Here is a 70,837-nt window from a genome sequence, read left to right as displayed (position 1 = left end):
CTCGCTCTCTATACAAAGGTGGTGGTGAATATGTGAGATTAGGGTTAGAGGTGTTTATAAAGGAAGTGAAAAGAAAGAGAAGCGTCAGGTCATTTGCTGAAGGGAGTCTCTGAGGGGTTGTCTTGGAATTTAAGAATGTTTTTTTTTCTCTTTTTAAATAATATTTTTTTGGTGTTAGGAAATTCTTTTGATATTATTAGGCAAACTTGACCACCCAACCATTGAGATAATTTCAATTATACATTCAAATTATTTTCCGTATCGATTATACCATTAAATAATTTTTATTTCTTAATAGGATAATTCATCAAATATAGTTATGAATTAGAAGAAATAGTAATCATAACCATTATTTAGGAGATTTGGGAATTTGTATTTTGATGTTACTTGCACCACATATCTTATTAAAAAAGCAAAATGATAATTTAGCATGTTTGGTAGTGAAAAATAATAGAGTCTATTATAAGTTAAAATCTTTATATATTAAAAAAATTATAATTATAGAGAGATTTTTAAAATATTTAATTTTATTTGTCAAATGGCTATTACAACTTTTTATATCTAAAACAAATCTATAAAACCTTGTTAATACTAAATAGAAAAATAAAAATTGAAAAACTATTCCTTTTAAATAGAAAAACCTAATAATATTAAATAGAAAAACAAATATATATATAATCTAGTTTGAAAAAGAAGAAATTGAATAATTGAAGAAAATATTTTTTTTAAAAAAAATCTCTTACATCAACTTTTATAAATTGAAAAAATTTTATTCTTGAATTTAAATTATCTTTGGGATAGGATCTCTTTCGTAAAAAACCATCCATCTTCCACTATAAAAACATTAATTATTTATAATATTTTTCAAGCATGACTCTCTAAGTTGAAAACCAATAATTCTTTTATGAACGGGTCATTTCATCACAAGTTTTAGGACTAAAATTCCAATAACACACGACAACTAGCCAACATGAATTATTGAATTTTAATATACCAACTCGTATAACAGGCTCAAAAGGATAATAAAATTTACTACTAGTCAAAATATTCAAAAACTAAAACTACCATAACTATGTGAAACACATAAAACATTTAATTTCATTCATTCTTTACTCATTTGTCAAAAGGTTATCACAATATTTTATATAAAAAATAAAAACAATTATATTAATACTAAATATTAATAGGTTAGAAATAAAATATTAATGATAGAAAATAAAAAATAAAAAAATATTTATGAAAAATATTTATTTTTTAAAAACACTCCAACCTCAAACTCCCTTCTATTTTTTATTTTTTTTGTGTGGAGATAATGTGACGATCATAGAATGATTTAATTGAGAATTTTCTTTAATGATACAATTGATATTTTAGATGTATAATCGAGACTATCATAATAATTGGGTAATAAATTCAAGATTTGTCCTTTATTATTTAATAAATATAATGAAAATCCAACTAGTACGTAGGTCCAAAAAATAATTAATAAAAAATATTAATTATTCTCTAATCACCATGAAATTTAAAGATATACCCTTAAATCATTTGAAAAAAGTGGTTTTAATTAACATGCATACGAGAATATCTTTATAATTTAATTAGAAAAAGAGCTTCCCGAGTCGTGACACGTGGTATCGTGCGCGTAAATGGTCCCCGTCCCGACAAAAACTGAGATGATAACGTTCCCGGATTTTAAGGGCCAAAGGACACGTATACAGAAGGTTGTCAGGTTAGGCGTCAATATATATCGGGGATCAGTCTCCATAAATCTATGTCAGAGTGAAATCAGACATCGAAGTCTACCTTTACTTGCTTTACAGATACAATGTATCAAAATCAAAACCTTTTGGGTTTGCAAAACGGATCACAATTACAAGTACATTGAATTCATTGATATTAAACCTGGCTGGATTTGGTAAGTTAATTTGGTATTAATAAATTAATTTTTTTGTTTGTATTTGTCTTTTAAAAAAGTAATTAAAAAAAAAGAGTAATAACTCATCAATTTTTTAGCCTACCTAAACACTAAATTTAGATACATGTGGATTTAGTGAGCCGTCTTTTTCAAGTTCAGTTAAGCATTAAACACATTTATATATGAGTTTAGTTAGCTGCTTGACCTTTCATCTCTAAACTCAACCAAGCGCTAAGCTCATGCTCTTTTCATGCTATGAATATTTTATCTTGACGAGTCAGATATTTTACCGATACTTTAACCCTTTCTCATCAATAAAAAGTGCGGCGGACTATAAAAGGGTGGGTGAAGAACAAGGTTGTTAAAATCGCGATTCAACTCGTAAAATCGTATGTTTTTATGAATTGATATAGGCTTTACGTGTTAAATCGTTTACGAAACTCAGAATCGGATAAAATCGGGTCAAAATCGGATGAAATTGCTTAAAATCATGATTTCACTGCCGATTCATCGTTAAAATTGGGTGAAATTGCTTAAAATTACGATTTCACTGTCGATTCAACGAGTTTGCCCGCAGGAAATTAAAATACAATTCAGCTGCCAGGTGTTGACCGCCTATTGGCTTTACCAGATCAAATGCAATTCATTATTCACCGAATCAATCAGTCTTCTCTCTTCTCTTCACATTCATTGTTCATGTTCAGAAATCCCTAAATTGAAAACCTAAAATTCAAAATGCTCACTGAGGATTCCTCCACAACAGCCGAATCAATCAGTCTCTTAATCTCTTTCTCTTAGCCAATAATCAACCACCATCCACCTCCACAACAGCCCTCGCCCCTCATCTTTTTTATTTTTCCATCATTGATGACCGACGTCATCCTTTTCAGCAGCCACCGTGAGAACCAGAGTCCACATAACAACAACGACGTCTCTCCAGTCTTCACCAAGTAAGTTACTCTGTTTATCTTGTTTCACCTCCTGCAAAAATTCACCGGTTCTTTTTCCCTTTCCGTGGGTGCTTCTTTTTCCAGTGCCAGGGGTGCTTCTTTTTCCCTGCCCGTTTCTTACTGTGATGTTAATATTAGTTTGATTGGATTCACAGGCTCCAACTTTGACTGCAATATTGATCTGCATCTGCTCAGTCTCAATGCTCACTACTCAGAACAGAGGTAAGCTTCTTAGTTTCTTACAATGTCCGTTTCTTTACAGTTTAATGATGTTAAATATAAATATTTTGATTCAAAGTTTCTACGACTCTGTCTATTGTTGAGAGTTTGCTTGTGAATTTTAGATTCAAATTTAATCGTGCGTGTGCGTGAGTCTGCTTTTTCTTACACTGGATTTGGATGCTGAGTTGTGAATTGTGATGAATGAACTCTATTGGTTTGTCTATTGAATGCTGCTGCTGCTGCTGAGTTGTGAATTGTGATGAATGGACTCTGTCGGTCTGTCTATTGAATGCTGCTGCTACTGAGTTGTGAATTGTGATGAATGGATTTTATTGTACTTTATAATGCTGCTGCTGCTGCTGAGTTGTGAATTGTGAATTTGTGATGAATGGATTTATTGTAATTTAACCGTGATTTGGGTTGTAACTTGTGATGAATGGATTTGGGTTGTAAGTTGTAATTTTGAGTGCCGCGTGACTGTTTTTATGCTGCCTTTTCTAAGTTGTAAAGGGTTGTAACTTGTAAGTTTGTAACCTGTTATGGATAATAATATAGAAGATGGGTTGTTGGCTGTTATTTTTTTGTAGTGTGTACTAAAATCAAGTTTGAACCTGTTATAAAATGTTTGAATTGATTACAAGGCTAATTTTAATTGATTCTTGGATTGTTGAACTTATGGCATCTAGAAAAAATTCTTCTGGTAATAGGCTTGATGTGGGATGGCAACATGGGATAGATATTGATAAGAATTCTAGAAAAGTTCAATGCAAGTATTGTCAAAAAATTATTAGTGGAGGTATTTTTCGTTTTAAACAGCATTTGGCTTGCACTCGTAAGGATGTTGAGCCATGTCAGCAAGTACCAGAAAATGTTAAACAGATGATTTTAGGTGTTTTGGTGAAAAATCTAGAAGCAACTGAAAAGAAAAGAAAGACCCTTCAATATAGTGTAAATGATGATGATGATGATGATGATGATGATGATGAAATAAAAGAAATTAGCTCCAAGGACAAAGGAAAGAGAGGAGCTAGTGGGAGTGGAAGTACACAAACAACCCTAAATCAATTGCTAAAAAAGGATATTAGAGAAGAAGCATGTTGACAAATTGCAAGGTTTTTTTACACTAGTGCACTTCCATTTAATTATGTAAAAAACCCTGAGTTTCTTAAGGCACTTGAATTGGTTACAAAGCATGGGCCAGGTTTCAAGCCTCCATCCTACTATGATATTAGAGAGAAGTATTTGAAGCAAGAAGTGGATCAAACAATGAATTTGCTTGAGTACAAGCTAGAATGGAAAAAAACTAGTTGTTCAATAATATCTGATGGATGGACAGATAAAAAAAAGACGTTGTATTTGTAACTTTTTGGTTAATAGTCCTAAAGGGATAATTTTTTTGTCATTGGTGGATACTTCTAATATGTCCAAGACTGCTGATAAGGTATTTGAGATGTTAGATGTCATTATGGAGAGGATTGGGGAGGAAAATATTGTCCAAGTAGTCACTGATAATGCTGCAAATTATAAGGCAGCGGGACAATTATTGATGGAAAAAAAAAGAGTTTGTTTTGGACACCATGTGCTGCCCATTGTATTGACTTGATATTAGAGGATTTTGAGAAGAAGTTAGAGGTTCATCAAGCAACCATTGCTAAGGGGAGGAGAATCACCTTATATATTTATTCAAGAACTATTCTTATTTCCATGCTAAGGCATTTTACGAAAGGAAGGGATTTGATTAGGCCTACTACCACTCGATTTGCTACTGCATATTTGAATCTGGGATGTTTGAATGATCATAGAATGCAGTTGATGGCCATGTTTACTTCCAAACAGTGGAGTTCATGTAGGTTTGCAAGAATAGAAGAAGGGAAACGAATTCAAAATTGTGTTTTGGACAGCAGGTTTTGGCATGATGTTACTATATGTATTAAGGCAGCATTTCCTCTAATTAAAGTTCTTCGATTAATTGATTTTGATGAGAAACCAGCTATGGGTTTTATATATAAAGCAATGGATGAAGCAAAAGAGAAGATACAAGTGAATTTTGGTTCTGTGAAAAAAAGATATATATTTTGCTAATTTTTATTTCAAATGTTGTCATTTATTAATATGAATGTCATATATAAAGTAGTGATATTTTTATTGTTTTTTTATATATAGTTATATACCTATATGGAATATTGTTGATGCAAGATGAGAACTTCAACTCCACAAACCCTTACATGTAGCAGCTTATTATTTGAATCCTCATTATCATTATAATCTCAATTTTAAGGTTAATGTCAACATTAAAATTGGATTATATCAATGCTTAGAAAGGATGGTGCCTAATACAAGTGAAAGGTGCAAAATTGACTTGCAACTTGAATCATTCAAGGATGCAAAAGGGTTGTTTGGCATTGAGGCTGCCAAGACAGCTAGAGATAAAAAAAAACTCCAGCTCAATGGTGTGATTCTTGTGGAGATGAATGCCCAGAATTACAAAGGTTTGCAATCCGAGTTCTAAGCTTGACTTGTACTTCATCTGGATGTGAGCGTAACTGGAGTGCATTTGAAATGGTAAGGTTTTTTTATTTTTTTTATTTTAAATGTTGAAATATTTGATAAAAATCTTATCAATTTGAATTGTTTATTTAGGTTCATACAAAACAAAGAAATCATTTGCACCATAGAAAAATGAATGACTTGGTATTTGTAATGTGCAATCTAAAATTGAATAATAATCAAGTAAAAAAGCAAGCTGATGATTTTGGTGTAGAAGATGATCTTTCATCTGATAATGATTGGATAATCGAGAGAGAGAAACATTCAAACATTGATTTGGTTGGTGCTATTAATAGTGCAACACGAAGACAAAATGATAATGAAGATGACAGTGATAAAGAAGAAATTCCTAATGCTGCTGAAATGGAGATTCATGGTACTGAAGATGATTTGGATATTCAAATTGATGATATTGGTGTTGGTACTAGTAGCAGCACTAATGCTCATAATATTGGTGTTGGTACTGGTAGTGACACTAATAATCATCTTGATGCTAATGATATTGATGAATGCCTTAGGAATAATGAGGAAGATGAAGGCAATGAAGCTGGTTTTAGTTTACATGACACACCAGCAGATTATTTGTTTTAAATTTGTTAATTATTAGCTAATGAAAAGTTATTTAAATTATTTATGAATTTTTATTTGAATCATCTATTTTAAGGTGCTTGAACTATGTATGGATTTTTATTTGAAGCATGTATTTTAATGTGCTATGAATTTTTATTTGAAGCATGAATTTTTTTTGATATATTTTAAAATTCCTTACGATTTTACGATCCGAGTTTATTTAGTACTTTCAGTGCCGTGTCAAAATCGCGATTTTAACAACCTTGGCGAGAAATATCCTTTAAAAGGAGGTTATGTTTTTCTTCATAAAATAATGCACATATATTTTAGGGTTTTTTTCTAAATTATGATTACGTTTTCTCTCAAACGATATTAATTTAATTATCAGAGAGCCAAATACATAAGAAAGGACCTTTTACAGATATTAGGTATGATTCACTAGCCACTTCGTCAAAGATAGATGAATCAGATTGTTACAACCAGAAGATTAACCAAATATCTCAAGTATCAGCTTGGCCCACAAGCCCATGAGATAAACTCAGACTTCATCAGGTATCTAGGTAATTGATTGCTTAACACGAGCTAGGTGTCAAATCTAGCTTGGAGTTGATATTGATTTAACCCAATCAAAACTTGGTTTGAATTTTTTTTAAATAACATTATTTTGATTATTCTTAAAAACAAATTATTAATCTGAGTTAACTCGAGAGAACCTCTTCAATCCATGACCCGAGTCTTACGCTTAATCAATTTGATTTAATAATTAAGATTAAAGCTTACTAATTCCTAGATTAGTGATACAATTATAGATATTAATTTCTAATTTGATCACAAAATAATTTTTTAATATATATATATATATATTATTTATTGAATATTATAATTCATCAGGTTTTCTTTAACGAATTTTAAGTGAAAAAAATATGTAAAAAGTTAATGCATTAATTATTTTTATTATTAAGTTAAACTGGTTTTCCTTTTTGCTACTAGTGGTTCTATTAAATCGAGAAATGCAAGCGAAGCCTTTTTTTTTACCTTCAATTTTTACTAGCAACTTACAATTCTCACTTTAAATAATACCATCGTTTGAATGACAAATAACTTCCCCCTCATGCTATATCCACAATTTAATTTATTGTGAAAAAAATAATAAAAGTCATATAAATGTTATGGGTCTATTTTTACTCTTTAAAGACCAGTTTAATAAATTCATACAACTTAGGGATTAACGCTGATTATGAGTGATTGCCTCCTCAGGCTAGCCTATCTTCTAATTAATTAAAGAGAGATGCAAAATTAAGGACGCAATTACCTATTATGTGATACTGATCATAGTTTTCAAACTCAGCTTGGTTCAAGGTTTAGATTTTAATTTTTGATTGAGTCATCGGGTTATTCAGGTTAATTTTTTTTAAAATCAAAACAATGTCGTTTTAGTAAAAAAAAAAACAAAAATCAACAGGTCACAACTGAGTTTTTGACCGGATATTACCTAGTCAATCGGATCGCCGGGTTACACTGGTTTTTTTCTTCTTTTATTTTTTCTTCAACATGACCCGGTTCCAGCCCTGGGACAGCCAGATCCCGGGTCAACCCGCTGGGACGAGCCAGGTTTCAAAACTATGATACTGCTGTTTACAAATAGCGAATACACCAGCATACGCGAATTAGTATTTTTCTCGCATGATCTGATTTATAATAATATATATTTATTTAGACTCTGTTTTTGTTTTGTTTTTATTGTATATATTAAGATCCTATATATGTTGTTTTAATTGCATATGCTAATTAAGACCCTATTAATTTTATTATCTTGTTTACTTAATTTGATGAACAAATAATTTATTGCAAATCCCTCCTTTTAGTCCTAAACTATTTTTATAAATTAAGATACTGAAATTATCATTAATTTATTGATATTTGTTTAATGTAAGTGTTAATTTTTTTTAATTGAATGTGAACTCAGTTTATTTGATTCATTTTAGTAAATATTGTATTAGTTCTTAGAGTGATTATCTAGTTTGGCTGAATTGTTATTATTGCTAATTTATTTTTCATTTACTGCTTTTTATATAAGAGAAATCATATAAGAAGTAATTAGTCACATTTCATTTATCCAAAATTTATCTTTTCATCTTATAGAATAGATTTGAATATATGGTTTTTTGTTTATTTATTATTATCTTTATTCTTCAATTTAATTCTATTAAATTTTAATGTTTAAATATTATTTAGAGTCTTAACCAAATTATTACATATAAATATAATATCACATGGTTAAACCACCAACCACCTCATCCCTGGTTAATTATAAGAAATTATAAGTAAAGGGTTATAAGTAAAGGGTTGTGGGATAAACTATCCCATGATTCAAATATTGCACATATAATACCTTGTAGGTTTTTACAACTTATAATTAGACTATTTGTTTAGCCTAGATGTTGCTTAACACAAAATAAATGAAGGATGCTATATTATTTATAATGAAGACTTATTTTTAGCGATGTGGAATACTAACTCCTTGCTTTTAATAATGAGTTATGATTTTGTGTCCTTTTTTTGCAATAACTTTCATCTTATAGTTAAAGTACAGATTTATTGTGACAAAGCAATGCCATTCGGATTGAATAATTAAGAGAAAACATATCAGCGAATGGTTAATTGAATATTCAAGAATAAAATAGGGAGAATTATGGAGAGATATGGTAGTAAAAAACATGACTTTTGAATAACAGACCTTGAAGAAGTTTTCTCCATATTGCTTCAACTCCAAAAGAAACTTAACCCTTCCAAATGTGTTTTTGCCATTAAAGGAGAAAAGTTTTTAGGTTTTTTTGGTGAGCTTTAAGGGAGTTAAGCTAAACCCAGAAAAAATTGAAGCCATACTGAATATGACACCCCTATGGACTGTAAAGGAAGTGTAGTGTCTTACAGGGAGATTGGCTGCTCTCAATAGGTTCATTGCTCGATTAGGGAAACACACTCTACTGTTCTTTAAAACCTTAATAATCTTAGCCAACTTTGAGCGGACTATGGATTGTTAGAAGGCTATTGAAAAACTTAAAATTCATTTGTCATCCCCTAAGATTCTGTCTCAACCAAGGGAGAATAAAGACCTATTCCTTTATCTAGGGTTGGTAAACTTAGCAATAAGTTCTGTTCTGGTAAGGAAAGATGAAGGCATATAGTTCCTAGTATATTACTCCAATTGAATGCTCTATAATGCTAAAACAAGATATCTAAAGGTGAAAAAAATGGCTCCAGCTCTAATAAATGCCTCTAGAAAGTTGAAATCATATTTTCAAGCTCATCAAATCATAATATTGATTGATCAACCACTAAGACATATCCTTCACAAACCAAAATTTTTTGGATGCCTAGTGAAATGAGCTATAGAATTGAGAGAATTTAGGCTTCAATACAAACCTCGAACAACCTATAAAAGGCCAAGCCTTGATAGATTTCATTGTTGAATGTTGTTTTGAAGGATATATAAATACACATGATTCTTCATCTTTAACGACATAATCTTCAGCCAGACCAGAGGCTCTAGTAGAACCATCTATGATGTTTCCCACTTGGAAATTATATGTAGATTGTTCTTCAAACATCAATGAAAGTAGAGTTGGGATAATGCTTTTCAACCCTAAAGAAAAAATATTGGAACATAAAGCCCATTTTAAATCCCCAGCCATAAATAATATAGCAGAACATGAAACTCTAATAGCTAGACTACTCCTTGTAGAGGCCTTGAATGTATACCTAGTCAAAGCTCATAGTGATTCCCAATCGGTAGTTAGTCAATGCTAAGGAACACGTGAAACAAGAGAACCAATCATGCATCTGTATCTTTAAGAGGTTCTTCCCTGAAAGCTGAAGAAGAAAACATTTCAATCACCCATATTCCCAGGGGAAACAATTATCAGCCCGATCTGTTGTCTAAATTAACAAGTTCAAATCATGATAAGCTTTCTGTAAATGTTTGGGTAAAAGTTTTAGAGAAACCAAGTGTAAAAAAAAAAGAGCTAGTGGTCGTTCCCATCAATATTGAAAACGATTAGAGAACTCCAATTAAAAACTATATGCTAACATTGGAGCTACCTTCAAACAAAAATGAAGACATCCATCTAACTGGGTGAGCATCAAGGTATTGCATAATTAACAACATCTTCTATAGAAGATCAACTTCAACTTTACTATTAAAATGTTTATCCTTATAAGAAAGCACCTATATCTTGAAAGAAATATATGAACGCATATGTAGCTTATATACAAGATCTAGAGCTCTTTTTGCTTAGGCTACACAAATAGATTTTTATTGGCCAACTGTACTCCATGACATCACATAATTAGCGAAGAAAAATGATCAATGTTAAAGGTTTGCCTCAGTTCACCAACGACCATCTGCAAAAGTGATAACCAAAACCTTTCTTTGGCCTTTTCACAATGGGGATGGACATTATAGGTCCATTCTCTAAGGCCATGAGCAAAAAGAAGTTTGTCCTAGTAGAAAAAAGAAGTTTGTTTAGGCTACACAAATAGATTACTTTACCAAGTAGGTTGAAGCAGAGGCCCCAATAGAGATAACCACCAATAAAATATTTTAATTCTTTTGGAAGAATATCACATGTCATTTTAGAATTTTTAAATTCTTGATTATAGATCATAGGACGCAGTTTAACAACTATAAAATGAGAGAGTATAATCAAAGGCTTCATATTGATCATCATTTCTCCTTAATATCACATACTCAAACTAATGATCAAGCTAAATTAACTAAAACAATTCTTCTTAAAGGACTAAAAAAAAGATAAAAGAAGCCAATTCAGAATGGGTAAAGATGTTATATGAAATCCTATGGGCTTATGGAACCATTTAGAAGACGTCTACAAGTGAAACCCCTTTTTCTCCTCGCATATGGAACTGAAGCCATGATACCAACTGAGATTGGATGTCTCAGTCACCAGGTGATCTACTATACCTTAGAAGGCAATGAGCATGGTCTTACAATCAACCTTGACTTCATAGAACAATCACACCTGACTGCTGTAATTAGAAAAAAAAAGCCTACTATCATAGTCTAATTTTTTAATTTTCAAATAATAATAATAATAAAATATAATAAGTTGAGAATTTAGTCAAGACCATATAAATTGAAGGTTCGAGGACTAATAAGAAGGAAATTATAAATTTAGAAGACAATTTGGTAAAAAAAATTAGAAGAATATTAAATTTTGATTTAATTAATTAATGCAATCAGGGGCTTAATTGAAGAAATATCAAAGTTCGATGTCAATTTAGGTCAAAATTGCAAGAAATTAAATTCCAGGGATTGAAATGAATAGGCGTTGATACTATATGTGGTTTATTTATTTTTCCAGGGGTAATTTTGAAAGAATTAAAAGTTAAAAAGTCAATTAAGGACTGAATTGATTAAACTTGAAATGAAGGACTATTTTGTAAATGATGCTAAAATCTAGGGGTCCAGTGCAATTAATCTTAGAGAGATCAGCTCAGCCAAAACTGCACCAAATCTAATAAAAAACATGGATCAAATTTCTTTTCTAATCATACCTACTAGTGGCCTTAGTTTCTCTCACCCACATGTTGCTCCTCCGATGCAAGGATTATTCATCTCTAATAGTTCTGTAATGACAGGATTGTTAGTGCCCTGTTTTCCTCAAACATGGAGGAACGATCCATGCTTATCCTCATCTCCATGATCATTATCCTGAGAGAGATAATACAAAATGCCAAGGCATTCTCTCGTCCTATAAAAGCTAGAGGAAGGTCGTTCGCTAGAGGAGGGGAGAAAAAGGAAAGACAAACATATAGAGAGACAAAGAGGATATGAGAGAGGCATAAAAGAAAGGAACCCAGAAAGCAAAAAAAAAAAAGCAGAGAGAAAGAAGATCAGAGAAAAAACAAAGAAAAAATAGAAATAGATGAGGGGAAGGTAGCATTATCCAGTTAGCACACCATCATCAGCTTCATCTCCAACGAACCAAGTTCTTTTTTTCCCCTGTTTTGCAATTTTAATTACCTCCTTACTGTGAAAAGCCAATGTGATTTGATGCTCGTATGCTCACTATTGTGGTTCACTAGCCTGGGCCAGTGACTAGGCTGAGCCAGTCAGATCAAGCCTAGCTTGTATAGCTAGGTTAGATCCAGCCCCCCTAAAAAAGAAGAAGACAGAAACTATTAAGATCAGGCTAGGCCTCAGGCCTAGCCGACCCAAATTTCTTTGGGCTAAGGGTGTGTTTGGCAAACCACACCCTTATGCCATTTCCCTTTAATTTCACTCTTAATTATTTTGATATTTAGTCAAACAGACCTTTTCGGATATCATAAAATTCTAATAAAATTCAATGACCCTTTTGGATTTAAATGTGGGTCTTTCATATTTTTTTACTACTTCACTGAGTATTTAGATTGTAGATTTTTACTGTGAAATGCGAACCTAGTATACTATACATATATATATATTTTTCTTTTTATCTAAAAAAATAATAAAAAGATATGTTTTGTTTTCAATTCAAATTTTATTGATTTATTCACTAGCGCAAAAGTAAAAAATATCATATTTTTTTGGTTATGTAATATTTACCAAAGCTAGAGTTAGAAGTATTCGTAGTCAAATATTCACTAGCACCAGAGTTATGAATATTATAAGAACATAAAAAATAGAATAAAACAAACCCTTAGCAATTTAAGACAAAACCAGTAATGCAACTTACCTTAGTTAGGACACTTAAGAGGTGAAAGTAACTTCTCTTTTGCATAACCAGCTCCGTGCTATAGAATCTATATTGATCAGTAAGGGTTCCTAGTGACCATAATACTAAGTGGCGACTCCTTAAACCATACCTTTTTCCCCTTTAAGAATAAGATACTAGATATCTGTTCTTTCACCATGAAATTTTAAAAGGTCACCACGATGTCAGGGGCGACACGTACCATCTCAGAACTAACCAGTATCACAATGATAGGGTCATTATTAAAAGATTCAAGTTTGAGGATTTGATCCTAAAAAAGCTGGAAGATACAAGTAAACAGAGAAAGTAAGGGCAAGCTGACCCTAAAATGGAATGGTCCTTTCAGAGTTGTGAAAATAATCAAAGTGAATACATATCATTTACAAGATATAGAAGGGAAGAGTCTTCCCCACACCTGGCATTCAGATCACTTGAAACTATATTATAATGAGTAGAAAGATGAATGTATATTTCTATCTCTGAATGTTTATATATGAATGTATTGGTCATTTTTTCTGTATATTTCTAATCAACTCTCTAGGGGATTGATATGTGGTCTCCCTATAGGCAGTAATCCTTCAACTCTCTAAAAGGTTGGTATGTGGTATCCCTAGTACTATTTGCATCAACTCTCAAAGGGACTGATATGTGATCTATCTAAGGGCAGTAGTCCTTCAACTCCTTAAAAGATTGATATATTATCTTCTTAATGCTATTTGCATAACTCTTTAAGGTATTGGTATATGGTCTTTTTAGTGCTATTACATAACTCTTCAAGGGATTTGTATGTGGTCTCTTTAAAGGCAATAGTCCTTTAACTCTTTAAAAGATAGGTACAAGATCTCCCTAGAGGCAGTAGTCCCCACTACCTCCAACGTTGCATTTGCCCAACACAACCTTCAGCAATGTCCAACGTCTTAGGCCCCATTTTATATTAGCCAACCCTTAAAACCTACATGTATACTTGTAGCCAAGAGCCACTTCTCCACCCCAGATAGGGGGGTAAGAACCATATGAACAATACCACACAACATAGATAAGGCTAAAGGTCCATACTGTTAAACATGGGCGTTGGACCTATATTGGTTAATTAACCAAACATGAGTGTTAGACCTATGTTGGTCACTTAAGAAAGCCTATTAAAATACTTAGGAACAATGGTGATTCAAAAGACTTAAAACATAGAACAAAACCAATTCCCAACTTAAATTAAGAAACACGGGCCTTATGGCCAAATTCAAGGTTTTAAAAGCCTAAATATTCAATAACATTAAAACAAGTAAAACAAAATAATAGAGGTAGCAACATCTCCATGTTAGGCTCATGGACAAGATAGGCTATATGTCTATACTCCCAGCTCCCCTAGCATCTAGGTGTAGGCAATTTTGAGAGTGGCTATCTCAACATCTTGAGTAGCTTTTTCCTTGAGCCTGGGTACCTCTAACCTGTCAGCACGATACTACTCAATGGCTTTCTCCATGGCCCTTCTCTTATCAGCCTACCAACTTTTCGAATGAGTACACGTCATGAAGGTCTAAATAAGAGAAAAAAATAACATATATGAAAAAAAAATAAAGATCCAAATTCTTAAGATTAATCAATGCATTAGAAAATGAAAGTGAATTAAATACTTGTTCATACTTGGAAGGCCATTTTCCCTAGAGGTGAGCAAAAAAATCGATTTAATGGAGAAAATCAAAAACAAAATTAACCAAAAAACTGAACCATGAAAAAAAACCGGTTATAATATTTAGAAAAACTTCCAATTTGATTCGGTTTCAGTTTTGTAATGCTTAAACCAAGCAACCCGAACCAAACCAAACCAGTTCAAATTAAAAAAAAAAAAGGTTCTATAAATACCCCTCACACAGACACGCCACACAACCCACACCACACCTCCTTAATCCCCACAACCTCCCACAACACTTACAACTCACAAGTCCACACCCAATTAATTCTTCACAGCACTCACAGCTTATAAGTCCACACCTAATTAATTATTCGTTCTTCAACCACCCTCACCCAAGCTCCCACGCACCACACCTAACCTTTCAATCCTCATTCTTCAATTTGCATCTCTAAATCTATCATCCCAGCAACACCCCCAAGCCTCAGCAGCCATAAGATTTCTTTAATTTACGGGTGACTAATGGAGATAGTAAAGGTAAGGGCTGGGCTTAATTCTGTGGTTTAGGTTGTTGGCAGTTGCAGAGTTTTTTTTTTTTAATGAAGGAAAATGGATAAAGAAAGTGGCAGTGCGCATTGGGTAGTGTTCAATGTGGTGGGGATGGTTAGTGTTTGAGAGTATGGTTTTCGGTAATGTAGGTTTCTGGGTTTGTGGTAGTGAGGAGTGATTGATTACTGTGAGAGAACGCAATATGTTTTTGTGGTTCCGTAAAAGGCCATTTACTTGAGAAAAGGTTGGTATGGATTCAACACTGTCGTGGGGGCTATTAGTGATGAAAATGGGTTTGATTTTGTGGCTTTTGGATGTTAAAAAATAATATAGGTTTTTTCAATTTTTGATATAGAAAACCGATCCAAAACTGGCCAGTTGGAATCAGGTTCGGTTTGGTTTTGATTTTTTTTTCAAAATTTCAGTTTGGTTGTTTTTATACGTAAAAACTGAACCGAATCAAAAATGATCACCCCTAATTTTCCCAATGATGGCCATGTGACATTGGTAGTTGGGGTTAATTAACATGCCAACATCAAAGTGAAGGGTGAGCAACCTGTCAAGGACATTCATCACCTCTACTCCCCTAGGCCTAATGGTGGACCTTCCCTAGAGAATAGACTCCATTATGATCTTTTCCTCCTCGCTCAAGTTAGGAAAACGAGAAGGAGCACAGTCTAGGCTCAACTTAGAAATGAAGTCTTCTATCCTTATGAGGTAAGGCCTTCAACTAAAAGACCCAGTGAGCCTAAGGATTGGATGAGGGATCACTTCCATATCAAAATATGAAACCATGAAAGCTTTCCTTATTTTCCATTGTAAAGCTGCCTTATCACTTAAGTTGGGGTTGGATCCCTAGCAACCCCTAATATAGGGGTATACGTGCTCCTTGTTTCCTCCTAGCAAACCTCTTAAACAGGAGAGACATCTTCAGGGACCTCTTTAATAAAGAGATAGCTGCAAGAGTCTCTTTGATGCTAACTGGGATGCAATTCTAATCATTTGCTTATGAATTAGGGGTTGATTGTCTTCAGAAGGACTATGTTCATGAGATAAATGAGCATAGATAAAAGGGGCATAACTATGATGAGATGTGGAGATATAGCTAGGTATAAAGATTGAGGATTCATTGGCCTTAGATCCAGCTGGCCTTAGCATATTTCATGCACAAAGAAAAATTTAGGAGATGAATACATACATAAAACCAAAATAAAATGCTAAATAAGAATTACCTACGATGCAATATAATCCATAGGTCATGTTGTTGATCTCGAACTAGGTGCGAAATAAGTCCAGCCTAACACATACCCTCTCTACCTCAGTGTTAAGGAAGGGCCTTGTTGCACCCTAGTAACTCACTAACACCCATTATCTTTTTTATTTCTTTGAGCCAGGGGACTTCCCTTTGAAAGTGTCATTCACTGGCCCTTTTAGCAACCTTTCTTGACCTCTAAGGTCTGAAACCTCTCAAGGACTCCTACCCTCCTTTATTCTAGTAGAAAAAGGTAGGGTTACGCTAATTTCAAATCTTAGGCTAATCTTGATGGTTGTATATCTCTGATGAATGTCACTCATTTCAAGACTAAAGCTAAAATTCATCTTAGGAGATGCTACCTTCTTTCCTTTTCAGAGAGTAATTCTAAAAAATATTCAGGAGTTTTTGAATTAAAAGAAAGGAAGAGATGAAGATGTTTTTGTTTACCTAAATGACAATACTCCTGCAAAGGTTTTCTGTTCTTGTAAGAGATCTTAAAAAAAAACCAAAAGAAATTTTCGTAAAAGTAAAGAAAAAAGGTTTATAAACAGGCCATTGCCTTCAATTCTCATCAATAAATGAAGGACAAATGGCATCCCATTATACCTCTAGTAGGGCTAAACGCTTACTACATTAATTACTCACCTTCGATGGTCTTCTCAAAATATTTACTTCATCTTCCCTAAAAACACCCTTTCAAATCAACACTAGATTCAGATGTTTTTTTCCTAGGGAAGACAAGATATCTCCTAACCAGTTGTCTCCTAAGATATCTTTTAAGCTTTTAGACGTCATGTGCATTAAAGACTTGAAGGGCAATTGATGAGTGAATATTTTTTACTCAATATTTTATGACTTAGAAGAGCTTAGGACAACGTGGGTCTGGTAATATGCCAAACCAAATACGCTTAGCTTTAGCTATCATGTGAACCTAGGGTAATTTAGGCTTGGAAATGTGCCGGACAAAATATGATTGGGTTTAGCCATCAGTTAAGCTCAATGTGGGTCTAACAAATTTGCTAGATCTAATACACTTGGGTTTAACCATCAACTAAAACCAAGATAACGTGTGTCTGGCAAGTTGCCATACCCAATACACCTGGATTCAATCATAAGTTGAACTTAATGTTACATGGGTCTGGCAAATTGTTTGGCTCATTACACGTAGGTTTAACCATCAGCTAAACCCAATGTAATGTGGGTTTGATAATATGCTAGACCCAATATTTTTTGGTTCAATCATCAACTAAACCCAAGGTAAAATGAGTTTGATGGATAGCCATGCCTTTTTTATCCGAGTTTGGCAGCATACCAGGTCTAATTTTAGATTAGTTATGTGAATTATTTATGTCAGAGGTAATGATCTCCTTACATCTATAGATGTATAAAAGGTCTTTTAAAGTGTCTATCACACTTAACATCTCATTAATAATGTGTAAGGGATATTTATTCTTCATGAATATAACCAAGAGCAAAGGACTTTTCAATCCTTCATTTTCTTGAAGACGACAAAGGTCAGAGGTTATAAACATCTCCTTAACCATCTAGGTGAAAGGTTCATAACTTTTTCTACTCTAAAAGCTTACATATATTTCAAAGTATTAATCATCCTCAAAAACAAGAACAAACACTCTTGTTCTTAGAATTTAAGGCTATTTTCTTTCATTTATTATCTTTCTCATCTGACTTTACCATCGAAAGGTTATTAAATCTCACCAATTAGGATTGTTTTTATAGGTACTAAAGCTTTTACCATTAATTTGGTACTTTCTAAGCTAAGGAGAAGAAAACTGTATACTTGAACATCTTAATTAACCACTATTCAAAAAGCAAAAAAACATGTTCCTTGAATATTCTAGATTATGGGACATCGTTAGTAACCAATTTGTATTATAATTTATTTTTTGATATTAAAACATTTATTTAAGAATAATACTTGTGTAACTAGTTTGATTTTTCTAATTTGATCAATTAAAAAAAACAATATATCCTACATGACAACACAATAAACAAGAAAACATGTCTACAATATATATATATATATATATATATATATATTAAACTAAGAGTTTTTCAACATTCTTTAATTCCAATTCAAAATTTCACCTTTGATTGTAATTTAGAGTTGGTTAAAATGAAACCATAAGAAATGATTATGAGATCACATATACATGTTTTTGCATGTGATTTTGTTATGCTAATTTTATTTGGAATGATTATTTATGTGTGTATATGTGTGTGTAGTGTTATATAATGAAATGCTATGAAAGAGATATTAAAAAATTAAGGTTTGAAATACTCTAATTTGGTGTTATGACGAGTCCAGGATGATTAGATAATGATTGAGATGTGAAATTGTTGAGTATTGAAGAGAAACAAGTTTATAGTCAATAACTTAAGATCTTTTAGTATAGAAAAGACTCTGCCAAAATTTTAGTAGATTTTCGAATTGAAGATCTCTCAAAATCACACACACACACCCGCCCCCCACACACACACACACAAACATATGTTGATTGCATAAATGTGTTACAACTCTGATTATGATCCCGAAACTAATTCTATAGAAGGAAAATTGTAAAAAAATTATAAAGCAAAACTCTTAAAAAAGATTAAAAAAACATTAGCTTTTAAAAAGAAAAAAAAACAAACCAATCTAATTTCTAAAACTCACAACTCATGAAATTCTTGAGTCGAGTTCAATCAAGAAACTCAATTCCAAACTAATTTAATTTTAAAGGATGAAATTATAAGAAAAAATATCAGTTTAAAAAACTCGTCAAAGAAAAAAAATAGGAATAAAAAGAATGAAAATCAAATTTGAAAGAAAAAAATATATATGAAGGATGAAATTATAAAAAAAAATTAAAAAGTGATATAGATAAACTAAATACCAATAAAAAAAAATAAAGATCAATTTTGAAAAATAAAAAAATTAAAAAAAAAAGTAAAATTGAGAATAAAAACTTTTTTATTCATTGAATTGTCACTCAAACAATCCAACTAAATAAAACATCCGTACTAGTAACCTGTATAATTATAAAACTTCGTATAAAACTTGAGTTTGATGGATTAGCTAGTCTTCTTGACTAGATTGATTATATTGTAAGGAGTTAAGGTGGATTTGACTAGTTAAACTTTTATCTAATCCAGCATAAAGCCTTGATTTGTATCAATCAATCACCTGGCAACAAGAACTATGGTCCATGAAAAGTGGTTTAATTAATTTCTGCTTCAGCTGTTCTTTAATTTTTAATCTTGAGGGCGGCCATTTGTTAATGTCTGTGCACATGATGACGATCTTGCCTGTTGTGGTTGTTTTAGTTCATTTCTTTTAGCAGATGGGTGGCTGAGAGCTTTGTGACCTTCCCTTTAATTTGACATGCACATTATCATCATTTCCTACCTAACTTCACTCCCACTTCACTACTAGTAGATAAGGTGTGAGTGGAATTAATACAATTTATTTAATGTATAAAATCAACGCAAAGATTTGGTGATTAAAAAGATTTGAATCTAAAGATGCTTTTATTAAAAAAAAAAAAAGGAAAAAAAAAAGAAGCTAAGGTTCTGACTGTGGTCTTCACAGTCAGAACCTCAGCTTTTTTTTTAAATCTAGTAGGTATTTTGTAGAGGAATTTTCACAGCCAGAGGGATAGATATACACGTAAATCTCTATCCATACGCATGCTAGACGTTCTGACTGTGGTCTTCACTCTACAAGTACAGGCTGATCCTGCCCTAAATCTTACGAGCATGGTGTCCCATAGGAAGCTTTGCCTCTACAGTTAAGAGCTGGGAATTTTAAGGTGTCAAATTGATGAAACAAGACAAGTTCACCACTTTTTTCTCTGCTTCGGCAGACTTCCCATTATTTCCGAAAATTGTACAAATCCCACGCCATTCCCTTTGTCAGCTTTGCAGTATTGATTGCATGCTCTTGATGCTCAAACTGGGGTTATAAACTTATACATGCATGATCAGTTCAATGCTTACTTTGTTCATTTGTCTCAGTCAATCATGCTATTTGGCGAAGTTATAGGGACTAGAAATTGCTTAAACCACTCATAATTTCTCATTTTATGCCAAGGAACCGATGTTTCTAGTCTATCGATCGACCGGTTTAGGGTTTATTTTTAAATTGATGTATTTTTATGTGTTTTTTTTTTATAATTTTAATATGTTAATATCAAAAATAAAAAATAAAAATAAAAACATCATTTCAATATATAATTTTCAATTAAAAAGTATTGGGCATCCCACCATAAAACACAGACATGGGCAGTCATGAACTTTATTCCTTGGGAAGCAAGAAAAAGCAATACACAACATAATCCATTCTTCGTAGAGAAAGGGTTGGAGCAAAGAGAAAGTATGCAGTACACACGAGTAATACAAACGACCTTATTCATATATAAAGTAGTACATAGCAATGGCCAGACTAATAATAATAATGCCGCCTCCAGCTACGGTGATCTCCTTAATTTGACGGCACGAATCGGAATCCGGCAGGGATGATGTTTGCAACACTCAGGAGGGCTCCTAGAGGAGTGTTCCCGATGAACTGTAAGGATGATAGGAGGCCACCCAGAGCGGGGAGACTGGAGTTGCAGCTGGCCAGCGGTGTATCGACCTTCAGGTTGCAGTTGCTCAATAACGAGGAAAGAATATAATTTAGAGGATCCAACAAGATAGAAAAAATCCCAGATCCATTGGTGGTTGATGTAGAAACCACATTTCCTCCACATTGCAACTGCACGAGAGCATCTGCAGGAAAAAACCCGTTACTGTAATTACAACTTTATGAGCAAGATAATTAAGAAGAAGAACAAAGTCTAATTATTATTAGATTAGTCATTGAATTTGTGAGACTTTATGATTTGTGAATCAAGACAACAACTTTTTTTCTATCTAACAAGATTTCTATTAGAGCCGACAACCCCGAAAGTTAGATTAACTCTTGAAATCTTCAGATCTTATATATTAATCTTCTTTTTTTCTTCTTTTTTTACGTTAGGGATCTCAGAGTTCAAGGTTTTGACACCAAAGATTTCTTGAATTGCAAAGCCGACGGGTAAATCCATGATTCAGATGATTTAAGCAAAATCTGGATAAGATTCAATTAATTTTCTTAGAACAACATTTTTTAGAATTTTTTTTAATCTATCTAAAATTACATGTTATGGATAAAAAAATATTAACATAATTTAATATGCTGCACGCCTTAATCCACCCAACTCTAACTCGGATTTTAGATAGAATGTGGGCAAAATAAAGTGTTTGTTTGATATTGTATTTATACATGTGTTTTTCTGGCACATTTTAAAAATGTATTTGTTTTTAAAAAATATTAAATTTATGTTTTTTTAATATTTTTTAATAATTTTAATATACTGATTTTAAAAATAAAAATAAAAACTAAAATAATTATTTTCAAATAAAAAATATTCGTTCACCTAAGCAACAAACTTGCCTTCTAACTATACTTTCAATGCTTTCCATCATAAAAAAAATATCAAAAAAAAAAAACTTTGCTCTATTTGACGTGGGATGTTGTGCCATCCCAAAAATAGATTGTAATTACTTTTATGATAATCGAGGCAAATTCTAGCAAGTAAGAAATTGCATTCCACGACGTCGTATGTGATGAATGGTAACTATGTAATCATGACAATCTGGTCCGAGGATAATTTACTATCGATCAAAAAGAAAAGGAAAAAAGAAAGAAATCAGGGCTAACATACTAGGGAAAACAGGGGTTGCTGTGCCATTTGCACCCATATTGCCATTGGCAGTGCAGAACAGAGTCCCTTGGATGCGGATCAAACCAAGAAGGCCGCCTATAAGCCCAAGCTGAGCTTCGGCAACTGGGGCTGCCAATATTGCAGCACTTACGAGAGAAACAAAGAGAAATGATTTGAACGCCATGGTTTCAATGGCAGTAGTGATATTAATGCAAGAATCAGTGTATAAAGTGATTTTTAAGTCTTGACATGAGTAGCCATTTATAGAACAAGGGAGACCAAGTTGCAGCAGATTTTGCTGACTAACAGTTCTCCTATCTCTTCCTTACTTGTGGTAATGGTGAGTTTACGTAGGATAATCTGCTGCATATACGAGCATGAAAAGAAACAAAGCAATTCTCTTGTCTTGAGTTTTTCCTGTCAAAATCTTAGTTTTGTCACGAAGCTCTAATTCTTCCTTCCCCGTGTGTGCCTCATCTGTCGTCTTCACCTACAAAACTCACCCACCCCTAGTTTCCATTAGCATGCCTTCTGTCTCTCGAAAAAAGATGAAGTCTTCTTTTTCTTGCCTCTTTAGAATTTATAAAGTAGAAGGGGCTCCAACTTGCTCTGCATAGCTGAAACTTGGGGATTCTCCGATAGAATTTTTCGTCTCCACTAGCTCTGAAAAGTTCATAGATTGGTCCATAGCTCCATGCTCTAGAATCTAGCTAGCTTATAGCCTTTTTTACTCCATCTCTTTCTGTCGTCCGGTTTTCGCCACTCTACTTAGCTTCTCAGTGAGGGCATTCAGAATAGAATATGCCCTCATAGACAGAAGCAAGGTCGGATTTCATAGCTTTTTTTAGTTGGGTGTGATAGTTTTGTTAGTTGTCATGTAAGATCTAATAGCAAAGCATATCATTGCCAAAGATTATGGTATTTTGATTCCACATAGGATGAAAGTTTTACCCAAATATGATGGATACTCACTCGAGACTCAAATCGATAGGAAATTTTTAGATTTAATTAAGTTCAAGTTGAATATGGATATTGATGTACATGAACCTGACCCAAAATAAATAAATTATATTAAAGTTTGAGAAAATCTCATGTATACTAAGCTAATTATATACTAAATAGCTGTAAATTATGACATTTAAATTTGAGTATCAAAAACTCATACTCGTTCATGTTTGACTAGTTATTTTAGATTTGGATTCAGGTATAGATAGTATAAAATAAGAATGACAAAGGATACCCACGAGTTGACTTGTTGAGTTTAAATATCCTACCTATTATCCATCAAGTTTCAATTATCAAATAGGTATTTATTATCTACTATTATTTATTAATCAATAAAAAATAAAATAGTTAATATATGTGTGTTATGTCAATATTAAGGCATGTATATATCATATTGTATTAAAAATATATATATATATTTCAGGGTATGTATACACATTACCTAAATGTGTGTGTGTGTGTGTGTGTGTGTGTGTGTGTGTGTGTGTGTGAGAGAGAGAGAGAGAGAGAGAGAGAGAGAGAGAGAGAGTTGGAAATACATTCAAAACTAGAAAAAGTGAGGTAAAAAGGGGCGTGTTTTAAACATAATCAAGAGCACAGGAACCCTTGCATGTAAATCTCTCCCATGTCTGGCTCAATGTCATTGAGGCCTTGCTGGTTTCATAATTTCAGTAAACTGAATAATCATATTCCATTTTCACTTCAAAACAAATCCGTAAGGGTATAAAAACCCTAATTTTGTTTTCCAAATCACAAAATAGCGTCAAGATTTCTAGCTGAAATCCAGGTCTGAATCAAAGGTGCTGAATTACACAGCACAATACAAGAGGTCGTCAAAATGGCGTGGGACTTGCGAGAGTTCATGAAGCACATGTTCTTTCACAACTCAAATCTAATCCTTCGATGATGCCCACCTGCGAAAGGCAAGCTCAAAGTGTAAAGAATAATTGACAATGCAGCGAGTTAAGGCCCCTGCGTGTGAGAAAGAGGTGGTTGATCCATGCGTCAAAATTTAGTCTTTGAAACATGCACTGAGAAGCACTTTCTTAAGTTCTTGTGTTGTTTCCAGCCATAGCAAACACAAGCTAAACACCACCACCTTTCCTATTCAAACCCACTATTACTTGTGCCGTCCCCATATGCAATAGAATTCTCAGGCCTCGCAAAAACAAGACTCAACATGAGCAAAATCAGGCATGGCAGCTACTCTTCCATGACCATGATCATATAAAACATTCTTGAACTCACAGAGCTCCTCACATCCTACCACTTTATGATGCTAATAGCAGCAACCTTGATATTCCTATATCTTTCTCACTGAAGAAGAGTTGCCATTTATTTACTAGACTTCACTTGCTACAAACTGCCCAATTTGAACGGATTGCCCATGTCTACTATGTATATATTAACAAGCACTTTGATCCTGATAGTGTTTGCTTTCCAAATCAAGATCCTAGAAAAATCTGGGTTCAGCGAGGAAACCAGCATTCATCATTCTCGTGTACCTGTAAGAAAAAAAAAACTCTCGTTTTCCATAGATGAGGCGACAACAACAATATTTTTGTAATTACAGATCTGCCGGAAAAAAAGCAACATCAACCCTAAAGATATTGATATGCTAATATATAATATTAAGCCTCGTTTATTTGCTGGAAAATAATTTTAAAAAAAAAAATAAATTCCAGAAAAGTGAATTATTTTTTTATATTTGGTAGTGTAATGAAAAATAAATTGAAAAACACTTTCCAGTATTTGGTCATGTCATGAAAAATGAGCTGGAAAATAACTTATTAATATTTTATTTTTCTCAAGTTTATTAAAATAATGAGGAACAAATCTTATAAATTAAAAAGTTAAATGAGAATGAAATTGAAAAAAAATATATTTTTATAAATTATCTCAAATAAAATAAATAATAAACAAAATAATAGAGATCAAATCTAAAAAATAAAAATAAAAAAAGATGAAGAAATTAAAATAATAATAATAATAAACATTTCGTAAATTATTTCAAATAAAATAAATAACAATCAAAAGAATGAGGATCAAATTTGATACATAAAAAATTTTAATAAAAAAATAATAAGAAAAAAGCAAATAACAATTATAAAAATGAAGACCAAAGTTAATATAAAAATTAAATTTTAAGAGATGAAATTGAAAAATAAATATTCAAAACAAAATATATATAGCAATCAAAAGTTTGAGGACTAAATTTAATATAATCAGCAAATAATATGACATTTCTAAATTTTTCACAACTTCCAGAAAGTAATTTTCCTTTGATTAAAAAGTATTTTCCGTTGACCAACTTTTCCAATGACAAACAAACACGGGAAAGTTTGGAAAGTGGTTTCCCGGAAAGTGAATTCCGGGAAACAAACATAACCTTAGCATATTTTCTCCTACCCGTCCCTTATAGCTATGATAATTTCGAAGGACATTGTGCATGTGGCTGCAAATGTATTGAAGCTAAACATTGCCACACTAGGACCTATGGTCTTGCCATTTTCAGAACAACTAAGGTATGCGGTTTCATTGATTTTGCAGAAGATGAGAATTGCTACCAGGACAAGCCTATATACTCCAGATTTTAAGAGAGCCTTTAAGCATTTCATCATGCATACAGGAGGAAAAGCTGTCATTCAAGCAATCAAAAGAAACCTAGCATTGTTGAAAGAAGATGCCGAGCCCTCTATGATGACTCTTCACAGATTAGGAAATACTTCATCTTCTTCTATTTGGTCGAGCTAGGTTATATAGAAGCAAAAGGAAAGATGAAAAGGGGTGTTTGTGTTTGGCAGATTGCCTTCGGAAGTGGGTTCAAGTGTAATAGTGCAGTATGGAAATGCATTTACAATGAAGGAGCTGATATAGCAAATATCTGGGAAGATGAAATCCATAGATATCCAGTAGAAATACCAGATATCATGAAAATCAACTGAGATTTGTATTTACCAACCATATAAATCAGTACCTGCAAAATTTCAGCAGGACATCTTTGAATGTAAACTCTGTTACTAGACAAGAAGATGAAGAATAATAAAACACCCAGCATTCACATAGGTCTTACAAAATTTCATCCATGCCAAATATAATCTAGAATATCAAAATCAAATCTGCAACCACTTTTGTCTTGAAATTCTTTTGGTTTTGAGGTCAAGATCAAGGGATCAAAAACCAGTTAATGAAATGCTAATCTCAAAATAAGCTACAATATCACTACTGTAACCATGTTGATCTTAAAAACCTCAGCTCTAACGATCTCACAGGTTCAAAAACTTGGTAATACATGGTTGATAAACCATAATACAGAAGTGGACTGCGTGCACCACACACGAGCATTATCCAGGCTCAACTACTAGCAACACAAAGAGATATATAATATACAAGACAAACAATATCAAGGCAAAACATTCTTAAATTCAACAATAATTAGAATATGGTCTCAAATAAAGCGAAGCCTGTAGTAACCGAACATAAATTCACACGAGGCAAAACAACACGGGGTGTTCACCAAAATTTCAAATAATCTCATTTCAAAATGTAAGAAAACAAATCCTAAACAAAAACAAAACAGAGGAATTCATAAATACTCTCAATCTTCCTCCTCGCCTTCGTTCTCAGCGATGTTAAAGTATCTCAGCTCATAAGCATTCCTGTCCTTATTCGATGAAATAACCCTAAGCCAATCTCTCACGTTATGCTTCTTCAAGTACTTCTTTGTCAAATACTTCAAATAACTAAAATAACAAAAACAAATTTAAAACAAAATAGATAAAAATATATACCATTAATTAATTATTTATTATTTCTCATTATTACCGTTTGGAGAAGCTAGAGTCACAGGTGACGGTGATCTTGGACTTGTCACGGGTGACTGTAACGGAATCACCGAGAGCTCCGGGTTTGCCGCCGACTTTAATGCGTTCTTGGAGGAACTTTTCCAGTGAGGCAATGTCCATAATTTTATCTTCCACTGGCTTTGCACAATCGATCGTGAACGTTGCTCCTTTCTTCTTTCCCTTGGCCCCGCCTACAGCTGCTGCTCCCTTGCTCATTTTCTTTGATTGATTATCTGCCACACATAAACAGAAAATGTAAATAATTCATCAAAGCACAAGTAATAAATGGGAGAGATAGGTTATTCACCGGAGGGGATAGTTAGGGTTTTGGAGTGCTGCAGAAATGGAGGGGAAGAGGGAGAGTAATTAGGGTTAGGGTTTTATTGGAAGTGGACAGTTTGGCTTGTGGATCTGGTCGGGTATGTAAGGCCCAAAATTCCAGTCAGTTTATTTATTTTTTACCAAACCGATTGATGAAAAAATATATTTGTGAGTTGTGAAAAAATATATTCCAGTCAGTTTTTTTACTAAATATTTGATCTCATCATACCTATAATCAAATTTATATATTATTTTTAAATACATATTCATGAAATTAATAATATAAATTTATCTCATTAATCTTTATAATATCGGTAAAAAATCAAAGTCTAATCCATATTCAACATGTCTAGGTTAGAAAAAAAATTAAATAGATTAGATTTGCAATTTATATAATATTACAAGTTAAGTTGAAATATATTTATGGTTCAAGCCCTAACTATATCCATGAATTCTCATAATAATAAACACTAAACATTAAACACAACAAAAATATTATTATTATTTTGACGTATTGTTAATATCATGGAATATGATTATCAAATAGTTATTTAATTTAAAGTTGTTCAACAAAAATATTATTATTATTTTGAAGTTTTGTTCTATCATGTATAGCATAATTATCAAACATTATCAAATAGTTATTTAATTTAAAGTGTTTAGTATTGTAATAGTATTATTTTTTAAAGTACTTTTTACTTAAAATTACATTACACCAAAATAATCAAAAAAATCAATTTAAAATTTAAAAAAATCAAATTTTATTAAAAACACAACTCAGCCACTTTGTCAAACTCACTCTTAAGTGTACATTTGTGAGTTGTGACCATAAGCTTATTTATGGACTTGTCAAGTCCAGTCTCGCTCAGTCCGACAAGTACAAGTGTGACCAAGATCTTTGTTCGTGGAGATACCATTCCGGTTCAAATTCCGGTAACATCATCTAATCTAACATTAACCTGCAACAAGAAATGGCCAATGAGTGAATCTCTTTTCATTGTTACACAAACGTCATGATACCCTGAGAGTAGCAGGCATATAATCAAGACTCTAAGCCTACCTCTTAGTTTGGTGAAAGACAAATTATCTCAGAAAATTACAGGAGATCCCATGTCCCAGAGTACAGAAAATTGGTGACAAGCTTCTTTTTACTCTCTTCTTTTCGTCTTTTTTTTTTTTTTAAACCCAAAGCAGTGCTCAGTTGATTTAGCTGGGCATTCCGAATGGTGACGAAGTTGAATCCAAAACAACCGGGCTCCATGAGTGCTGCATTCAAGTAGCCGAATAAGAACTAGTAATTGCACTCTTAACAACTTTTCAAGGCAACTTTGACGATGAGGAGTTAATTTCTGTTCTCATGCTCATTCTGAATACAACATGCAACCGCAAATATAGTCGTACACCACAAAAGCTCAATACATGTTTACATTTTGTCAAAAATGTTGCAAACGAGTATGATACATGGCCGCCCAAATAGAAAAGGAGCAAGCACAATCATTAGAAGCGCCGGATATCTTTCGGTGGCTTGTAGTTGAGGGGATGAGTTTCTGGGGTGGCATCTTCATCTTCTTTCCACATTTTTATTGTCTTGTCAGCTTCACATGTAACAAGCCTTGAACCACTTACGTCATAGCAGACAGCATATATACCAGCTTCACTATCCAATGAGCCTGGAGAAAAATAGCTTTCAGCATAAACCTCTTTTCCATTCCACACACAACTAAATCTAACAGAAAAAAATAGAGGGGAGACAGTACCAGGCTGTACAATTGTCTGGGCTTGCTGGAAATTATGACCACTCTTCCAATCCCAGAACCATAAACTCCCATTGTCACCTTAAACAATGTAAAGGACAAACAAGTAAAAAACATGTGAATATCTCCAACTTCCAACTTCGTTTCAATATAGAGACAAGTGAGGGAGCGTAGATGGTCCTCACATCAACCTATCGGAAAGAAGCAAACCAAATTTTGGGAATGGAATAATACATAGTTGTCTGTCAGAGGATATCATGGGTCCAAACCCAAGGATTAACAACCTAGGGCTTTTATGGCCCAATGGTCAGGCTGTTTGGCCAGGGACAAAATGTTAGGCTTTAGACATGGACTGTGACTGATGATCTCTATCTAGTTAGACATCATGATTTCTGACAAAAATATCAGTAGAGCTTAGACCATCCTATTACTAATTAAAATGTACACTAAAGCATACCTCCTGTGGCCATTACACCATCTTCATTGACAGCCATTGCATTAATGATGGTTTTCTGCTGAGAACTGCTCCAAAAATTAAAATATCACGTTATTAGACATATTATGTTGGCAGAACATCATCATAAAGATGCCAGATACATGCAATGAAGAAATCAAATGATTTCTTAATAACCGATCAGAATTAGGCAGTGCCCTTGTTTTCGAACTAGTTTTCAGAGCAACTCTATGCAGTCTCAAAAATTAAAGGATTCTTTCAAACAATAAAGGAAACCCCCTTTCCATGGATCAAGCAGGTATTCCTACATCCCCATTTCTGTGTATTAACAACCTAGGTTACCAACCTTGCCATGGAGGTTGTTAACAACCAAAGAGGCCAAAACACATAGGAGCAATGGAAATATATGGGATAAACATTTCAAAACCATATCTTGTTCGCCCAAATAAAGAACAATAAAGATGAATATTATGAGGGCAATAGATTTTCTTTTGCCCATAATATTTCGTAATTCATTTCACCAAGCTTAAGACAATCTTAAGCAATTACAGTCATCTAACAGAATCTCAGTCATCACAATACATAGGACAGACATAAAAGATGAAATCCATGCATATACACAGGAGCATGAGAACTGCAGAATTTAAGCAACTAGATATTTGTGTTCGAGAACTTACAGCATGTTGTGTAAAAATTCTCCTTTTGGAAGATTGAATTTCTTAATGTTGTCAGCTGATGCAGATGCAAAGCAGTGCCTGCAGCACCCAAAAGAAAAAATAAAACGTAGAACATAGAACATATATAAAAATGAAAGCACAATATACCACATCATTTAACAAGTAAAATCAGTGGCATGTGTAGGCACTTACTCTGTCGGATGCAGCGCCATGGCTCGCACAGATTTCTTGTGATGTGTAAGAGTTAACATGGTCTTACCTGCAAGCCAGAAACACCATTATGCTAAACTTATAAAAATCTGTAGTATGAACAGGTAGAAGGGAATCCTCAAGAGATATATAACTTACCATATCTAAGATCCCAGAACTTGATAGTTGAGTCATGGGAACCAGTAACCACTTGTGGATCCTGGAAACAGAAAGAATCACATTTAACCAATGATGTTAAAGACACAAAGGGAGCTTAAACCATGAAAGCAGTATTTAGTTTTTTCCCTGTGGACTTGCACTTATCACAAATAACAATCTCATTTCAAAATCATGAGGTAGCAAGGGTAATCAAGAGAAAAATGAAATCAGAAAAACAGGAAAATCACATACTGTAGGTCGAGTAAAAACTGAGCACACTGTATTATCATGCCCAGACAGTGCAAAAACTTGCACCTTGGTACGAATATCCCAGACCTGAGAAAAATTTTGACTTGTTACCTTTCAATGTAAAAAAAAACAGCGAGAATTACAAATTTTGACTACGCGGGTAGCCATACATACTGCACACTCTATTGCAGGAAGAAAACTACATAATAAATTCCATACCCGGCAGACGGAATCACGCCCCCCAGTAAGCAAAAGGTCAATAGTAGGATGAAGGGCCAAGCAGTAGACACCACTTAGATGGCCATGATAAGACCGGATTGCCTACACAGAAAACATTAGTTTCACAAGCAGATTCACTCACATTATAGCTTTGGATACGTTAATTAGGTATAAGTTCCCACCTTATTCTGTTCAAGATCCCAGCATTTAACCTGTTTATCATCACCAGCAGAGAACATGTAGGTATGTCTTTGGCTAACAGCAAGACCTGCAAAGAGACAGTCCTATCATTTTAATCCGTTGACAGCATGATTAACCAAAAGAAAACAGCAATCATTTATCATCAACTAACCTCGTACTTGCTCAATGTGTCCAGTTAGTGTGAGCTTTAACCTTCCACTTCCTACATCCCATATCTAGTGCACCAAGACACAGGAAGGAATAAGCCATCAGAAGTTGTTTATACAAGTTGGGGGGAGAAATCCAATCTAGTTTATACTCTAAAATCTAAATAATGCAGGGAAACACTCATTGAACGACTCTAAATTGGCACTCCTAGAAAATAAAAATCTTAGCAACATCATAAATGAAGTACATGAAAAGTGCTTATTCTAAAATTTAAAATTTGTAAAACCATTAGATTGTAGATAATCTGGGTCAATAGTAAGATCTGGAATTTGGTACCAAAATAAATGACTTTGTTTCTCAGATCGCATAATTTAATGAGAAATGACATGATTACAGAACATGCAAAAGAGAGTAAAATGATGAGAAAGTGAATCCTAATAATGAACTAGTTGGGCTTCAAAAAAGCCAATTATCAGTACACGTCATCAAGATAAATTGATGAAAGAATATCATTAAAAACTTGATACCTTGATTGTTCGATCTGCAGAACCAGTACAAAACCATGTATTACTTGGATCAAATGCAACAGATCTCACCCAACCCAAATGACCACTAATGACCTGCACAATCAGCCAAAGAGCAATGAATAACACCTTTGGGTTTGCATTCAACTACTAAAACAGAACCAACATTTAAACACAAGCTACATGCAGTCAAAGTAAGACCCCTTGTAACCTATTGATGATCAATAGAACAATTGTCCAAATGGGACATCTAAAAAAATACATTTTCATGGAAAAAGACAAATACTAAGCATTAGAAGCAGACATGCAGTAAAAAGGCTGCATAATAACAAATTCTTATGTAGACCGGACATATTCTACAGGAACCATTTTTGTTTAAAAGGAATAAAATACACATAATTTATTAGTTGCAAGTGACATTTGAGCAAAATACCAACACAGCCAACAAAACTTCCCTAACAAGACTAGAATTTTTACCCTGTAGTTCTTCCATGGAGGACGCCAAACAGGGCGTGGCCATTTGCTTGGGATTCTTTCCATTATAGCAGAGGTTGAGAAGTTCCTATAACACAGGAAGCAAACAGAACACCAAGTAGTAATGTTATATGCAACAATACCAATCAGGACTACAAATATGTTAAATAAAGAGCATCACTGCATATATTGGAAAACAATTGTCCTGTATTTTTAAAAAAAATGAAGCAACCACCATAGATATTTGAAAAAAAAAAAGGAGTGTGAGGGCACACACCAATAAATTCTGGTTTGATCCAATTCAGTGGGCAAGCGTTATATATAAATATGCAAAGTTTATCTGATTTATTATTGTCACACAAGACAAAAAAGGGAGGAAAATAAACCTTTCAGATGAACCAGAAGCAGTGATCACTGCAGTGCTTTTGCCCGAAACACCACCATCACTCCTGATAAGAGGTTGAAAGTTATTTGCCAACAGCAAAAAATTCCTCATTGAAATGATAATTCATTTCCATGCCAATGAAACAAAGGGAAGTCTATAGACCATAACATAATCCAATACTCCTGAATTCATATTATAATTCAATTCAGTATCCACATAGATCATGATCAATATCTCAGGTTATCCTCTTGACATGAAGTGGGAACGTGCAAGGGCAGGTAAGGCTGGGATGACAAACAAAACATGATTCCAAACATCACCACATTTGCTAGTTAAAAAATGCATTGAAATTCAATGGTCGAAGTATCACAGAAAATATATCCAGCTGGACAGAAGAGAGAAATAAGATATATTAAAAGGGCATTGTTGTTCATGCTAACCTTTGCAGTAAAAATAAATGCAGAGACAGAGAGAGAGATAGAGAGAGAGCTCACCGCGCCTTTGATTGCAAAGATGGGCCAACAACCAATGCATTTTGAGCTCCACTTTTTTGCGAAACACTAGAATCACCTGAACCTGAAAAATAATCGAGGCACGTCCTAACCAAGTCAGTAAAAAAAATCTAAACCAACCAAATTCATTATTTCTCTTAATGAATCAGCAATTATGCACAACACAATTTAATTCTGCTGCTATTAGCATAAACATATTAATGCACTATCAAGTACATATCAATACCCGGAAGAGCAAGGACATTAGAAGGCCCTGAAGCTTCCGTTGTGGCTGAATTAACTTGTTGCGGCTCACACGTGCTTTTGATTCCTTTATACTCCAAATTTATCTACACAACAAGTTCCACTAAATCCACAGCCACCGATACAGGTTTATAATAATAAAGCAAAGATAATCACTAGGTCCGTATCGAAATAAACTGAGGGGGATTTTAAACTAACCTTGTGGTTCATTCGAATTTTTTTACTGCAGAAACAAACCAACAATTAATTTTTTTTTACAGAAATCCATAAAATTAGGGTTTTGAAAATTGCAACCTTTCAGGATCGGGAGGAGCGAGCTGAGCGTGAGTAGGAGAGAAAAGATCGCTGGTTCGTTTTAGAGATTTGAAGCTAAGTTTCTTCACTGATTGTGGCTCTATTGGCTCCATTTCTACTGTGGGACCTGGCATTCTTCCCGTCTTCTTCAACTAGCTCTCTCTCTGTCTGAGTAAGTGCTGGTTAGGGTTTTGAAGAGAAAACGACCCCGGGTCTCATTGGATGTCTCGTTGTTTAATACATCATTGCCATGGACGATTGTCGTTTGTATTTATATAAAAACCATGTGACCTAGGAAATGGCTTGCGTAACTAGCTTGTCGTGTCAATCGTTTCTTCATTTTGTTTTTTATTTTTAATTATTTGGTGTTTACATGACTGGAGTTGAGTTTGATAAGGTTAATTGATTTATTAAAACTTAGGTTAACTAAGTAAATATTTTTTTAGTTTAACTTTTAACTTGAAATACAATCCATATTTAATAACAATAATAAAAACTCATTTGAGTAAATTATAGTTTATTGTATATTAATAAGACTTGACTGGACCTATAACCTATTATAAGGTTCAAGTCATGCAGGTTTGATAAATCCATTCGCTAATTGGTAGATTGATTATTTTTTAAAAAATTATTTTTTCTAAAATGATGTTTTTTTGAATAATTTAAAAAACAATTATGGGTGTTTATTTTTTCATGTTATTAAATAAGATATGGTTACAAAGTTAGGTTGGGAGTTTTCATATTTGACTCACTAAATTGAGTTTAATGATAATGTCAAAGAGCTTCAATGGTCTAAATATTTTTTCTATATTTTAAATAATTTTGATCTAATTTGTAGTATGGTGCGGGAAGTATTTTAATTTTGTATTATATGTTACACAATCACTTTCTCATTGCATTTATAGAGAGATTCATTTTTTTCTCATATTCTTCGTGATCATGAGACATATCATGGATGCTATCATCAATATGCATTTTCTAATAACTATTAAAAGTGAATTTTTATTCAACGGTAAGGATAATCTCCCTAAGTTTTTATGTGTTGACACATGAATACATCTATGATAAATTATTTCATAAACTCACTATTAATAAAAAAAAAAGAACTAAAAAGGATCAAAAGATCATGAAAACATCGTGGATTATGTTTGCTTTCATTGTGGACTCAAACAGTGTTTCTAATGAAATTTTTTATTCGGTCTCAAGGGAAGTTTTATTTGATTAGACTTCTTGTACGCCGAGGTACTAACCCATTATGGATTTAAGCAATGGGCTACAATTTAGATCCTCACGTCCTTTCACATGTCTTTTTCATGTTGCATTGACTTTAGGTGGTGTTGTGGATGGTGGCTAGAGGTATGAGATGATGGGTTCTTGGGTGATTTTGTTTTGCATGCTATTTGTAAGTTGTGTGATCTCGCTTCTTCTCTCAAGAAAGTGATAATAGGTTTGTAATCATCATGCATTAAATGCATTTCCCACTTGTTGGGTCCTTTATGATCTCCTGTGTATTGGGAAAGCTACTGGATATTAGACTGATTTAATGTTTTGTTGGTTAGAAGTGGTTGATTATTTATAGGTTCTATTTTGATTTATTTGATAAGTGACCAAGTAAGTTTTATTTTGGTGTATGCTTCGTAGGTTTGGCTTGGTTTCATTCTACATATCTCATTCCCAACCATGTGTCATTTTAATTATTTTCTCATAACACTCTTTCTCTTAGGCTTGGTGGGTTCTAGATTATTTTTGCTTGTATATTCACATATCTTATTGTGCAGGTTGTGTAAGTGTTTGATTTGGTTCCTCTTTTTGATAACTACTCAATTGGTTTTCATTTAAGTCTTTTTTTCTTTGCTTCAGTTCTTTTTTTTTTTTTTACTTCTATTTATCTAGTCAACTCATGGGTTATTCTATAATGCTAGCTTTGTTCTTTAGTGATTTGTTGGTGTTATTTTCCTTTGTTTTGTTTGGTTTTTATGTGTTTTTTTGCTTGGTGTTTTTGTTCATTTTTTTTTATGGCTTTGCAATTTTTTTAGGTCACTCTTTTTGAGATGCTTCATGTACATTGTTGTTGTTGTTATTTGTTATTTATAAAATGTCTTTTTTTTTTTAGTTGGTGTTGTTGTTTATTGTTTTTGAAATGCCTTTTTGTTCATGTTCTTAGTTCTAATACACAATTGGGTTTTTGCCTCAACCATCAAGATTGGCTAAAGAAGGGTTAGTTCCTTGTGTTACTAGTTTAGGGAAGGTCTATTGAGGTTGTTGGGTTGTTTGTCATGTTAAAGTAGGTTATATTGTCTTGCTTTTTTTTAGAGCGGTTTGTTGTTCTTGACTGTTGACAGCTTAAGCTGTTTTTATTCTTTATTTTTTATTTAACAATATTGGTTATTTACTTGTATAAACTATGCAGTTTTTTTTTATATTAATGTATGTGTTTGATTGTGGACCTCCTTGCCCACAAAGAAAATCAAAGATTTTGCATGCCACTTGGTGAAAGGAAAAGGAGTATAATGGAATTGTGTGTTTGTGAATAAGGTATTTAATACTTGTAGATGAAAAAAAAGTTTATTAAAGCTGCATGCATTATGAAAATATCATAGCTTCAGTATGAAGAGTTGCCTTTAGATAAACAGAAAATGTATGGGTTGTTGATTATAGGATATTAAAGAACAAAAAGTTAGAACTAATAATGCATATAAGATTTGATGGGACAATCTTGATTGTTTTTTAGGTTTGTTGTGTGTATCTTTAGTTTTTTATCGAGTTTAGTTTTTGGTTTTGGGTGATAAATAAGAGTTGATATTTAGTATGATTTCTTGTTATCTTTATCATGGGAGTTTAGCGAGCTTATATTTATCCAATTTGTTTGGATGTGTTTATGGACTCATTTAGTCAAGGTTGTTCCTTCCTTTTCTCTTTAGTTTACAACATTGTTATTTGTATATTGTTTATGGTTGTTTAGGACTTTTAGTTATTTTACAGGTTTTTTGTTTGTTCTTCTTTCATTGCATGAGATCTTTCATGGTTGATGTTTGATGATGCTTGTGAAATGATGATGTGGTTCATTGTTATTTTGTCTTTTTCCATTCTTTGTTTGATGCACCCCTTAGTTATTGTTCTTTCTCGATTCAACCTTGGTTAAACTGCTTTTATGTTTGGGTTTTTTCTTGTTTTTTATTCTTTGACATACATATTAATTGATGTCACTTTTATTACTCTTGTACGTGTTATTTTGTTTTTTTTTTTTTGTATGTGGTCTCTGTTTGTTGCATGTCTTGTATTTTTTTTATCCTTTTGGTTTATAGAATAAGGCTTTATATGTTCGTTGTTTGTCTTTTGTTGTTTTTCTTTTTCCATTGGGATTATTTAGATAGGTTTTTTAGGTGGGGCTAAACCTTGCACGATTTGACAAGTTACTTTGGAATGCATTTTTTAAGAGGTGTTTTTAAAGGAGGAGTTTTTTATCATTGTTGTTTTTCTTTTTCTTTTTTCGCTTGTTGTCGGAGTAGGAATTAATGATAATTAAAGTTCCTTAAATTTTACCAAAATGGTGTTTTGATCTATTCCTGTGATTGGTTTATTCAAATTCCATTATGGATTCAAATAGTTATTTGAGTTCAATTTCTCATCCTCATTTTGTTTTTTACGTGTTGTAACAACCAAATTTTGTTTGTTTCGTTCAACTTATAGCCTCTTGGGATTTTCTATACTGCTTTTAATTAGTTATCTATTCAGGTTTGTCAAATAACCAATATTGCCTTTTTCATTCATTTTTTTGACAAAAACATGTTGCCTATTTTGTCTATGTTTTGTATTTGTCACTTGAAGATTATGTTTTGTGATTTTTTTTCTTTGTTAATTTGCATGTTTTCCTATTGATTTGTCTTACTTCCCTAAGAGATTAGGTGACATAAAAGGTGTTTTACAAAGCATAAAATTCTAAACCTGTATAAATATAAAGGTCTCAATCCTTCAAATTTTAAAAAGTAAGAGTGGTCATTTGATGTAAAAGATTAATACTAGATGGTCATTAAGTGCATTATTTTTTCATGGTGGGAAGCAACATAAAGAGATGCAGTTTGGATCAATATTCATAAAAAAATATGCCACATTTTGATATTTACATGACCTTTAGTCTTTTTTTAATCATGTTTCTCCCAGATTGAGTTGCAAGGAGAAAGGTTTGGTATATAAAAGATTGATGGTTTGAATAATGCAAATTAGGTTGCAACATCGAAACCATCAAAGAAAAAACTTATAACATGGTGTTAGGTAAGCATTTAAGTAAAGATCTCTTTTTGCTTTGATAAAAACTTATTTCATTTGGAGGCTAATGTTGTTGTTGCATAACTGAGTATTTAATAACTTTTGACTGAAGAATATGAATTCCATAGGTTGTTGTAGACCCATCAATAAGGAATGAACTTGTTGGACTAGATATGCTTCACATGGAAAAAGATCTAGCTCTATCGAATCAAGAATAAATTGGAAGATATTAGCCTATAAAACATATAAAAACTATGTTACAAAATATGACTATAGAGGCAAATCCATGATAGACAAATGCAAAACTGAAAATGGTTAGCCAACTCAAAAATTGTAAAAAGAAAAATGAATATTTTATTGTGTTTTTTACTTTTATTTTGATTGCATGACTGCATTTAAATGAACATTAGTAAAATTTTAATGATTAACCACTATAGTTGTTGAATCTATCAATTAAAATTTCAAAAATTAAGTCATTATGTTATTGATCCAATAATCATTTTTTCCACAATTTCAATCCATGAAAAGGACAACTTCATGAGTTGTTAGTCAAGTTTGGTATGCAAAAACCTTAGGTTATAGACATAATGCATCATTAAATAGCCTTTACTACATTAGGTTGTTTTTGTTGGCTCTAGGGTGATGTTCAAGGTTCATGACATAATTTCCTAGCAAATCTTTTTTATATATATAGTTTATTGTCCTTTGTTATAACAATTATTGTGGTGATACTGACCATTCTAAGCCAAAGCATGACATAGTCTATATTTAGAAACAATGCTGATCTTTTTTTTATTTAATAAATTGATATACAAAGTGCTCTATCACATAAAAAAAATCATCTCATAGTTTATTATACCTAAGGGGAAAAATCAAATAAAATATATGTCCTTACAATATAATTTTCTACCATTATAATCGTGTTATCTATATCAAATGCTTGACATAAATCATGATGCAAAAAGTAAATGCACTTTTATTACCTGATACATTGCTTACTAGATTGATTAATGTTGGTGAGATGGCAAAAATGACTGGCAAATTTAAAAATTATCAATCAACAAGCCACCATAATTATCTATTATATGTTCATTACAGATTTCATTGCATGAATTGAGAAAAATGTCATTAATAGTTGACTTGAGATAATCTGTCATTTTAGAACTGCTAATAAAGAACAAGTGTGGTCTCTTGCCCTGATTTGACCTTCATGATCTTAGAAATGTATTCGAATTCATGGTATCAAACATGCTAACAATACCTTAATAGATAAATGTGTAGTATATTTAGAAAATGGTCAAAACCACTCAGATCAAAAGGCTACACCAACAACTAGATGACCCATTCGAGAAGCAATTCCAGTGCGTTTTACAATTTTCCATTTAGACTTGGCCATTTTTTAATTTTATTTTTTTAATCCTTGATTCAAATTAAAGTAAGTTAAAATAGGTTAATTAAATATATGTGGGGATGCTCGATATAGCGAGTATTAAATTTTAATTGACATTAATTAAAATAAACAAATTAAAAAAATATCTGTGATGTTTTTTTAATTAAATATCATTTAATTTTACTTGGTTTTTAAATAAGATTGTGCATTTTTTTAATATTACTAGTTGTTTTTTTTGTGCAACCCTACATTTTTTTTTCTTGAATCTAATTCAATTGCTTTCATGTGTATTTCTATTTTTATTATTGTTTGATTAAAAATTAATTAGTTTTAAAAAACAAAGTTATTAAATACAATCAGGCTCTTTACTCGTATTGTAAAATCATATATCTTGATCTACATTTATATATCAATTTTTCAATTTAGTATGTGGTTATCATTAACAACCTTTTTTTTGTATTTATAGGCGCAAATAATTCTCAATTTATTCTATGAACGCATGCATCAACCTTTTGATTTACAATGATAAGTTTTTTTAATGTCAAACACAATGAAAATGCCTTTATATTCATTTTCTTAAGTTGAATTTTTTTTATCTGACCCACAGGGAAGCACAGGCTAACTAATTAGTATTACCTAATACATATAAAAGACCTATCTCTTTCATTGTTCAAGTGAATAGTGACAAAGGTAGCCTCCTTTCTCTTTTTTAGCATTTCCCCTTCTTTTTTTCCTTTCATTTTTGTTCTTATTTTCTAAATCTTATCCTTTAACATTTGATTAATTTTGATTTTGTCTTTATAAATTGTTTTAGTTTTCTTTATATGAGGTTATCATAGTCTCAAATAAATATATTAAATTATATGAACAGTGAACCTTCTGCCCAATGTTTTTCTTTAATTTTCAAACTTTTTTTCTTTCAATTGCATCTTTTATGCTATAATTATATAAAATTAGCTATAAATTAAAATACGAAGAAAATACATGGCTCACCTCAAATTCATGATAATCTTTATTTTGATCCAAAAGTTCATTTTGTTTATTTTTTAGTCTTTAAGTTGGAGAGAGGAAAGAGAACGTTTTTAGAAAACCGTGAAAAAAAAAATGGTTAGTTGTCATGATACCAACAACAAAAATTATCACATTTGGTATCAACAAGAGGAGTTCGATGGTGAAGGCTTTTTTTTTAAGGTCTTGATACACCGGGTCACTTAGGCCCGCGCACATGACCTTACCTATTTTTTTTATATAAAAACCTTAATCATTGGGTTTTTGATGAATTTTTTATTTTTTCTCTAATTGATTGTTTAATATTGAGTTGATTTTAAATTGGTCTTCATTTTGTTATCATATAATTTTAAAAAAATATTACTAAATTCATTAGAATCCACAACTCATGTCACGTGTTTTGCGAGTTAACTTGATTGACCAAAATCGATCCAATACACCATCATCTCAATGTTTAAAAAACACAAGCTTTTTTTTAATTCAAATCTCTTCTAATAACCATCCAAATTGCTTTTAAATTTGGGCATTTGGTCTTTGTTTTTATATTATTTTTTTTGTCTTGAAATCCATCAAGTTAATTAGTTCCACATTAAAACAACTCCGATGTGATTTAATTAAAAACTCAAACTTGATAAGAACTCAAGTCAGGAGTTTTAAATTTGATTCGCCGAACAGAGTATAATGATAATATTAAAAAAACATTCAGCAACTTGGATGTTTTTTATGTTGAAAAAATCTTTAATCCAACCAGCAGCAGCATAGCACAGTAGGAAAACTAAGCTTATACTATATATAAGATGAAGCAAATTCAATGCACGAGCCAATCAAATGATTCCAAGGTTCATAAACTGAATTTCCTTGACAATTTTTGTCTGCGCCTAATAATATAGAATCAGAAATCACTCTTGTTAATATGGCCCATGTCCCTTGCTTATACTCGAAAACTAATCAAATTCATGCATGCCAGGAGCAGAAATTTCCTCATGGGCTAGATGGGTTAGCAGGCTCTGAGGGGTTATTGTACATTATATGGGCTAGATGGACCAGAAAATTATTTTCGAAGCTCAGAAGTGAGACCAAATGAGTGCGGGAGCCGTTTGATAACTGAGGCACGAGGGCATCCCGAGTTCGAGCCTTGGGATGTGTGCTGTGTTTTAACTTTTTGGCCATTAAATTAAACTAGGCAAATTTCAAAGAGAGAGCCCACATGATACTTTGAAAGGGAAACACGAGAGAAAAAAAGTGTAGTTTATTTTTTAAAAAAAATATTTTTTTAAAAGAATACATTAAAATAATATTTTTAATTTTATCACAACCATGCGTCTAGGACAAATAACCCGATTGACGGCTGCAGTAAAAAGGACAAATGTAGTCTAAGGTGAAAAAGCACAGTACTATATTTCCCATGCCTTGTGTTGACATTTCGTAAAATGCTAACCCTTATGGCGACTGAGTTGGATTCTCAACGTCTTGTATTATTCTGGACTTTGATTTGGTCAGGCTAGACCGAAGCGTCCACATATTCGCACAAGTGGTAAATTCAGCGTCTGCTTCAATGCATCTCCACTGCAACATAAACCAAAATATTCGATAATAGGCTGCAGCGTGATACAGACTAGTTCAGACAAATTAAACACTTGGTTCTACACAATCTAGTTTGTAGAAAACGGATCTCTTCCAATTTATCCTGTTTTAGACACCTCCATGACAGGGGCTCATGCCTCTTAATGCCCATATGAATTTGTTTCATGACCAGTTACAACACTCGCTCTTGCAAAGTTGTTTCTCCATACAGGCAGGCAGGCAGGCAGGCAGTCCTTTTTAATCTATACAAGCAACATTGAGCCAGATAACTTACACGAATCATGTCATTTCTTGTTGACCAAGTCATGGGAAGCATTTCATTCTCTGCACATAAGAAAAAGGATGAGTAGGAGTTTGTTCAGCATCATGCCACACCACATTAACTCTAATCTATGTTCACCAAATTCCAAATTTACCTGTTTCTCAATTTCAACAGCTGATGCAGAGAGTCTTCGTATCAAGACTGACCTCTCCTCTTCGCAACTCTCCATCTCGGTATCTATAAGAAAATAACATCAGTGAAAGAATTGTAAAAACTGAATTGTTTTTTTTTCTTTTTCTTTTAAGCTTTTATAGTTCACCACAAATAGCTCCAAAGAAATTCAAGCAGAAGTCCTTTATTTTTCATTGTTTAGTCCAAGAACAAATGTCAGTTCAAGATAGTGCAACGAAGCTTTTCTAGAAACCTGTTACTGCTCATTCCAATTATATATCATGTCGTGACTAATTCCTACAAAGATATTCAGCAGGTCATGAAAAGGGCCATTTCTTTCATCCAGTGCATCCATATTCAGTACAAGTCATGATATATAACAACATAGTTAAAACAAATGGTCTATCACCATTGCAAACTAACTTCTTTTACAGACAAAGATTGTCATGTGCAATTGGATAATTTGGGCACGAAACCCACAATCAGCACTTTGGAATTGTCTACAATCTGATAGTTTTGCAAAAACCAAATTAGGTAAGTTCTTGGGAAAAGATCACACATAAGAAACCTTCTTTTTCTTTGATGAAATACATCAAAAGCATTGGATGAACTAAGTAGAATGATTTCTGATAGGACACTCCTAGACATGGCCTGTGTAGGTTCTTAATGACTAGAGCAAATATGCTTGGTCATCAGTAAATGTTGAAGCCTCACAAGCAAAGAAGTCATATACATCATCCCTTAATTTTATTACTTTAAGAACATACCGCTTGATTTATTAAGCAATGCGATGAAATGCCAGAAACAGAAAGATAACTAGCATACAGGTTCACACTGAACACAAGACAGACACAGAAGTCACTGTACCAAGAAAAAAATAAATATTGCCCAGAAAATATATTTGCACATTAATTGATCAGAATATAGATGAGCTCAAGGACTTGCATTTGTCAATAAACATTTGTAGTATTGAAAACATGTTTAGCAAATGAGTCCACATGCCATTTAACAGAAAAAATTGGAAACCCTAAAAAATAACCACTGGTTAGCAGTTGATATCCATTATAGATTACAACAAATGAAAAGAGAAAATTCCTAAAAGATGTCAGAAACAAACTTAGAACAAATAATCGATTAATGCGTACCATAATAATATGATGACAGGATTGTGATGCGTTCAGTAGGCTGGAAAAAAAAAGGAGAAAAAAGAGTATTTAGCCAGGTGCCGAGGAAGCAGTGGCTGCTCAGATAATAGTCCAAGTGAAAAAATATAATCAAAAGCAAGCAAAGAATGTTGACCTAAACCAATTATTGGCATAGATATATCCGCTGGGTGAAAAAAAAGGCCACATACAACAATGCAAATAATAGATTTCTTGGCAAGGAATATTGCAGTCAGGCACAGGTATCCAGATTCACTCCTCATCACTGCATTAGTGTGGAATAGAACTCACAACTGACCCCATTAAAATCATCCCAGAATATGTTGAACGCCAGATAATCCAGAATCAGTTTTGGGTGTACATGGTTTAAACATGCTCCAGACCAAGAAGTTTCCTCCACGGAATAGTCCAATACATGTTGGTTTTCAAATCCAACTGAACCAGTTTTAGATTTCCATATACTTGAATGAGTGGACAAATATAGCCTTGATTTGAAAACCTTCCACTCTTCTGTCTTCTTGGCATTCATATTTTGCTTTGCTTCCAAGTTATCTAGCATATGACAAGTCACAGCTACACAACAACATAAGCATGCATATGGCTGTGTGTGTTTCTAAGTGAATGCTGACAATTTTGGTGATTGCAGAGATTGGATGAATTTGTAAATGCAGAAAATTTTTCATGATTACATAGGATGCAAGGGCTGAACCATAAACTCTTATGCTATACTTACTTTACAGAAATAAATATTCATCTTTAAGAAATAATTGAAATCCAATTTCTACTTTTCGCATCATCCTACTAAGGTAGAGCTGAAAGCTTATCAATACTTTACCATCACAAAAATTCCCTCCTTACGAGTAGGGAGTTGCTCAAGCTTAGTCAGTGTGTCATCACCTTTGGTAACTTTGCCAAATATTGCATACTGAAAAGAAATCAAGATGGCAGTTTCAGGTCAAAGTGATGTTCTGGAATAATTATGTTTGGCATGTTTAACTAACATACTTGACCATCTAGATGAGGGGCATTTCCAAGAAGCATTGAGAATGAGGATTGTGCACTGTTTGGATCTTCAAATCTACAACAAAGTAAGAGGCAGCATCATATTAGCACATTACATTTGGATATTACCGGGGAGGGCACTAGAAAAGTGCTGGTCCAAAGTAAAAATGGAATAACTTTAGAACATAAACACATCCCAGGTTGCAGAATATCCTAAAATGAATAATTGCGCAAATTTTTCTAATATTTGACTATCCAAAATAACTTCTGCAATTCCTAGTGACGGTGAAAATACTATAACAGCAATCTTGTCCAGCATTCTCTTATTTTTAGTTTGAAAAGATGAAATTGGTCTACTCCTGGGAAGCGTCTTCTGTCATCAACAGACAACATATCTCAGTCCCACTGACAATAACAAAGCACTTGGTGTTCAAGAATGCAGTCAAATGTTACATATTTACCTTGGGCAATATCTGAAACAGTATTAACCAAATACACTAGCCCTAAAAGTGTCAATATGAGTTCCAAAACTATCATTGTTAATATCCAATTTCAAACATGAATATACTCCTCAAGTATGTGTACCAATGCCCTGATGTAAACCCTACAAAAAGTACTCTTTTGAGATTTGAATCTTCAAAAGGACCCACCATGATGTTGGCTTTTGCTAACATGAAAGGTTTGGTTAATCGAATTTAGGGCATTTAAGAAACATTCAACTCTCTATCCAGCAATTAGATGGGTAAAAGAACACAATCCAAACCTATTTGTTTCCCATGAGGTAATCGTTTCAGTGATGAGCTAAATTAATCTGCAATTTGGTTCTCTCAATATATCTTCTGATAATGGTGAATCTTAAAACATCTCCAACCACTTCTTTCACCCAAATGCTTAAAACTTAAAAGCCTTTGTGGCCTTTCCTTTGAGTCTCATTTTGGGAAATCATCTTTTCCTTTGTCTAAATACCCCCTTCTCACTCCAGTAGAAAAAGACATTTCTATATCAACAGCAGTTGAGATCATTTTCATCGCGTTGTGTCCCCCAAGTTCTTTTTACACAGCGTTATAAAGATTCTAAGTTATTCTTAGGGTTCACTTTATAACCTGCAAGCTGTTAGACTTGGCTCTCAACAAGCTTACATGCAGAAAATGTAAAACAACTCGAAGAACTAAAAATCATAGCGAACAAAGCATCTTGACTATATCAAAACTACATCCATGTCTCAATTAACCCCTTCGACAAAATAATTTGGACAGTATAGGATAGAAATAAGCAATAAATCTCAAAAAAAAAAAAATGAAGAAGATAACCTGCCCATAGAAAGAATTCCCCTAACATGTTTGACATCACTGAATTCACCAACAACAGTCTTCTTAGCTTCCTTTATTTGCTCTTCATTCATCGGAGCCGATCGTCCACCAACCACATCTGCTACTTGAGCAACAAACCCTTTATCAACCTGCCATATTTTCAGCTTCATATTTCATGTACTTGTCCACTAAAACACAACTAACTTCTTCTAAGTAGCACTCGGTACATGAAAATGGACAAAATGTAGAGCCATAACAGCTCTATTGGTGTTTGGTAAGCACACGGGACAGTACAAAATGTAATTTTATCTCGGATCATGTCAAAATTTCGTGTTGTCCAATTCCATCAAGTCCCGTCCAGTCACCAGACATAATCTTAGTATCCATTAAACTCATTTTAAGAAAAGATTGGAGAGTACCCGAAAGAAGTGATTGGTGTTGTAGCATCCAAGTCGAACAAGCTTGAAAATATGATCTACAGTTTGAGGAGCCACAGAAGGAAAGAATCCAAACTCAATGTCTCCATAGTTTGTCTAAAAAAGAAATCCCAGTTTCAAAAAAATTCATGTGTCATAATAACTCATAGTAAAGAACTAGATTAATTTCAGAAACACGGATGAATAAATGTCATTGAGCCGCAACAAACAAATGAACCTGAAAAACGACACGAGCAGAACTTAGGCGAGGATCCTGAGACGAGGAGGCAGCAACGAGGGCAACATATGCAAGGGAGACCACCCACCATGGGATCTTCATCCTTTTCTCTCTCTCAAACTTGGCGCCTGATCTGAAAGTGGTTCGGAGAGGGAAAGAAGGAGCTACGAAGGGACAGTCTGACCTTGCTCTGAAACTGGAACTACAGTTTAGGATGAATTACAATTTTAGTGCCTATAGTTTTCCTAATCTTACACTCCAGTCACTTTTTTAAGCCTTACTTTTTTTTCAGCGATTTTCTCATTGGGTCAGCTTCCGCATCAAGAGTGTGTTTGGTATTGCGGTTGCTGTTGTAGTTATGGTTTTAAAAAAATTATTTTATAAAAAGTACTTTTAGTTGAAGTTGGTTTGGAAAAATATATGTTTGGTTAAAACTGTGGTTAAAATTGAGGTTGACCAAAAAATAATTTAATATATTTGGTTAAGAATACTTTTAAAATTAAGATTATAAAATAATTTTTAAAAATATAATTAATATTGATGGTTTTTAATTTAAATATTGTTAATTTAACAACTGCTACTACATCATGAAATAAATTATATAGTGCTATTGAATAATGTTAAACACTAGTTTTTCAAATAAAACACGATACCTAAAAAAGATATTTTTGATATTTTTAAGATATTAAAAAATTAAAAAAAAAAACAATGACAAGTTCAATGGTAATTAAACATTGTCAGCATGCTATATGAAGTTGATAATCAAAAAACAATGACAAGTTTCAAAAAGGAAAAAAATCAATGGAAAAAAAAAAGTGAACTACTGATAAAAACAAAAGAATGATGAGAAGCAGGTCAGGGAGAACATGAAAAGCAGGTATGACATGCTTTTGATGAACATGCGGTTAAGCCACAATTATTATATGGATCTCACATTTTTAACCAGCGTTTTATTGTTTTCCAAACAGCCATTGACTGTGGTTACGTCGCACCACACTTTTTACCACAAAAACAAACAGCCTCCAAGACTAAAATGTGTGAGCTGTAAAAGTGTTTTTTTAAAGTGTTTTTTATTTGAAAATATATTAAAATAATATTTTTTTATTTTTTAAAAATTATTATTAATATTAAAATAATCTAAAATAATTAATTTAAAATAATTTTTTTAACATATTTTAATGAAAAATAGGTTTAATTTCAATTTCAAACATGCATTAAGACCTTTTATTTTATAGTTTTAAACTTTTTTATGTTTGTTTAATATTATAAAATTTGATTAATAAAAAAACACCTTTCATTTAAATAAAAAATCTGATTTGGGTTTTTACAAAAGTGATTTCCTTCTATTTTGGAGAATATACTTTTTAGAAATTATGAAAATTAAAAAAATATCATGTTATTTGTTAATTATATCAAATTTAATCTTTAATCTTTTTGTTGCAATATATTTTATTTTGAATTATGTTTTGATTTATTTTTTTCAGTTCATAGAATTTTATTTAATTTTATTTTTTTATCGGTTTTGGTCTTGATTTTTTTTTTGTTATTTATTTTTCTCTTGTCTTTTCTTGATTATTTTTTTATCTATAAGATTTGGTCCCTTTTTTAATTATTATATATATTATTTAAAATAATTTATAAAATTGTAATTTTTTTTTAATTTCATCATCTTTTAATATTTTTATCTGTTAGATTTGGTTCTCATTCTTTTTATTACTATTTTTTATTTTAAATAATTTATGAAAATAAATTATTTTTTTTCAGTTTTATCCTCCTTCAACTTTTTCAAGTATAAGATTTGATCCTTGTTTTTTTAATAAACTTTTAAAAAATTTAAACATTAATAAGTTATTTTTTAACTTATTTTCTACAACATAGCCAAATACTATAAAATATTTTACAGCTCACTTTTTATAATATTGTTGAACATTAAAAAATAACCCACTATATATGAAAATCACTTTTCAGCAAACAAATGAGACCTGAAATTTTCACTCCGATGATCTTAAAAGCATATCCTTGTAACATTGTGATACACTGGGAGCAAGTTAATAATTTTTTTAAAATGTTAGTTTATGTTTAATCTTTGAAAATATAGAGTAAACCTTCTGATAAACATATTTATCATAAAACTTATTAGAAAAGATGAGTGATTAAGTTGTGAGTTAAATGTTAAATGCTAGAGTCATTCTACAAGTTAGGTGTGCTTGTAGATATAGCTGAGTTAGGTTTGGGTTAATAATTATATTTAATCTATTTTATGATATTTTACAAATTTTAAATTAATCTATTCAAATTTTTTTACCTGGACAAGTTGAATATATCAAGTTGGATAAAAAAAATCTTCATGAATCTAAAAATTATTCTAAACAAGTTTAAATATAAAACTTAAACTCTAAATCCTAATCATACCCAGCATAAGATCTTTTCTAAAAGCTTTAATGGCTAGTAAACCTACCTTTTTAAATCTTCAGTCTCCACCATATAAATTACATGAAAAGCTTTTATTCTTTCAATATGGGATATAGAGTTTTGAGTTTCACAAGATACAATAATCAAAAGTTATTCTGGATTGATTTATTATTTATTTATAATTTATTTTAATCATATTAATATTATATATTAAGATATTTTATATTAGAGAATAATTTTCAATAAAATTCTAACATTAAAAATTAAAAGTTAAAGTTATTGGATCCCATTTTTAATTTACCTTTAAATATAAATAAATAAAAGCTAGGGTAGTTTCCTCCTCAGATTCGAAGATAGTGCAGGTGAGCTACCCTGTGTCTTCCTTGCAAGTTTTTGAATGATCTCTCCACACTCAACCTCCTCTCTGGATATTCTCTTTGGAGTAGAGACAAGAACATCGCCATCCGGACAAGCCTCTACGCGGTTAGCAAAAACATTGCATATTATGATAAAAATTAATTTTTTAATCATATATATATATATATAATTAATTAATTTTCATAAGTATTTTTTTCTCCAAGATCCAAATCAAATTAAGGGCATTATTAATTCATAAATATTAATTTTGATATAATCTGTCGATTCCATCTAATTCAGACGAGCAATATAAAAATTACCGAATGCAATCATATTATAAAATTGAATATGAAATGTTACTGCATCCCCTTGTATAAAAAAAAATTTATTGGGATCCACAAATAATATTATAAAAACCATATACTATAGCTTGATCCGTATACATTCAAAGGACTGTGTTTTTTTTTTAATTTTTGAAATCTAGTAGGTGGCTTCCAGTTAACCAAATAAACGTGAGTACATCTTTTATAAGATACAATAATAAATTTTATTTTGTTTAAAATTATGAGAGATATAGTTTAATTAATCAAATAGATTTTAAGTTTGTTTTTTTTTAAATTACTAGTTCGAGTTTCATAAATCTTAGGGATATTAGAGGTTTATATAGTCATTAACTTCAAAACTCGTAAAATTAGTTAAGATACATGCAAACTGAACCGATATCTAAATTAATAAATAAATAAAAAATAATATCAATAATAACTTTTTATATTAAAATAAGTAAAATATATATCATTTGTTTTTTTAAAAAGTAAAATATATATATATACACGGTTTACCATAAACTCTTCGTGTTCTCCAAAATCCAGAGGGTAAATAATCCATTCTCCAAGGCAACAAAACGCGTCCCCAAAGCACCTTTAAGACCGTTCTCATGAGGAGATGAGAAACCCCATCTGCTCATATTCCCCCTCAGCACCATAACCCCACAAGATTTCAAGAAACCACAAAAGAGAGGGAAAGGATGTTCCAAGAGAGACATCGTCATCAACATCGTGGCCCACCCCATGGAATCCTACTAGCAGTGGTAGTCTGCGTGGTGGTGCTAGCTCCGTTCATCTTTGGTGACCAAGGAGCAGCCATAACCGAGGGTTTTGCTGAGCTTTTAAGCCCGATGGGTCTCTTACTCTTGCCCATTATCCTTCTCTTGGCCATCCAGTTCCTTTCCTCTGATCGTGGCTCGTTTGTCTCCTCTGTCTTCTCTACTGGTGAGCCCGATTCCTTCCACCGAGTTAGTGGATCACCTGTTGGTGTTGCCCTCTTTCTTGCTCTGGTCTTGTTTTTGCTTTACAATCGTATGTCCATCTTTGGTGGTGATGATGATTCTGGCGATTAAAAATGCTGCTTATTGATTCAATGGATCTGGTTGCTTTTCTTTCTTTTTCCAACTGTTGTGGTTTTTTGTGTATACAGTAGACTTTCTTGTATGAATACAAGCTGGGTTCGTAGATTCTCTTGTATGAACATGGGGTGGGTGGTGATTCGTCTTTAGATTCATGGGTAATATGGTCATTAGAAAAGATGAAAATTGGTCCTTCAAATTTCATTGTAATGAAATGACAGAAACACCCTCTTGATCCTACCCTCCCCTTTCCCCCTTAACTGAAAATCGGTTTATTTTTTTGTTTTAAAAATTATTTATTTATTTCTTTTAAATTAATTTTTTTTTAATATTTTTATATTATTAATAAAAACACTTTAAAATACCATCACTGTTATACTCTCTCAAATACCCCTTCTCGATCCATGTTTCACTCACGGTTACTTTTCCTGAAATCTTCTGGCATTTCTCATAATGAAGCGAGGGTATTATGGTAATTTAGGCTGTCAGTTACATAAATAAAAATGTGAATTAAAGGTTGATGAGCAAATCCGACCAAACACGTTATCACCACTATCCTCTAGGCCAATTAAATACGTTGTTACCACTATTTTTCAAGGTAGATACCGTATTTATAAGGTCCGGGTTGGAGTTTGACCCGGTTTAAAGCTTGGATTATGGGTCAACTGATGTTATTTTATTTATTAAAATAAAATGATATTATTTTTGTAAAATAAATCGAGCACAAATTAAGTGGATTGTCTCCTAAAAATAATCGAATGTCAATATTTGTCCTTTTCCTTTTTAACTTGAGATTAAATGAGGTGTTCAGAGATTAATGTATTTAGAAATATTATTTTAATTTTTTAAAAAATTATTTTTTACTTGAAAATATAAAAAAAAATTAAAAAAAAAACATTTTAAAATTGAAAAGAAAATCAGCTTGGACCACCTAGCTAAACACATCGTAGTACATCAAGCTTGTTGGTTTTACATTTCGAAAATAATTTAAAAAAATTAAAACAAACAAGCTCGATGTATTTTGTTTTATTTATTTTATTATTTTAAATTAAAATTTTTTAATATTTTCAGATATTTTGATTATTAATATTAAAAATAAATTTTAAAAAAATAAAATAAATATTTTTTTAAAATAAAAATAAAAAACAATATTTTATCACAACATTATATAAAAAAATCATATGGGGGTGAAGATTCAAATATGATACAAGCCCATTATTTATTGTTCACAGATATAATAATAATAATAATAATAATAATCAGTTTAGCTACTTGTAGTAATGAATAATGATTGTCAGGGAATCACGTAGAAGGAGATGCTCTTGCAGAAATAATGCATCAGACTTTGATTTTTTCCTCCCAAACAAACAACTTTTAATATTTCCTTTCCTTTAAGCACATGGAGTGGTGGAGTACATATTTAACTTTTTTTTTTAATTTGGATTTTTTTATATAATTAATTATTTTTTAATTATTTTGATATAGTAATGATAAAGATGAATTTTAAAAAATAAAAAGATATTATTTTAATGTATTTTTAAATAAAATTTTTTTTATAACACAACATATATTATATAGAACATGGTGATAAAACCTTGTCAACAAATTAATTTGGTAATTTATTAATATAAAGTGTGACTCATAAAGGTTTTTATTTTCAGACCTTGTTTGTTTTTATGTTTCAAAAATATTTTTGAAAATATTTAAATATTTTTTATTTTTTTTATTTCAAATTATTTTTTTATGTATTTTCACATCATTTTGATGTGTTGATATCAAAAATAATTTTTTAAAAATAAAAAAAAAATTATTTTAATATATTTCCAAGTAAAAAATATTTTAAAAAATAACCGCTACTATACTTTTAAAATCTCAGGTCTTGTTTGTATAATTTTAAAAAAATATTATCTTCAGGTCTTGTTTGTTTTTGTATTTCAAAAGTATTTTTGAAATTATTCAAATTTTTTTATTTTTTGTTGCTTCAAATTAATTATTTTTTTGTGTTTTTATATCGTTTTGATATGTTAATGTAAAAAATAATGTTTAAAAACTAAAATAAATATTATTTTGATATATTTATAAATAAAAAATATTTTAAAAAATAACTTCTACAAGTACTTTAAAATCTCTTAAATAACTTGTAACCTGAGGTGAACAATTAGAAATCCGACTGGAGATAGCAACAGGAAACATGAAAACTGTGCAGTTGATGAGATGAAACTATAGAATAATCCTCAGCTCAGCACCAATCATGAAGAAACTCAAGAAAAAAAAACCCTAAATCCAGACAGCCATAGGAAGAGGTGTTCATGGGAGGCACTCACACTGCCTGCCATGGAGCTGAATTGCAGTCATCCTTGATTAATGCAAGGCCAAAATGACGATCAAGATGAACAATACAGATGTTGATGGAGAAAGACCAAATATTTCTTCATATATATGTCTGTCTCTTTTCTGAGCTGTAAATCTTTTTATTCCATGACAGCAATCTTGAAAGGAAAGAACAGAAGCAGCAACGCACACGGTATGAACAAGCTGTGTGCAAATTGCAAAATTGCACCTTTTTATATCAGATATACAATAAGCTCATGGCATATACTGTGGGTGTTAAGAAACCTCGTTAGTGTGCATCCTGGGCCGCCATGGCAGATGGTGCATGGTCAAAGTGTCCTCTTGAAGCCAGCAATAGCAACGTCATGTTTTGGACTCCATTTTCATAACCTGATTTTTTCATTTTATTTTTTTTAAAAAAATCAAAAATAGCAGAAATAACAAAAAAAATTTAAAACATATACTTTTTATGTATTGGATTGTCTTGACAATTATTTAGATTGGCGTGTTTTAATTTTAAAATGATTTGATTATTCTTGCAGTGGGTTTTGAGTTTATTTTTTTATAATTTCTAATTGAATATTATTTCATGATTCATTAGATTTGTGTTGATTTATTTAGATTAGAATGCAATTTAAATATAATTTATAAAGTTAACAAGACTCAATGCTTGATTTTTTTGTATTGTTGGATTTCTTTCTATGTTACTGGGTAATAAATAAATAGTTTGTATAGAGTTGATACCTGATTAAAGTAGCTTATTGTATTTTATCATATATCGTCTTAGTCTAATTTTATTAATTTTTTTAATGACTAAAATATTAAATAGCAACTCCAATTTTTTTAAAAAAAACAAGACTTTTTTATTCTTTTCACCCTTATCATAAAAATCTTGCTTCAGAAAAACAACAGCCGCGACACCGCATATATTCGATAGACCACGTTCTCAAGCAACCTATTCATGCAAAATCAGACCAACCTGGTCAACCAGGATTATTTTTGGGCTTGTGATAGGCCTCGAGCTTTCAAGCCTTGTCTGATGAGAAAAAACTACATTTGTGAGAAAAATTGTTGAAATCAACATTGTAGAAACCACCAAGTCCGTTGTGTCGTCCTCGCGCTGCCACGGCTATTTTCTTAATTGTGCATTGAGCTAGATTGAATCAACCGATGATTGAGAAAAACAAAAATATAAACAAACAAACAAAGTGAGCGAAACAATTTAACCACCATGTGGCAAGGCAAGGTAAAGTAGTGCGAAATGAAATACAAATGAATAACTTTTTTTTTTAGTTTAACATAGATATTCGAACCAGCTTGTGCACACCTCAACTAAAAAACTCAGTTATATGACATGGAACATGATAAAATAAAAATGAACAGACAAAAAAAATAAGAAACTCAGTTATATGACATGGAACATGACAAAATAAAAATGGACAGACAAAAAAAACCACCACATAAGATAGTCTGGTGAAGGGACTAGATTCTTCATCAAATGAATCAATTGCCGTAGTTGCTTATGTAAGAGCCAAGGATTTAGATTGGGGAGCATCGGCATTCAATATGAAGAACAAATGGTGAATGATGTGCGCATACTTGGTATGAAAAGACTCTGCAACATGAAATACGGATATCACATGCATAGGTGTAAATTTAAAACACTGCTGCTTCTCTTGAGATTCTGGTGGTGACATGGTGACTTGTATTTGAAAGTTCATGCAGACTCATAGAGTGAAAGGAAGAAAGAAATGCCTGGGTTTTGGGGACATTGGCATCTAGTAATCATGTAAATAAAGTTTCATCACATGCTGTAACAAGGATAGGCAAAGAGTTTCATCATAGAACTTGTGAAAAAAACTGAGTATCTTCGAGAGAAGACAAGTTGTGTTTCCTGCGATAAAGACAAACTTAGTTCATCAAAGACATCAGTTCCAAGGTGAAACAACAGTGAGCGATTTTGGAATTAAGGAAGACATGTGGAATTTTCGATAATGGCGGCACTTAGTGGTAGCATATTCAAACTGTTCCTTTGGATTGTTGAGGATCAATCATAGATAAGGAAGCGCAGCAGAAGGAAAACATTGCCAATGAAATACTAGAATCAGGCGAAGGTAGATGAGGTAAGAATTTCAAGTGTAGCATGGTATAGAATAATGACACATCAAATGAGAAACTTGTACATGAATCCGAGAGTATAGCTGCTTAGTTAAATTCAAGGGGAAGCCAGGCCAGTCAATGCCTCACAAGTTGGAACTTGAAAGACCACACTGTGACCCTGCACAGCTTCATGCAGACCAGTAAAATATCTTACGATTGTGAAAGTAAATAACGTAATGGTGGATAAACTCATACCACTAGTTTATCCACAAAACCCAGAGGGGAGAAGACTTATTGTGGACAATTAATTGATAATAAACATGAGAGTTTTATGCATTTTCACATATTGTAAAGAGAATGTACAATAGACATATACCCAAAGGACAAGGAAGAGATTGAAGCCACAATGCTGGCCAAATGGTGAAATGTAAGAAGAATGGGATAGAGAGAACCTAATTCTAGAGTAATATTTCGGAATAACATCTAATCTCCGAAGCAAGCACAGAAACAGTCCCTGATAATGAATTAATATGTGCCTATACAACCATGGAGACAAACACACACAACATAATATTCCAAAGACATCAAACACCAAACTGGTGAGGGTAAGGCTAAACCTTTATATTGCTATCAAAATTTCGATACAATTATGCCTTGAGTCCTGCAAGTGAATCTCATTTGTATAACTTGGGAACTGCATCCTTTAATAGCTTAGCACAGACAACACCATATGTATTCCACTAAAATGCATCCCTCTTCGAATCACACATGGAGCCAAACATCAGATAGTGAGACATGTCACTAAATAGACAGTGACAGAGGACATCAAAGATCTCCATATGATCGAAGTGGCATTAAATGTAAACTAAGTGACCTTCCTCCAAACAAGCATCAGTAGCAAGAGTATTTTATACAGGAAAGCCCTTCATGAAATCAGGCACCGAGCAATCATCTGAACCAGAAAAATAAAATGAGAAAATGACATGATTCCTAGTCACGAATAAACAGGGTAATGAGCTTACCTTCATGCTAATCCGAGATCACGTAGCTTATCACAGTTAGGAGTGGGCATATTCCTACTCCATTGACGCCTGCGGATTTCTATGTTACAGTACCGCCAAAGCATATTTCTGTAATCCTTAATCACACTGTCTTCAATGCTATCTCGAGCAGGACTTCCAGGAGGAAAGTTCTTATCAAATGCTGATGATTTGACAAAATACTCCACGCCATACTTTTCAGTAGACATGGGAATCTGATAAGCTACATTCTTAAGCAAAGAGTACTCGGGCTCTGAAAACGGCAGATAAGCAAGCAAAATAATCAACAAGAAGGGCAGTATTTGCAGCAGAACAATCAAATTAGGTCCCCCTCCCTGCTCCCCCCTCTGTTGACCATCCGTTCCTCTATTCCTATAAACATGACGAGCCCTAAACACATCTGCCTGACCAAAAAAAGCCCTGAATATCTCATCAGGATCGAACTCGTCATCATAATAAGAACCACGCGCACTTGTTCTCCGCCGCCTAACATTATTATTATTATACTGCTGATTATGCTCAAACTCGTCAACCAAACCCGTCTGATCATACTGCTTCCTGGAATCACCATCACTCAAACACTTAAACGCCTTGCATAATTTCTTAAACGCCTCCTCCGATCCCGGAGCTTTATTCTTATCAGGATGAACTTTCAACGACAGTTTCCTATACGCCTTCCTAATCTCTTCAACGGAACAACTCTTTTCGACCCCAAGAATCCCATAGTAATCCTTATTCCTATTAATATGCCTAATCAAGTGCACATGCTCCTCAGTAAAACTCCTCTCCGCACTCATACCCTCATCACCATCATCACTCTTAGCAAAACCATTCGTATTCCTATCCTTAGGATCACTTTGATCCGCGGAAGCAGAGTTTTCCGAGGAATCAAGCTTCTCACATGCAGATAAAAGATGATTAACAGACAAATTATGATTAAGACGTTGCGCCATTTTAATAAATTTGAAAGCGCGTTGTTTATTGCCGGATGCGATTGCTTCTTCGGCAATTCTAACACATCTTATTGCTTCATCTTTGTTTCCATCCATTATTATTATTAATTCCCACAACCTCAACACAAACAATTTAAGAAAATCTGTGTAAAGATAACGAAGAAAATTTAGCATATGTTATTATTAATCATCAGATATTGAAGTAGGAAGGAAATTGAGAGTTACCTGGTGATAAAAATATTCGATCTGAGAGATAGAGAGGGGGAGGGAGGGAGAGAGAGAGAGAGAAGGGGTGTGCCTGTGCTAGTAGAAGACCATCCAATCACCCAAAGAAATGTTTGGTGTGGGTTCGGTATTTATAGTGATGGGCCCAGGACTGGGCCCAGGACCACCTGCCAATTCTTGTTTATGACACCCCGTTCTAACACCACTTTTTAAAACTCGACGGACCAACAAGTTAACCTGTGACTTTACATCTAAACTAGATTAGGTTTTAAAAAAATAAAATGAGAATTGATCCAGTATAATTTTTTTTAATTGTTTTTCAAAATAAATCATTTTTATTCCTTTATAAAATAAAAAAATAGGTTCAGTTGGATGGGAAATAAAAGCAGAAACAAATTTTATCTCACTTTTAATTTAGTTCATTTTAAATTTAGTCAAATCTCAATGAAAATATTTCAGTTTTATTTCGTCGTTCTGTTTATAAATATTATTTTTTAAAACAAATTTATATTTTTTAATCATCTTTTAACATTTAATTTATTGAAAATTAAACTTTATAATTTGTTTTTATTTGCTTTTTTTTTTTTATGATTATCTCAATTTCATCATGTCACAATTTTTCCAGTTTAATCCAATTAACTTGATTTTTTTATTTAATTTTTTAATTGATATTTTTTTCAGTTTTTTCATTCAACATCTTAAATATTAGATTAATTATGAATCAGGCTTTTTTCTTATTTTGATTTAATTTTTATAAAGTTATTTCAGTCTCATGACCTGAGTTATGAGTTTTGCAAATTAACTTAGGTGGATTTAGATCAATTTATTGTGTTTTTTTTTAGATTCATTTTTTTTTCAATTTCATCATTCAATAATGAGTTTATTGGAAATTGAATTTCATAATTTATCTTGATTTGTTTTATATAAAGTTATTATAGTTTTATAACTCGAGGTGCGGATTTGGAAGGTTAATATATGTTGAACCGGGTCAATCTAATATATTATTATCTCAATATTGAAAAAAAAAGATATTGTCTTGAATTTTGTTTTTGGAGTCAAACTACAAGACAATTGTCTTTGAATTTGTCAAGTCGATCGAGTTATATCAAGTCTCTTTTAACATGGTTTAATTTTTTTTTTTACTAGAAAAACACTAGCTATGCCTAGATGTTTATTTTTATATTAAAAAGATTAATTCAATCAGCAGCATAGCAAGGGTCAGCGATTCAATAGCTGTCAGATAAAAATATTTAAATTTTAAAATTATATTTAAATACTTGATATTATATTTGTAATTTCAATTACATAATTCAAATTAATTTATCTTTAAATTTAAACTGGAATGGAATTATATATATTAAATTAATATTTTGAATTTTATATATATATATATATATATATATATATATATATATATATATATATATAATAGTATAACCTCAAAAACAACATGTGAAAATCCTCCAAAACAAAAATATATCATTTCAATTAAAAAGATAAAATGCAAACTAAAAAATATCGCCAACAAAATAATAGATAACATATAGAATTATTTGGTTAAATATTTAATTTGAGGCGAGATTACCTTCAAAAATATTTTAGCAATATAAAGCGTATTCATTAACCTGTATATGTTATATGTTTCACAACAAAATATAAATAAAAAACTTCGGCGTGTAGATGAGCACCACACTCAAAAATTTGTTAGCGTTTGGCGTGTAGCTAAACATATGAAAAAGACTTTTTTTAAAAGTGAATTTATTAAAAAATATATTTTTATAAAAATAAATTGTTTTTTTAATATTTAATTATATCATAGAAAATAATATAAAAATTAATTTTTTGTGTGAGGTAAAATAATATATTTTGAATTATTAACTTTTTAAAAATAGTATAATTTTTATTTCTATCAATCTTTTTGAGGTCCCTGTAAATTATTGAAATTAATTTATTTTTTTGGAATTCTATTTTTATATTATAAATTATATTTAACATGTTGTGTATTATAATGTATTTTCTAGCAATATTGTCTAAATCAAATCAAAACACTAATATATAAAATAAATATATATCTGTATATCAAACATATTGATATATCCTAATATACTATTCTATATACAATATTATATATTTGAAATATATTTTATTAATATATAAAATAATAATAAAGTATTTGTCATTTTAATTTTTACATTTTTCATAAAAAAGTGTTTTCCATTTCAAAAAACACTTCTCATTCATCTAAAGCTTTTTTTTTAAAAAAAAAAAACTAGAAAGTAAATTTTATTAACAAGTTTTTCAAAGTATAACCTCCAGAACAGAAGGCTAGAGCAATATCACAAAATTTTGCTCCCGTCTACCACTTCAACAAATCTGCCGACATGTTGAAGATGAACTGAATACGAAGAGAGGAAGAATTTCATAAAACTTGCTAGTATCTACATACAGAATATATAGTGTTCAGTAACCCAAAACTGAACTATATCTTGTTCAGGACATCAAAACTGGTTTTTGCTTTGATATATGTTAGCTGCACTGTGATGATAATAAATAAAAATTACATATCTAAACCCCCAACTTGATGCTTCAGTATTTTTCAGATGGCAGGAAGAGAAACTTTAGAAATCAGTTTTCATCATCAGAATAGAAACTCTGTCTCCTTCTCAGCGATTCTAATACATGTGGAGGACGATCAGTTCGAGCACCAGTACCTTCCTGGTTTGGCTTGAGTTTAGGCCTACTAATGGAGCTAAGTGGTGGTGTTGTTATTCCTCTGTTAACTTCTCTTAGCACAGACCTGACTCTAGCTTCAGCAACTGCATTTGCCATCGCCGATGCCACTCTTGAATCACTTTGGGGGTTTTCATTTAAGTTATCCTGAGCTTTTGTTCCACCTGCAGTCTTAGAAGCCCCAGGTGAAAGAAAGCTGCTATGGTTTTGCATAGAGGCTACAACCACGGCAGCTGCTGATTTTGCCTTGGATGTTTCGTATTTTTGCATATCGTAAATGAGCTCTTTCTGAAGTTGCTTGTCAGCGACTAATATTTCATCAATCTCATTCTTGTAATCCTTGAGAATAATCCGGAGACATTCCATGAGCGAACCTGTAAGTGGGCTGTTCTTGCTTTCTAGTAGTCGTTTAAGCTCTATAAAGATGGGGATGGTATTTTGAATAAGACCCTTCTTCACTGCTTGAGTTATGGCCCCTCTCTTGGCAGCTGCTGCAGAGACTCCACCGTCTCCACTTTCTTCCTCTACATCTCCCGCATCAGTCTGTGATCCACGGCCTGATGGGATTCGGATCTCTTTGCACGCAAGAATTTGAAAAGCATCCTGCTCCCCCAATTAACAAACGAGTAAGAACAACAAGACGAGGAATCCAAATTATTACCCACCCCTCTGAATTACCACCAAAATAAAAATTGAGAAAGTCTTATTCACTAGCGAATTTGGTAAAAGATGGAAACTATGAGAAGTCGAGCTGCCATTTCACTAAGAGCAAAGGGCAGTAGGTGACTTCTACCATTGACACTCCGGTGAAATGATGGAGCAACCTTGAATGAGAAGAATGGTCGGTGATCTCTTAAACTAGAAAAGCACAGCAATTGAAAACTTACTCTTGCCAATTACACATATTCCTAAAGGACTTATGGAAGTGTGGTTCTTAGATAGGCATAGGATTACTACCTGCAGAACAGACTGTCCCCTGACATCCTCCAACTTGAGCATGCCATCTGATGCAGCTGCAAGAATCTCAGCACACAGCTTTGCAAATGTTGCCAAGAGGTGCTCAGGAGCCATTTGTTTCAGCAAAGAAACATAGATGTGCATTCTTTTAGACCTTGAGTTTTCATCATTACCCCTGGAAATGATATTCTTCAATAGATTATCTTAATTGAAAATATAGAGCATCTCTTTTCTTGGTTGCAGAATAACAGAGGCACCTACCTGATGGAAAATAGATGGCTCTCTGTTTGTGAACTTTTAGAACCACAATGCCCATTATGGGCATCACAGTCATTCAGAACAAAAATAGCTTCCACAAAACTGTTGTAAGCTAGAAGCGGTGCCTTGACTGCACACAAGTTATATACATCAGTAAAGCCCAGGAATATGTCACCAAAATAAAACTGATGAGTTGTGATTGCCTATTGACCTTTTAGAATATTCCCAAAGAGGAAATCAGCCAATTGTCTTATCGTTTCTGACTCATCAACTAGTGACAAAAGAAATCGAAGGAAGAGCACTCCCCTCCACTTCACATAGTCCCTCTGAATGTAAAAATATAATTAAAAAGTGAAAAAGGAACAGTGATGATTACTCCCAGAAAAAGGAAAAGGAAACAATGGTATAACAAATAACAGAAACCCTGAAACAAAATTTAACCTGCAACAATCTTGAAAGCAGTATAAATGTCTGCCTCCTCACAAGTTCACATGGATCACGGAGACACTTGGTGATCTTCGATATGTAACTGTTGACTTCAAGAACAGCTAGTTAGTGTCAAAGAGATTATCGTTTAATACCAGTCTTTTTTTTCTCTATTTATGAAGAGACTATTATTAAAAAAAACAAAAAAGTTACTTCTGTCATTTGCCTACAGGCCTCACCAATCAACTAGAGCAGTATAGCGAATGCAAAAATCAGCCATCATTACAACAAGATTGTTTCTAAGAGCTGCAGAGTCACTCTTTTCAAGCTCCTGCAACATAAAGTGCATTGCAAGCATTTCAGAATTCAGAAGCTACTTTCAGCTGGAATGAGGAGCATAGTTTTATGGAGTCTTTGACATGAGGGGAAGAAACAAAGATGTAGCTTAAATAGCTCTCATATTGTTCAAGTCTCGTGCGAAGAAAAAAAGGCAGCTAAGTATATCACTGCAACTACAACCCCAGAGGCATTGCTTCATTAGCTCTGTTATTGTTCAAGAATCATGCAACTACAACTCCAAAATTGCGAATTCTTTCTAACTATTTATTAAGATTCCTGATCAACAATACCCATCATTGCACTAAATGTCAACAAGAATGCTGAAGAAAAGTAGCATAAGTTTTGTATTTACTAGAAATTCAATTGTAACACTAGTGAGATGTTTGTTGGAACTATCGAACCTGCACAAACAAAGGAATATATCTTTTTGCAAGTTCTTCGTCTGCTAAGCAAATCTTTCCCATTGTTAACCATGCTTGAATGTACAAAGAGGGAGCTGTCTGTTTCAGAGAGACTTGAGGGCCTGGCAATTTACTTAATTTTGGATCAGAATTTCCTGAAGTGATGATGGTGTGTAGTAGAGGAATAATGGTGCTAGTATCCGCTGAAGGACAAATGATAACCAAAAACCCAATGGAATAAACTGCAGTTACTGCTTCTGACAACAATCTAGATAGGACTGCAGCTCTCTTTCCCTTCCTAGTCGCACTTCTAGGAGGTGTGAAAAAAGCATCCCCCTTGTTTGTTTCTGAATCTCCTGTGATGTACTTCTCCAAGATCCGAGAAGCTTTAGAGAGAAGCTGCTGTACCCATTTGATGACAAGACTCTCAGCTTCATCAGCATCCAAAGCCTTCCGCTTGCACAAGGTTCTGAGTGCTTTAACATGAGCATTAACCTACATCAAACATGTCAATGCAATAAAACAAATCATACACATAAAGCCAGGAAAACATTGTGCCAACTCTTTAGTACTGGCTGCTTTAGGTTGCTTAACTCTTTCTAGGAACTATGCAACTAAAGTCATAGTGCCATTGCACTCATCCTCACAAGATTCTATCCTGCGAAGTTCACTTCATTAGGAAGTAACCAGATGGAAGCAAACTGCATATTCCTTTCAGAGAACATATGTGCATTCTCTCTTTTCACACTTAATGGATTAAAGCAAAAGCAATATGCCCAAGATCAGCAGGATTAAAATTCTGTATAGGGAACAGGAATAGTATACTTATAAGAGCTCCTATCATTGCATTAAACCTTGAAGAATACAGTTCATGTGGTTTAGAAATCATAATAAAGTAAAGCATTGTCAGCGTATTCCTCCACATTTCTTATCCAACATCATGCTAAAGGTAACCTTTTGTAAACAGTGTACAAGCAAAATGAAAATTTGCATGGCACTATTAAGAAACATTGGAAGCATGTCCATGCTGGATTCCCAGATGCATAGAAACTGAAGCTAAAGCTTGTCAAGATAAATTTAGCTATAAAAATGCAAGTCAGGCAAACTCTAGGTGTCTTTTGAAACCTCATACATAGCAATGGTGATCAATGTATGGCCCAAGAAGGACATGTTTAGAAATCTAGAATACAGTAAAGCAATATAAGCGTGTTCCTCCACATTTCTTATCCACCATCATGCTAAATGTGAACTTTTGAAAACGGTGTACAAGAAAAAAAATTTAGTATGACACTATCATGAAACATTAGAAGCATGCACATGCTTGATACCTAATGTATAGAAACTGAAGTGGAAGCTTGTCAAGAATTTAGCTATAAAAATGCAATTCAAGCAAATTATAGGTGACTTTTGAAACATCAGAACATAGTAATGGTGACTAATGTATAGCCCAAGAAGGATGCTAGCAGGAGAGAACAGAAAAGGAGACGCTCCTATATACTATTATGCATATGCTTGTATAGCTACCTCTGTTGAATGCATGCTGAACTCTTCAATTCTTATGAGCAAGTTATGAGCTAACTCTGCTGCAGGTTCAGGGGGCAGCTCAACAGAAACATTTGAGATTGTTTGCAGGAGAAAAACACGATCGCTAACCCATTCAACAGAGCTGGACTCTATGCCATCTTCATCTTCATGCATAAATTCTTTAGGACATGGACTCTTAAACTCACCTACTGCTCTGTACTTGTCAAGGAGCTGCCAGTGATGATGGAGAAACTCCCAGTCAACAGCTTTTGAAAGGTACGCTGACACCTCTGATAGAAGAAACCAAGCACCAGGTGGAGCTGTCCACTTCTCTATTGGCATGGAATTGCTCACCCAATAAGACTCAGAAGTCTTTATGATGTTCTGTAATGCTATAGCAATTTTAGGCCTCAGTCGTTTCTTCTTACCCAAGCTTGTGCAGATTTTCTTCACCCAAGGTGTCACCTCTCCATTGCAGATTTCCTTCAAAAGAACCAAGATTCCTGGAAAGAGCAGCCCAATCTCCCTTTCTATATCTTTTGCTTTAACATTGGAATCAGAGAAAGTGGTCTGGTTGCGTATGGTACCCTCGGATCCTACTCTGGAAATGCGATCCAAAACCAGTTCCATGAACAAGTTCTCGCATTCTTCTTGAATACTACTTTCATTATCTGTTATTAATCGTGGAACAGAATGTAGCCACTCAATTATCACACTTTCATCTGAAAATGTTCTACAAGCCTACAATGTCAATGAAGAACACAAGATAAGGAAGAGAGAATGCACAAAAGAGCATACGCAACAATTTATTTATTTATCTATTTATTTTTGTGAAGAAAAAACAAACTGATTAAGAGGAGACACAACAACTTAGATAGGCGCACAACATACATGGTCTAAACAAGCGATAGAGTACCATGTTTTACTCATGGCAACAAATTACAGACAGTATTAAACAAGGAAACATTACATGAAGCACCAAAGTGGACTTACCTCTGACAGAGCAGAAATTGCGGCTTTACGTATGCTCACAAGTGGATCAGAACAAGCCATGCCCATAGTCTTGAGCACAACTCCATCAAAATTGCCACCCAAAATAGCACTCAACTTGGTTACCAAAACAAGTGCAGCCTTCCTAACATTTGCCTTCTCATCCATGCACCTTTTCCTCAAAATATCATTTACCCCAACTTCCACCTCCACTTCCCCAAATCCTGTTACTTCCTTCAAAACATCATGATTCTTATCATCACTCGACAAAAACCCCACCAACTGAGCCAAATTAGACAAAGCACGAGCTCGAATTCCAGAACTCGAATCCGAGCAACGCTGAATCAATGCTTCCACACATTTAAAACCCCACGAATCCTTCACTTTACAATCCAAACCCACTCCAATAAACGGATCTTTAAGCAACATCATTAAATTCAAAATCAAATCCACTCCCAAAAGCCTAAGACTGGCCTTCCCTTGTGTCATTTTCACCACATACTCAGCAAACCCAACTTGGTGCTCTACGTCCATCACTCTAACAATCTCTATTATCGCCTCCACTGCGAACCCTCGAGGCTCCGCCTTCTCTGGAGCCTTTTGAGCTAAATACCGCGGCAAATTCACCACCCCCTTCTTAAACCCGTCGCTTGTTTTCCCCGCACCCACCATCAAACTCTTCACAAACCCCAAAGCAAAGCTCCTCGCTTGCGATTTCCCCATCAAAATCAACGGCGCTAACGCCCTCAAAACCTCCGCCGCTGTCTCCCCTTCCTCTCCATGCTCAGATTTCAAAACTTGACACAAAATCTTCGAACACAAACCCGCCAATCTCTCAAACCCCCCATCCATTTCCCTACTGGTCGCCAAAACCAGAATTTCCACTATAGTTTGAACCAAAGACTTCAAACTATCAGGAAACCTGTTCAAGTGAATCAAGTCTAAAACAAATACTAATCTCTCAATAACACATAAAAAAACTCTCACATCAAAAAAACCCTCACCCCCACCCTCACTCTCACCCCCATCCCCATCACCACCCCCATTATTACACGCAACAATCCCTCCTCTTTTCCTCCCTTTTCTCTTCTTAGCCACTCCCGAAGAATTTCCTTCTTGTGGGCAGCAGCGTGGGGACTTAACAGCCCGGCGAAGCGAACGAAGGAGAGCGAGAAAAGAAATGGGATTGAAAAGAGTGAAAACTGGGGAATTAGGGAAAAGAATAAGAGAGAGGTAAATTTTTGAGGATAGGAGGGAAAGGTGCGTAGGGGCCGAGTCCATTGCGGAAGTGAGAGAGGGGAGAAGAGAAGATAAAGAGAAGGATTTAGAGGAGAGACTGGAGAGGAGTTGAGAAAGAATTTGGGGGTCATTTGAATCTAGGAGAGATTGGAGTTTTTGGAGGGTTGAGAGAGTGAAAGGAAGTGATTGTGATTGGTTTTGAGTGTTTAGGGTTTCTTCTAGGTCTGTGATTAGGGCACAGACTGTTGGATCTTCTTCTTCTTCCATGAATTTGACAGGAATTGGTGCTGTTTTCTTTTCTTTTCTTGTTTTTTGCTCCTTCTAGTTTCTTTCTCTATCTTCAGGGTGAGGGCGAGGATGAGGATGAGTCGCTCGCTCCAGTTTTTGTTGGAAATTTTTTAGAATTTTTTGTTTTCCCGCTCAGAAGTTTCTGTATTTTTTTTATTTTTATTTTTTTTTGCTAAGGAGAAATTACTCCAGCATATATAGTTTTTAAACAGATTTGGGTCATGCATTTTAATTGTATTAATGAGGAGTATATTAATAGTTGTTTTTTAAAGTATTTTTTATTTTAAAATCTATTAAAATAATAATTTTTTATTTTAAAAAAATTATTTTTAATATTAACATATTAAAACAATTTAAAAATAAAAAAAAATTTAAAAAATTTTTAAACTTTATCTAACTTTCCTTTGGGTTGCAATCCCAAATGAAGACTCACTGGATTATCTTGAATTGACTCTTAATTTTTTTATAAAAAAATAATGTTGTTGTTGTTAAATAAATAAATAATGAGTTATAAGTGAGTTTTTGACCAAGTCATTTGAATTTTTAATTTCTTTTATTTTCTTTTAAACTCAACCCGATTTTGACTTTAGGTTAAATTTGCATTGAATTGTCTAGTTTTTTTTTCACCATGCAAAATTTTTTAATATTACACTTTGCAACATCAAAACATATTTTAAAAATTAATAAAATAACAATAATAACATCATATATATTAAAGCATATAAAATAATTATTACCACACACTTATTTTCTTTTTTCATACTAACATTCACTCTCTCGCACGGGAAAACCCCGAACATAAATATATTGTTTAAGATAATATCAAACTTCATTTTCTATGTCACTTTCTCTTCTCTTGTTTTGGTATTGACATTGATGCAATTACTGAGGATGTAAAGTGTTACTCATTTTTAAAGTTCAGGCTGTAAAGTGTAATATTCAAAATTTAATTTTAAAATAACAAAAAAGAGATCAAATCATAGAATGCATAGAGTAATTTTTTTCTTTTATAATCATTAAGTGTAATATTTGATTTAACTATGGCTATTAAACATGATTTGATGGTTGACCTAGATTAAAGTTTGGATCATGGGTTAAGAGGGTTGATCTAAGATAATATTAGATTTAATCATGGTTATTAAACATGATTTGGTGGTTGATCATGTGTAATGCTTAGATCACGGTCAAGAGAGTTGATCCAATATAACTAAAAAAATATTTTCTTAGAAGACAAGTCAAAATAATATTGTTGTTTTTTTATCAGGTCAACTTGGGTTTTGACCGAGTCATCCAAGTTAATTTATTCCTCTATTTCTGTGAAAGTTATACCGTTTAGGCCCCAGGCCAACTAAGTCATAGGTTGACTTGCCAAGCCAATTCAAGTTTTATAAATAGTGGATTTAACCCTAAATTCCAATTTACTAATATAGTTTTTCTATTTATTTATTTCATAAGCTTGGTCATTGACATGAATTCTCCATCAAATTTGTGATCATAAAAGGAAAAAATGATAACCATTACTTTATGGATGTGTTTATGTCTTGATCTTGATGATCTTAGTTGCAAAATTCCACGGTTTAATATATTTTCATGTTTTTTTTTTTTTTAGGTTATCTTGTTTGCATGATCCTACTTAAAGGTCCAATAGCCTTGCCCAAGTTCACTGGGTTTTTTTTAATCTTTCTTGACGATTGACCTTTTTTTATTTATTTCGCCCTTCTACATTTGAATTGTTGGAAGCATCATATTTTTATTAAATTTGCTTTCTATAAGGGTTAGATTAACCTCACGACTTAAATCACTGCTTTAGCAAGCTAACTCAGGTTAACTCATATCATTTATTTTGTCCTTTTTAATTTTTTAGTTTTATCTTTTAATATTGGGTTATATTAGAATTAAGCTTCATTTTTTTTGCACGCATTTTTTTTTATGTAGGTCATCATAATCACTTTTTATTTTTTAATTAAGTCTATTTACTATCATTGCTTATTTATATATCATATAATTAGATGAAGTCATCTTATTAGATTCGATCAAGTTTTTTACCTTAGTTGTGTTTCCTATCATCTCCTTATATCAATTTTTTTTTGGTATAGTTTGCAGCTATTAAAATGGCTTTTGATGGACTTGTTTAATTCAAGTTATCACCAAATACAAATTTATCACAACGCACTAAAAGAATTGAAATTCATTATTGTGTTTTATTATTCATATAAACAATGAAGAACCTTAAATATATATTTTAAATTATCTTGTAAAAATTTTATGCAGTGATCGAGTTGGTAAGTGTGTGGGACATCCTCGAGTTCATGTGTTCGAGAGCTAGATTGTGTAGAAAGATTCTTAATTGTTATTTGTCACATTTTTTTTTTAAAAAGCGGAGATGTCCACCCCTTTAATAAAAAAGAAAAGAAAAGAAGGGCCAGAGCCTTTTGTTGCCCTTTTCTTTTTCCTTGTCCTTTTTTTAGACACCATGAGAAAATTTACTAGATCCATCTACTATCTAATTTTAACATGATTCTTAAATACTATTATAAATTTTATTTGAATTTTAATAGTTTTTTTCAATTATTATATATATGATATGAAAATAATAATACTAATAATAAATTATTTGGTTGAAATTAGTATTTTATTATTGAAATTCTTAAATTGATTTTGAACATGATTGTATCACATTTATGATTTTTTTTTAATTTTCAATCATATAAAATATGGACATGTTATTTGAAGATTTTTTGTTAATTTGCTTTAACAATTATAAAACAGTTTTTAATGAAAAACAGAAACAATAATTACAATTTAAAACTCTGTGCTAATTAAAATAAATAAGAGATGCGTCAATAGAAAAATTTATTTTGATGAAGAAAAAATTTCAAACCGATTGTATTTTTGGGTTTAATGACAAGCCAAAGAATTTCATGAGATACTTATTTTATGTTTAAAAAACTTGGATCCCCGTGTAAAGTAGTGTAGGCATACAAACTAGTTACTTTATAAAAAAATGATATTTGGATGATGCATATACTCATTCATGCCTAGAAAGATTTATATGAATGGATAATTTATGATATATTAAATGCATATTTAAACCACAAAGTGTAAAACCTTCCAACTAAATATAACATTAACCTTGATTCATGTTTAGATATAAGTTTCTAATAAAGTAAAAATCTATACTATAAAGTTGGCTTAAATGATTAAAGCCGAGAAGACTTCTTAGTCTTTACCTAGACTCTGCAAGCTATTAATTAAATTTAAAAACAAAACTAAAAGGGCTCTGGAAAACACTGTAGCCATTAAGTGTAATCACTATGGACTGGAGTAGTTATTATCGCTTAAAGGTCTGCTTTTGTGTGGTTTTATCGCGTGAAGTTAGAATTGCTGGAGATCTACTTCCTTGTTGGTTTGTTGGCGCGAGATGAGAGTTTCTAAGTTGTTATTTCTTGATTGTGTGTGCTTTTGTGGGTTTGAGTGTGGCTTTAAGGCTGGGTTGACTGGTAGCTCTATCTAAGAGAAACATCATCTTAGTTTCATGGATTTGGTTGGCTTGTTGGGTTTTAGCTTGGCTCGGCTTGCTGAGTTGTGGATGGTCAATAGGTATTTGGTTGGGCTCTCAGTGTTCTAATTTGTTGAGTGTGGAAGGATTTGGGCATTAAATGCATGCCTTACCTGCAATGTCCCCGGTTATTCGGTGATTGTTGGGAGACTTCTGATTTGTTAAGTGTAAAAGGATTTGGCATTAAATGCACACCTTACCTTTAATGTACCTGGTTTTTTGGTGATTGTTGGGCTGGTAGCCTACGATTGGATGTTTGGTTGGTTTTACACAAAATGACTGCTATTACTGTTTTGGTTTGGTTTTTTCTCTGATTTCTTTTAGATTTTTCTGGGTTCTTGGGATTTCTATGAGAGTTTGAACCTGAAATTGATTGGGATAGTCGTTCTTTTGTAGTTCTATTTTTTTTAAATAATTTTTTTCATCTCTCTCTTGAGAGGTATGGAGAGTTTATATGGTTTCTTTCATAAAGTATTTTTTTTTGTTTCTTGGAACATTTCTCAGAACTTGAATTGTCTTGATTTGGTTTGTCTTTTTTCATGCTCTGTAGTTTGGGGTTTTTTTTGTGTAAGCAGGTATGTGTTTTGGTTTCATTTTTAAATGTTGTTGATGCTATGTTTCGTGTGTGTTTGTCTTACCGCGGAGTGTGCTTGAGATCTGGTGGTTGCTACAGTGCTTCGATTGGCAAGGGTCTTTGTACTGGTCATGTT

At 32.6% G+C, this 70,837-nt stretch overlaps 9 protein-coding genes across 11 annotated transcripts in view; 2 read left to right on the top strand and 7 right to left on the bottom strand.

Moving 5' to 3' along the window:
- Positions 1 to 54, bottom strand: part of LOC133696673 (late embryogenesis abundant protein Lea5) — a 768-nt gene extending 714 nt beyond the window's left edge. The window contains exon 1 of the mRNA XM_062118919.1: positions 1 to 54. This exon is cut by the window's left edge and continues 191 nt beyond it. The gene's annotated coding sequence lies outside the window, so the exon portion shown is untranslated.
- A 20,600-nt stretch (positions 55 to 20,654) lies between these two features.
- Positions 20,655 to 22,376, bottom strand: LOC133695855 (phylloplanin-like). The gene is made up of 2 exons (XM_062117819.1): positions 22,135 to 22,376; positions 20,655 to 21,157 (listed from the first exon to the last, which is right to left on the bottom strand). The coding sequence occupies exons 1-2, from the start codon at positions 22,316 to 22,318 to the stop codon at positions 20,871 to 20,873; spliced, it is 471 nt and encodes a 156-aa protein (XP_061973803.1). The 5' UTR covers positions 22,319 to 22,376; the 3' UTR covers positions 20,655 to 20,870.
- Positions 22,377 to 24,092: 1,716 nt separating this feature from the next.
- On the top strand, positions 24,093 to 26,084 carry LOC133697327 (probable 3-ketoacyl-CoA synthase 21). Its single transcript, XM_062119800.1, is given in 3 exon segments — positions 24,093 to 24,128; positions 25,534 to 25,882; positions 25,885 to 26,084. Coding segments are annotated over 3 exon segments (585 nt in total).
- Positions 26,085 to 26,542: 458 nt separating this feature from the next.
- On the bottom strand, positions 26,543 to 27,448 carry LOC133696476 (large ribosomal subunit protein eL22z-like). Its single transcript, XM_062118667.1, has 3 exons — positions 27,292 to 27,448; positions 26,965 to 27,217; positions 26,543 to 26,882 (listed from the first exon to the last, which is right to left on the bottom strand). Exons 2-3 carry the CDS (start codon positions 27,198 to 27,200, stop codon positions 26,738 to 26,740), a joined length of 381 nt encoding a protein of 126 aa, XP_061974651.1. The 5' UTR covers positions 27,201 to 27,217; positions 27,292 to 27,448; the 3' UTR covers positions 26,543 to 26,737.
- Positions 27,449 to 28,640: 1,192 nt separating this feature from the next.
- Positions 28,641 to 34,032, bottom strand: LOC133697806 (protein pleiotropic regulatory locus 1-like). Its single transcript, XM_062120599.1, has 17 exons — positions 33,787 to 34,032; positions 33,691 to 33,715; positions 33,476 to 33,578; positions 33,232 to 33,313; positions 32,739 to 32,801; positions 32,356 to 32,440; positions 31,882 to 31,974; positions 31,359 to 31,422; positions 31,189 to 31,274; positions 31,007 to 31,108; positions 30,791 to 30,874; positions 30,539 to 30,599; positions 30,383 to 30,449; positions 30,191 to 30,268; positions 29,517 to 29,581; positions 29,063 to 29,140; positions 28,641 to 28,975 (listed from the first exon to the last, which is right to left on the bottom strand). Exons 1-17 carry the CDS (start codon positions 33,918 to 33,920, stop codon positions 28,803 to 28,805), a joined length of 1,443 nt encoding a protein of 480 aa, XP_061976583.1. The 5' UTR covers positions 33,921 to 34,032; the 3' UTR covers positions 28,641 to 28,802.
- Positions 34,033 to 41,684: 7,652 nt separating this feature from the next.
- LOC133695866 (peptidyl-prolyl cis-trans isomerase CYP23) lies at positions 41,685 to 46,822 on the bottom strand. The gene is made up of 9 exons (XM_062117833.1): positions 46,597 to 46,822; positions 46,362 to 46,475; positions 45,943 to 46,091; positions 44,636 to 44,708; positions 44,466 to 44,555; positions 43,613 to 43,652; positions 42,451 to 42,533; positions 42,309 to 42,358; positions 41,685 to 42,016 (listed from the first exon to the last, which is right to left on the bottom strand). The coding sequence occupies exons 1-8, from the start codon at positions 46,696 to 46,698 to the stop codon at positions 42,338 to 42,340; spliced, it is 672 nt and encodes a 223-aa protein (XP_061973817.1). The 5' UTR covers positions 46,699 to 46,822; the 3' UTR covers positions 41,685 to 42,016; positions 42,309 to 42,337.
- A 3,380-nt stretch (positions 46,823 to 50,202) lies between these two features.
- On the top strand, positions 50,203 to 51,007 carry LOC133696351 (uncharacterized). The gene has a single exon (XM_062118524.1). It carries the CDS (start codon positions 50,390 to 50,392, stop codon positions 50,759 to 50,761), a length of 372 nt encoding a protein of 123 aa, XP_061974508.1. The 5' UTR covers positions 50,203 to 50,389; the 3' UTR covers positions 50,762 to 51,007.
- Positions 51,008 to 53,949: 2,942 nt separating this feature from the next.
- LOC133697747 (chaperone protein dnaJ 49) lies at positions 53,950 to 57,512 on the bottom strand. Of its 3 annotated transcripts, XM_062120500.1 has the most exons (3): positions 57,417 to 57,512; positions 56,221 to 57,334; positions 55,799 to 56,150 (listed from the first exon to the last, which is right to left on the bottom strand). In XM_062120500.1, the coding sequence occupies exon 2, from the start codon at positions 57,285 to 57,287 to the stop codon at positions 56,223 to 56,225; it is 1,065 nt and encodes a 354-aa protein (XP_061976484.1). In that variant the 5' UTR covers positions 57,288 to 57,334; positions 57,417 to 57,512; the 3' UTR covers positions 55,799 to 56,150; positions 56,221 to 56,222. The 3 variants fall into 3 exon arrangements, with proteins under 3 accessions (XP_061976483.1, XP_061976484.1, XP_061976482.1); XM_062120499.1 differs by lacking the exon at positions 55,799 to 56,150 and adding an exon at positions 53,950 to 54,251 and having other exon boundaries at positions 56,221 to 57,507; XM_062120498.1 differs by having other exon boundaries at positions 56,221 to 57,507.
- A 2,300-nt stretch (positions 57,513 to 59,812) lies between these two features.
- Positions 59,813 to 66,657, bottom strand: LOC133696184 (uncharacterized). Its single transcript, XM_062118289.1, has 9 exons — positions 65,045 to 66,657; positions 64,052 to 64,792; positions 62,528 to 63,022; positions 62,027 to 62,118; positions 61,803 to 61,890; positions 61,573 to 61,687; positions 61,365 to 61,491; positions 61,104 to 61,278; positions 59,813 to 60,749 (listed from the first exon to the last, which is right to left on the bottom strand). Exons 1-9 carry the CDS (start codon positions 66,545 to 66,547, stop codon positions 60,042 to 60,044), a joined length of 4,044 nt encoding a protein of 1,347 aa, XP_061974273.1. The 5' UTR covers positions 66,548 to 66,657; the 3' UTR covers positions 59,813 to 60,041.
- Between the last annotated feature and the right edge of the window lie 4,180 nt (positions 66,658 to 70,837).

The sequence above is a fragment of the Populus nigra genome, chromosome 6 (assembly GCF_951802175.1).
Source record: "Populus nigra chromosome 6, ddPopNigr1.1, whole genome shotgun sequence".
Taxonomy (NCBI): Eukaryota; Viridiplantae; Streptophyta; class Magnoliopsida; order Malpighiales; family Salicaceae; genus Populus; species Populus nigra.
Note: the sequence above shows the minus strand (reverse complement) of the source record. Positions and strands in the feature narration are given on the sequence as shown.

Coding starts and splice junctions, on each gene's coding strand:
- LOC133695855 (XM_062117819.1), bottom strand. CDS start 22,318: ATGGCGTTCAAATCATTTCTCTTTGTTTCTCTCGTAAGTGCTGCAATA. Junction 21,158..22,134: donor AGCAACCCCTGTTTTCCCTA/GTATGTTAGCCC, acceptor TTTTTCCTGCAG/ATGCTCTCGTGCAGTTGCAA.
- LOC133696476 (XM_062118667.1), bottom strand. CDS start 27,200: ATGAGCAAGGGAGCAGCAGCTGTAGGCGGGGCCAAGGGAAAGAAGAAA. Junction 26,883..26,964: donor GACTCTAGCTTCTCCAAACG/GTAATAATGAGA, acceptor TTGTTATTTTAG/TTATTTGAAGTATTTGACAA.
- LOC133697806 (XM_062120599.1), bottom strand. CDS start 33,920: ATGCCAGGTCCCACAGTAGAAATGGAGCCAATAGAGCCACAATCAGTG. Junction 30,450..30,538: donor GTTCTGGGATCTTAGATATG/GTAAGTTATATA, acceptor TCTGGCTTGCAG/GTAAGACCATGTTAACTCTT. Junction 28,976..29,062: donor CCAGACAATTGTACAGCCTG/GTACTGTCTCCC, acceptor ATTTTTCTCCAG/GCTCATTGGATAGTGAAGCT.
- LOC133695866 (XM_062117833.1), bottom strand. CDS start 46,698: ATGAAGATCCCATGGTGGGTGGTCTCCCTTGCATATGTTGCCCTCGTT. Junction 46,476..46,596: donor CTGCTCGTGTCGTTTTTCAG/GTTCATTTGTTT, acceptor TTTCTTTTTTAG/ACAAACTATGGAGACATTGA. Junction 44,556..44,635: donor CCCCTCATCTAGATGGTCAA/GTATGTTAGTTA, acceptor ATTTCTTTTCAG/TATGCAATATTTGGCAAAGT.
- LOC133696351 (XM_062118524.1), top strand. CDS start 50,390: ATGTTCCAAGAGAGACATCGTCATCAACATCGTGGCCCACCCCATGGA.
- LOC133697747 (XM_062120499.1), bottom strand. CDS start 57,365: ATGCTAAATTTTCTTCGTTATCTTTACACAGATTTTCTTAAATTGTTT.
- LOC133696184 (XM_062118289.1), bottom strand. CDS start 66,547: ATGGAAGAAGAAGAAGATCCAACAGTCTGTGCCCTAATCACAGACCTA. Junction 61,492..61,572: donor CTTTGGGAATATTCTAAAAG/GTCAATAGGCAA, acceptor ACTTGTGTGCAG/TCAAGGCACCGCTTCTAGCT. Junction 61,279..61,364: donor AGCCATCTATTTTCCATCAG/GTAGGTGCCTCT, acceptor TATCATTTCCAG/GGGTAATGATGAAAACTCAA.